General features: G+C 34.8%; 1 protein-coding gene across 1 annotated transcript; it reads left to right on the top strand.

Moving 5' to 3' along the window:
• The first annotated feature begins 3,247 nt into the window (after nucleotides 1-3,247).
• On the top strand, nucleotides 3,248-58,449 carry LOC115425604 (transmembrane protein 132C). The gene is made up of 10 exons (XM_030143238.1): nucleotides 3,248-3,510; nucleotides 18,477-18,540; nucleotides 20,459-20,590; nucleotides 22,515-22,592; nucleotides 37,792-37,854; nucleotides 41,525-41,653; nucleotides 50,965-51,093; nucleotides 53,108-53,401; nucleotides 53,536-53,810; nucleotides 56,002-58,449. Exons 1-10 carry the CDS (start codon nucleotides 3,248-3,250, stop codon nucleotides 56,630-56,632), a joined length of 2,058 nt encoding a protein of 685 aa, XP_029999098.1. The 3' UTR covers nucleotides 56,633-58,449.
• The last annotated feature ends 13,640 nt before the right edge of the window (nucleotides 58,450-72,089 follow it).

Consider the following 72,089-nt stretch of genomic DNA (forward strand, 5'->3'; position numbering starts at 1 on the left):
TCCAATTAGACTGAATACTGGTCTCCATCTTCTTTCAAAGGTCGGAGTCTTCAGCTGTAGCTGTGCTGTTAACTGTTCCATTAGACGAACTTGTTTAATTTTTTGTATCCATTGTCCAATTGTAGGTGATTCAGGTTTCAACCATAACATTGTTATCATTTTTCTCGCAGTCATCAGAAGAAGATGTAGTATGAATTCTTGGTCATGGGACAGACCATCAGGGAATATGTCCAGTAAAAATAATAATGGGTCCATAGAGAGGTTCCCTTTAAGTAAACTATCCAATATGCCTTTTACATTAGTCCAGAAGTGTTTCACAATGGGGCACTCCCAAAATATGTGTGTCTGATCACCGACAAGACCACAGTTTCTCCAACACTTGTTGCTAACACCACTTTTAGAGAGAAACGATTTTAATGGGGTTCTGAAAAATCGTATTTTAACCTTCCGGTCAAATTCCTTCCAAAGCTGACTCCCCACCCCCCTGAGACAACCAGAGCAAACATTTCCCCAGATGAAAATGTTTTTGTTAATTCTAGTTTTTGTCATTTTGTTAGTTTTCGTTAATGATAATAACCTTGACCTGGATACCGTCACACCTTCTGTTGGGTTTCTGTACATTGGCTTCAGAGTTTGGTTTCGACCGGCTCTATATGTAAAGTGTCATGAGATAACTTTTGTTATGATTTGGTGCTATATAAATAAAATTTGATTGACTGATTGATTGATCGATTGATTGACCTGCCCTGTAGATGTTGCGTTCACAAGCACGTACCACAGCCCGCGCCCAAAAACAACTGGGTGTTCTAGGGTCTAAACAGTAGATGGCGATGAGGAAGGAATTCTGTAGCTATCCAACAAATGTGGAGATGACAAACCCTTATGTCAGGGGTGTCAAACTCATTTTAGTTCAGGGGCCACATTCAACTAAATTTCATTCATTCGTTTGTTACCTCCGCCAAGGAGGTTATGTTTTTGCCAGGGTTTGTTTGTTTGTTTGTCTGTCCGTTAGTGTGCAACATAACTCAAAAAGTTATGGACAGATTTGGATGAAATTTTCAGGGTTTGTTGGAAATGGGATAAGGAAGAAATGATTAAATTTTGGTGGTGATCGGGGGTGGGGGGGCCCACGGGGGGCGCCACTGATCAGCCTTGGCGGAGGTCTGCGCTCTCCGAGTGCTTCTAGTTTATTTAGAGCATTTACAGAATACATGCAAATTCAAAACAAAACAAAAAAAAATCATTCATTTACACTCGAAAAGGAGTGGGAAGAAGAAAAACTTATTTAATCCCGCCCCCATTCTCTTCATCAAATAACTGAACATAATAACATTTTAAATACTCACTCCTGTCCTTTGACTTCAAGCCAGAACAATGAACAAAATAGAACAAAACAGCCTTAAACCAAATTAGAATAAACTCATTTGACAGTATTTACATTGCATAACCAAAATGTGTAAAAAAAACAACAACATAGAAACAAAGTACATTCGTGGTAGTGTTACCACAGGTAACAGTTAACCGTCAACTTACATGATAATAATTACATACCAACAATGGTAAAAACACAAAACTGCAATACCACAAGTGGTAAAGAACAGCAATAATTACATACAAACAATGGTCAGAAAAAAAACCCAAAAAACTCCAACAGCACTAATGGTAAAGGGCAGCACATCCCAGCGATGGTAAGAACAATACCAGATGGTAAAGGACAACACAGACCAACTAGATGAGGAACAACAAGCACACATGAACATTTAAGACAGAGTATTTATGGAACCTCAGTTTAAGACCCTCCATCCTTGAACTGGGACCAGATCATATTTTTGTATAGCAGTTTAAATCAGTGGATGTTTTGGCGTTGCTTGTGTTGGATGTCCAGACTGTTCCAAAGTTTCACTCCACATACAGACACACAAAAACATTTATAAGTGGTTCGAAATTCGGGTAATGCGAAATCTCCAAAGCCTCTCAAATTATGAGTACTCTCCCGAATTGTGAAGTTTTTTGTATATTACTTGGTAGTAATTTGCCGAATGCTTTAAATAAGATTATTGCTGTATAATATTTTACAAGATCGTGGATTTTTAATAGTTTTGAGTGAATAAAGGGATACTGAGTGTGTTCTAGAAATCCAACCTTATATATGATCCGTACTGCTCGTTTCTGTAAATTAATGCATTTAAGGGGTCTGCGCTCTCTTTTCTAGAAAAGCACTGGTAGAGCTCAGACCTCCGCCAAGGCAGATCAGTGCCCCCCCCCCCCGATCACCACCAAAATGTAATCATCTGTTCCTTGTGCCAGTATCAACATTTCCGGAAATTTTCATCCAAATCCGTCCACACACAAACAGACAGACAGACAAACCAACGCCGACTAAAACATGACCTCCTTGGCGGAGGTAATAATGGCAAATTACCAAGCTGATAAGATAACTGTAGTGGTTGTAGTTATTTAATAATCTCATATTGAATCAATCGGTCCATCATTTAAACTGCAGTGCAGAGGTCGTCAGTGTTATTTCCATTAATATGTTCAAAGTCATTAGTTTAATGCGTCTAAATGAATGTGATTTAGTGGTTTTCTGCAGCTGCATGTGGAGGCTTTAGTGTGTTTCTTTCACACTGGTGGAAGTGACAGCAGCTCCGTGGGTTATCAGAAAGCTAAAAATGCCACTGATGTGGCATTAATAAGCCATAGTAGCATAATATTAACCTTTCTTTCTGGGGCACTTTTCAAAACAGTGTTCCAAAGTGCTTTACAAGATGAATACAAATGTAAGCCATCAGTGACAAAATATCTTTTTTTTTGCTGCGAGAGCATGAATGTTCTGCTGAAAACTGGCTCCGGGCTCTGCTTCAGGACGCCACCACAGAGGCTGCATCTGTTTCTGGAGAAATCACTGAGTTAGGTTTGTCTGAGGTCACTTAACCCTATAACAGCAAACGTATCATATTTGATATATGAGTTTTGAAGCCCTCTACATGATCAGTGTGATATTTTTTTTCTTGAAAAACCTGATGTATACAATTAGATACATGCAATACACAGATAATCCACCAGTGGAGAGGTACGTATTACATCAGGACCTCTTTTGCGCATGCAGGTCACTTCAGGGTCACATTCAGTTCATACTCAAAACTGATAGATTTAATGTATAACATGAATGAGCACACAAAAAAATCGGATTTCACCCAAAAATCCGAATTGTGCATTAAGACCTGCCGTCTGAACGTAGCCTTACATGCATGCTGTCAAACTCCAGCTAACTCCTTTCCTCCTGCTCTGTTTCTCTGCTCAGGTTTCCCCAAACTGCGACCAGGTTTTGGTGAACGGTAAAGAAATGCGCGGCCGTCAGTCTTTGGCGGTAAACTTCAACTACCTCCACCTGTCTGCACAGCTCCAGCTCACCGTCTGGGTCCCCAAACTACCTTTGCAGATAGACGTGTCCGACACGGAGCTAAGCCAGGTCAAAGGCTGGAGAGTCCCCATCGTCACCAACAAGAGGTATTTTTAACTTTTATTAATGAAAATGCCATGTGTAGGATTTAGGGACATCTAGTGGTGAAGTTGCAGATTGTAGCCAACTGAACACACCTCACCTCACTATACTTTCCAAGCAGGTTTGGAAGTTTTCAATGGCTGCTAAAAATGCAAAAACCACAACAGACCCTTTAGTACCATGTACAGTACCAATGTTGACTGGTTCACAATATTGTTGGGGTTAACACTGGCTTATGAACGCACATAATTAATTAGGGGAAACATGTTTTTTTTACCTCTGCCAGGAGGTATTGTGATCACTTTGCTTTGTGTGTTTGTTTGTTTGCGTGTTTGTTTGTTAGCAACTTTACGGGAAAACTTTATCTTTACCAAATTGTACCCACAGATAGGCCTAGGCCCTGGGACCAACCCATTAAATTTTGGGCCAAGTAGGCCAAAGTTCAAGGTCACAAAATCTACAATATTCCTATCTCTCATCATTGAGCAGTTTTCGAAAATTCATAGAAAATTCAAAACGACTCCGATTAGCATCTAATTTGATTCACACGTAGCTTATAACAATATCTTGTATCTGGCACAAAATTGTCCACATCCACTGTAGAATGTGGACTCTGTGGACATTTCAATTTAACATTGAAAATCCCATTTATTATATATTTTTCATTATAACTCAACAAATATTGATTGGAATTTAATATACTTTGACATACACATGACTGGTACCAAGCTTCAACTTTTTCTGCTGTATGGAAAAACCTTGAAACTGTTTAATTTAAAAAGAAATAGTCGATCCACACATGCACACCGTTTGGGGTGCTTGGTGGAGGTTTACGTTCTCTGAACACTTGTTTGTTTTTCATTTTCATCTGGTTAAATTAGTTATTTTTTGTATTCAAAGGCTTCAATATGGGGTTATTAAAAAAACTTCCTTGGATACAAAGATGAAAGGGGAACTCCACCTCAAACAACCTATTAGAAAATACAGGGTGGGGAAGCAAAATTTACAATATTTTGAGGCAGGGATTGAAAGACAGTGTATGACCAATTAGTTTATTGAAAGTCATGAGAATTTATTTGCCACAAGAAAATTTACATCATAGAAAATGTTTTTATTCTATGTGTCCTCCTTCTTTCTCAATAACTGCCTTCACACGCTTCCTGAAACTTGCGCAAGTGTTCCTCAAATATTGGGGTGACAACTTCTCCCATTCTTCTTTAATAGTATCTTCCAGACTTTCTGGTAATAGTTTTGCTCATAGTCATTCTCTTCTTTCCATTCTAAACAGTCTTTATGGACACTCCAACTATTTTTGAAATCTCCTTTGGTGTGACGAGTGCATTCAGCAAATCACACACTCTTTGACGTTTGCTTTCCTGATTACTCATATGGGCAAAAGTTTCTGAAAAGGTATGGATAATAGTGTTAGGTATGATTATGACATCAGTATATGTTTGGTTTCAAAACAATTGACGTAGTGCCTGCTGAGAAAAAACAACTAAATGTTCATTGTAAATTTTGCTTCCCCACCCTGTAATGCGAGTAGTATATTAGTTTAATAGACAGCAATCCATACTTCGTTAAGGTTCTGAGATATTGGGGCTTTGAGAACGAAGCGCAACACTGATTTAACTGGAAAAAGGAGTGATACAGAAAAAGATGCTAATCTCCGTTTTCATTACTTTTGAAATATTCAGTAGACCTGAATGACACACCAACCCGATTTTTGGCGGTTGGATGTCGTTGGGCAGTCTGGCAAAGTCGGTGACATGAGTCTGTTTGGTGTGTTCTGTTCGATCAGCCATCGTTAATGCCGTCGTCAGTCTTTTCGGGCGATTCAACATGTGTAATCGGCCACTTCCCGTCGTTCAGTCGGACCAGTCTGATTTTTGCAGGGATAGCCCTTGACTAGTGAATCAGTAAACACAGAAGTGTCCATGTGAATCCAGCTGTGCCAAGGTCCTTCACACTATTACTGTCTTCTATAATAGTCCATTCACTGCTCATATCGTATCTGAATGAGTGCCAGTCAGTGTTTTCTATGGACTTCATTCATTCCATGAGGTGAACACTGTTAGCATTCTTAGCATAGTGCGATTTCTCCTCAGTTTTCGACTGTGACATCTTTCTTCTTCCACATGAAAAAGCCCTAGAGCTGACAACACCAGTATCTTCTTATTACTAACCATCCGTTCAACGAGTACAACAACAACAACCCTTCTGGACTACTCAACACTCTCTGCTGACAACAATGACTGACGACAGCGAGCTCTGGGTTTAGACAGATGTTCCGTCATTTTCCGTTTTTTCGCAGAACGTACACTCAAGTCCGTAGTCGGTTTGGTTTGTTCTTCACACTTTTTTGACCGTGTTGGGCAGACGTAAGCTGGCTAATTATTCGGGCTACCTTTTCTGATGGCAATCGGCAGTCGGGTTGGTGTGTCTTCGCCTTTAGGTCGCATGTGCTAATGAGCGACTCTGGACTGGAATGGATGGGTCGACTCTTCAGATATGAAGTTCTAACAACGCATGCAACGAGGACCCACTATGACAGACAGAACGACCGCAGACGTCCCGCTGAATTCTCCAAACATTTTGCAGCGTGTTAGAGCAGTCAAAGAGCAAAACTGCAAATACAGAAAATGGTTTGCAGCGCTGGTTAATGCAGTTGTTCTGCTTCAGAGCACAGTCAAAGGATATTGCTTCTCCAACAAAAAGAACAGGTTTTGTCCCTGTAAGGGAAGAGAAGAACCAGAGAGATAGAATGAGTCAAGGCTGGATGAGATTCGACTGTTTCATTGGTTTTTAAAAGAGAAAATGATGCAAGACGCTTTGTTCCTCTGTTACGTGTGTGTGTGTGTGTGTGTGTGTGTGTGTGTGTGTGTGTGTGTGATATACTGCTTATTGAATGGAGCACTTGAGAGCACATATCATTCCAGCCGGTCTATATTTCCTATGAGGTCAAGGCCCACCTGGCTCCACTGAAGACAACCATTATGGCTTTAGCATCATTCCAACTGAATGGAGCGTTTATTCACTTAAACACACAAACACACACTTAAACTCTCAATAAGGAGGTCATGGACCGAAGTTGACCTGGTAATCATATGTTGTTTTTGCTCTATTGGACTGCACTATTTAGATCACAGGTGTCAAACATGTGGCCCGGGGACCAAATCCGACCCGCCAAAGGGTCCAGTCCAGCCTGTGGGATGAATTTGTGAAATGCAAAAATTACTCTGAAGATATTAACAATCAATAGTGTCAGAATTATTTCAATCCGGGCTCCACATACAGACACATATAATCTCAAGTAAAATACTCTTGTAGTAACCTATAAATAATGACAACTGCAAATTTTCTCGTTGCTTTAGTGTAAAAAAAAACAAAAAACATGTAAAATCACATGAAAATGTTTACATCGACAAACTACTTTTTCCAAAAAAATGTGAATAACCTGAACAAATATGAACAATCTGAAATGTCTTAAGAGATTTAAGTGCAATTTTACCAATATTCTGCCTGTTAGTAAATATTTTGTGTTTTTGTAATTGTAAAGTAAGTTGTAATGCACATGTGTAAATGATAAACAGAGGCAGAATATTGTTCAAATTGCACCTGTTTTTCTTAAGACATTTCAAGTTGTCCATGTTCTTCAGATTTTTAACCCTTTCATGCATGAATGATGAGAACCTAACTCAATATTTTTTTCTTGAGTGAGGTTTTTTTGTTTCCTCTTTTAGGCATGAAAAAAACTATGCAATTGAATTTTTTTCCCACTCAGTTGGACACTGTGTGTTTAATTTTTGAACCAAAGAAACATGTATTTAAAACCCATCTTCAGAAAGTGATAAACTGTGTGAAAAATAAGAAATAAAAACATTTTTAATGCCACTAATGCCTTTATCTCACATTTTAACATACTCTAATACTAGCTGTTACTCATTTCATGGAGATAATATGCAAAAAACAAAAAAAAAACCCAAACCTTTTTGTTCAAGAAAAATGTTAATTACAGTCTAATAACAATTAACAACTGATTTACACTCAGACATGTTACTGCAGATCAGGTTTATTAAGAACAGCAAAATTACACTAATGGAATGAATGTCAGTGTATGGGATGATGCATAAGCGTCCACTGTGTTGGCTGATATGAAACTAAAACAACAAAATCCATGAATATACTAGAAGCACTCGGAGAGCGCAGACCTCCGCCAAGGCTGATCAGTGCCCCCCCCCCGTGGGCCCCCCCACCCCTGATCACCACCAAAATGTAATCATTTCTTCCTTATCCCATTTCCAACAAACCCTGAAAATTTCATCCAAATCTGTCCATAACTTTTTGAGTTATGTTGCACACTAACGGACAGACAAACAAACAAACAGACAGACAGACAAACAAACAAAAAGACAGACAGACAAACAAACAAACAAACCCTGGCAAAAACATAACCTCCTTGGCGGAGGTAACAAGAGAACAGCTGGAGAAGAACTGTCCACTGGAGTGACCACTATGCATGAAAGGGTTAAGGAAATGTTATAGATGTAAACATTGACATCATTTAACCCTTTCATGTATAGTGGTCACTACAGTGGACAGTTCTTCTCCAGCTGTTCTCTCGTATATTCATGGGTTTTGTTGTTTTGGTTTCATATCAGCCAACACAGTGGACACTTTTGCACCATCCCATAATAATACACTGACATTCATACCATTACTATAACTTTGCTTTACTTGATAAACCTGATCTGCAGTAACATGTTTGAGTGTAAATCAATTGCTAATAAAAATTGGGAATATGATACAATATGAGAAAACATCAGATTAGCTCCATTAATAATGTTTTGATTTTTATAGTTTTCACCCAGTAGATCACTCTCTGATATTCAAAAATTAAACACATGGTGTCCAGCGAAGTGGACATTTTTGGAACTCCACAAAAAATCATGAAGGTAGATTTGTTTCTTTATTGCTTTAACCAAAAAAAAATATTTTCATTAAAAAAAAAAAATAAAAATCAGTTTTAAAAAAAATTCACTTCAATCAAAGAAAAGTGTTCAAATGCAATTTTTTGGGTCATAATTTTTTTTTCAAACACTTTTTTTATTGAATTTTTTTTTAGTTAAAGCAATAAAGTGGACAGATTTATTTATTTTTAATAAAGCTGTAAAACTCTTGTTCCTTACAGAGGACAAAAAAATGCATTGCAGGGTCTCAGAAGGTTGTAGAATGTTAAAATGTGAGAACAGATTAACAGCATTGAAAAAATGTATGTCAAAGTTTTCACACAGTATGTCTTTAAATGCATGGTGTCCAGCGTTTTGTAACCCCATGAAAAATTGGTTCTTAAAAAAAAAAAAAAAAAATCCAGTTTTTCATACCTAAAGAGGAATAAAAACACTCAGGAAAAAAATTTTGATTAAGGATCTCATAATTCATGTGTCGGAAGTCGGGGGATGAGAAAACCAAAGAAAACACCAATGTAAAGATCTGCTTTTATGTCAAATATTTGAGTATAATTTTAATTTATTACAATTTAAATTTTCTATACCTAATATTTGGAACCAATATTTACTTTTAAAGTCTTTGAAAAGGTTTGTTAAGCATCTTCGTGTTATTCATGCAAAAAATTATATAATATTTTCAAATCGGATTTTATATTTTTTGTGTGGTTTTTGGCCTTTTATGTTGATATAGTAGGTTAAAGTGAAAAAAAAATAGGCAGATGAGATAGATGAAGTTGTGCTGAAAAAAAAAGATACCCAACATGGGTATAGTAAACATTTGTTTATATAGTATATAAAGGCAAAATCAGAAGTACTGAAAAACAGCCAAAATATGCTCAGACCACTAAGGGTTAAGATTGAAAGATTTTTTTTTATTTTTATTGTCAATTCACTAGATGCACAGGACACACAGAGAAATGACATACTGTTTCTCTCTCACCATGCATTTAAAAAATTAAAAAGACGTAAATATAGAATAAGAACAAATAGACAACAAATAATAAAGGGTGGGACCTTTATATATGGAGTTTCCATGGGCTCCTTCTGGGTACTTTGGCTCCTCCCACCTTCCACAGACATGCACTGATAGGTTAATTGGTTAATCCAGTGGTCCCCTACCCCCGGTCAGTGGATTATTTGGTACCGGGCTGCAAAGAAAAAAAAACTGTGGTTAATATTAAAGCAATTTTTTCCATTCCTCTTCCGGAGATTTTATTTTGAAAAGCGACTAGTTTAGAATATTATCCTCTATTTTGCATTTTGTATTGTGCATTTCTCAGTATAAATCATGTATTTTCCTATATTTAATTCACAGATCGTGTAAATCAGGGGTGTCAAACTCATTTTAGTTCAGTTCCACATTCAGCCCAATTTGATCTCCAGTGGGCCGGACCAGTAAAATAATAACAGTGAAAAAAGTAAAATTTTATTATGATCAGGTTTACATCCACAAAGTTTCCTTGAAAATCTAAATACCATGAACAAATTGAATTGTCATAAGAAAAACAAGTGCAATTTTAACTTTTTAACACTAAAAAAATGCCTTGTTTTTATCAGTTTATCATTTACACATGTGCATTACAATCGCACAAAACATTTCGTAACAGGCAGAATGTTGGTAAAATTGCATTTACTTTTCTTAAGACATTTCTGGTTGTTCATATTTGTTCAGGTTATTCACATTTTTTTTTTTTTATAAATGTATAGTTTGGTCATGTAAACATTTTCATGTAATTTTACTTTTTTACACCCAAAAAAAAAAAAAAAAAAAAAAAAAAACCAGAAAATTTTGGGTTGTCATTATTTATAGGTCATTATGATAATATTTTACTGGTTCTGACCCACTTTAAATCTAATTGGACCGTATGTGTCTGTATGTGGAACCTGAATTAAAATGATTTTAACACCATTGATTGTTAATATCTTAAGTGTAATTTTTGCATTTCACAAATTCATCCCGCGGGCCAGATTGGACCCTTTGGCAGGCCGGATTTGGCCCCCGGGCCGTATGTTTGACACCTGTGTGTTCATGTAAACTCAGAGTAAATTCAAAGTTAATTATATTAAAACAGAGAAAAATGAAAAAAAGCTGACTTTTTCAGCAGAGATATCGCTAACTGAATGTTTCCATCCACTGTCATTGATCCAACTCCATGGCTTTCACTGGTGAATCAAAGTTGTGGAAGATGACAGTGTTTCTATGGTAACTATGAAGCCTCTGAACATCCAAATGGGTCATATCTGATGACCACGAAAAGACGGCAAACTGCATTTAACACTAAATATTTACATGTACTGATAGGATTAGTGGATCAACAGGTATTAAACAGTTTAGATCAGTAGCTGGTTTGTGTCGTAGGTGGCTGTTTGGGTTTTTATGGGTTAAAAGACAACATCTAATCTAAGGAGTAGCAATTAAATCCTTCATTTCCACTGCATTTTTTTTTTTTTTTTTAAATCAGAGCTATGGATTCACCCAGGGAGATAAAATATGACGTAGTGAATTCTGAAGGTTGTTCCGTTACCAAAGCATAAAATTGGGGAAATCCTGGAACCCACGCTGAGCAGCTGTCTACAGGACTGGGAATCCCCACAAATCCACAAATTACACAAATAAGATGAGTGTTTTCCAGGGCCAGGAAACCAGAGAATTGTTTTCCACAGGGTTTAGGCGGTGAAGTGCTGAGGAGACGGCATGCATGTAAATAATGTCCCCGTAATCTGGAACACTTAAGAATGTCGTCTGCACAAATGCATTTCTAATTGTGAGATTAAAGCCGGTCTTATTTGGGGTTAGTTTATTCACCATGCACTGAAAAACAAAGCTGATCATCCAACATGATTCAGACCAACTGGAAGGAGGATGATGGTTTCCTCATAAATCAGTGTTTCTCAAACAGTTTTGGGGGGCGGGGGTGTCACTCCTGGGTGTTTGTTTTTTTTTTCTCTTTAGGTTAGAAAAGACATATTTTTGAAATTATGATACACTTGCAAATGTATTTTAACTGTATTCTTCTGTGAAAAAAACAAAAAAAAATTATTTAAAAAAACTGACATTTTTTGGTTATTCACAGTTACAGTTTTTTCACGTTATTTTCCATTTGACGTGTAAAATCACACTATTTATGTCATTTCATTGATATTTTTCAGTATCTTAAAAATACAGGAAAAATCTGTAAAATAAACTGAAAATGCTGTTAAATTACAGATTTTTTATTTTTACAGTGTACAGTGGTTACACTTAATCAGAATAAGAGTATCGTCTTCAATACTCATCTAGTCACATGATAATTATAACTGCACATGGAGATTAACACTGAACTATCCAAATACATGATTCTAAAGTTTAGCTCAGTGTTTTTCAACCTTGGGGTCGGGACCCCACGTGGGGTCGCCTGGAATTCAAATGGGGTCACCTGAAATTTCTAGTAATTGATAAAAAATTAAAACTTACAAATAAAAATTTACATTATATAGCCTAAATGTTGCCTAAAATTAACATTTATTTGCAACATATTACAGCAAACAATTACACGATCAAAAACAAATTAATTTTAGCAAACAAAATGTCTCCGTTTTGAATGTCTGGGGTCGCCTGAAATTTCTCATAATTTATTTAAAAAAATGTAAAAATTAAAACCTACTAAGAAAAATGTATGTTATATAGTCAAAATATTGTCTACAATTAATGTTTATTTGCAACATATTATAGTAAACTATTACACGATCAAGAACAAATTAATTTTAGCAAATAAAATGTCTCCGTTTTGAATGTCTGGGGTTGCCAGAAATTTTGAATAATTTATAAAAAAAATTTAAAAATTAAAACTTACTAATAAAAATTTACATTATATTGGCTAAATGTTGCCTAACATTAATGTTTATTTGCAACATATTATAGCAAACAATTACATGATCAAAAACAAATTAATTTTAGCAAATAAAATGTCTCCGTTTTGAATGTCTGGGGTTGCCTGAAATTTGCAATAATTTGTAAAAAAAAAACATTTTTAAAATTAAAACTTACTAAGAAAAATGTACGTTATATAGTCAAAATATTGTCTAAAATTAACGTTTATTTGCAACATATTATAGCAAACAATTACACGATCAAAAACAAATTAATTTTAGCAAATAAAATGTCTCTGTTTTGAATGTCTGGGGTCGCCTGAAATTTGTGATGTTAAAATGGGGTTTGTTTGTAAAGTCTGGAAAAAACAGCAGATGTGTTTGTCTAAACAGGTCAGAGGTCTGCGCTCTCAGAGTGCTTTTCTAGTTTGTTTGTTTGTCTCTTAGCAAGATAACTTGAAAAGTTATGGACAGATTTTAAAGAAATTTTCAGGAAATGTTGATATTGGCACAAGGAACAAATGACTAAATTTTGGTGGTGATCGGGGGGGGGGGGGGGCGCTCACCGAGTGCTTTTCTAGTTCGTTCATTCATTCATTCATGTCCTATTTACTCTTAATAACTTTATTATAATTTTATGCACTTTGCAAATTCATAGCATGGGCCAGTTTGGAACCTTTCACAGGCTGCATGTTTGACCCCCCTGTTGTACAGTTTGGGGGAAAAAATGAATGAATGAACGAATGAATGAAAGAATGACTCAAACTCACTAATCAATGTACTGCAGCTAGGGATGTCCGATAATATCAGCCCACTGATATTATCGGCCCGATATTGGGATAAAAATGTAATATCGGTGATTATCATTATTGTTTTTTCTGCCTATCATTAAAACCCATAAAATAATGCCTTGATTTCACCGGCATTTACCGACGTGTAAATGAAGCATCGTTTGTAGCTGAAAGAAATGTGCGGTTTTCAAAATAGTACAGTAGAGTTGCCGCACTGTAGTAGACTCATGGAGGGAGGGAGAGAAAATAAATAAATATGGCATTTTTTCCACAACTTCAGTTGAAGTATGTATTCTTTGCACAGACAGTGTTTACATTTTGAAAGCCTTGTTGCATTTGAGAATGCATCCAATGGGGCATCACAATAAAATTAGGCATGATGTGTTAATTCCATGACAGCAGATATGTGATGTTACCTAAAATTAGTTTAATATCCCACATATATCGGCAGCGGTATCGGTAGATATCGGAATCGGAAATTAAGCGTTGGACAATATCGGCAAATCGGTTTTTGGCAAAAAAGCCAATATCGGACATCCCTAATTGCAGCTCTACTATTTTCATTATTACTCATAGAAGCATATTTTCCTGGTGCATCTCTTAGTGCCTGTCTGCTTTTATGTTTGCATGTGTCTGTGTATTGTCTGTACAAACCTGTGTGTGTGTGTGTGTGTGTGTAACCATTTGTGCATTTCTGCTTTTCCCCATCTTGCCGCCCTTCCATTCTGTTCAGCTGGGCCTATTTTTCAATTTTGCCAATTTCTGCTCAGATAGCCACCAAACCCACAGACACAAGCGCACACCTCTATCTTCCCTAACCACCATCTCACAAAGTGAAACACAGGCATCGCAGGTACACACACACACACACACACACACACACACACACACACACATATATGACTGGGACGCTGGGAAATGGAAGGAGAATTCATGTAATATTACCTGGGTTTCACACTCCGGGACAGTAGGGCACAGAGGCAGCTCTTTGTGTGTGATTGTGGCTGAATGTATGATCCTGTGTGGGCCTGTCTGCATGTGGTGTTGTGTAGATATTACGCAGGGGGGAGGCAAAGAAGAAAGAATGTGTGCGTCTTTTGTGTGTGTGTCTGTGTGTAACGGAACAAGAGATCCTCCACTGGGAAACAACGGAGAGAGGTTTTGTGTTTTACGCTGATTCCATTCCAGCTTAATACTGCATTTATTCTGTATTTAGAGCTGATTATTCAGTCCCATCTGCTGTGGAGTTACACATTCTACAGTTCGATTTTAGGTCTGGGGATCAATTAATCACAATTAGCAACTTCTTTCTTAACCCTTTCATGCACAAATTATGAGAACCTTAATCAAATTTTTTTCCTGAGTGTTTTTATTCCTCTTTTGGCATGAAAAAAACAATGCGATTGAAAATTTTCCTCTGAAAAATAAAATAAAATAAAATAAATAAATACAGGGTGGGGAAGCAAAATTTACAATGAACATTTAGTTGTTTTTTCTCAGCAGGCACTACGTCAGTTGTTTTGAAACCAAACATATATTGATGTCATAATCATACCTAACACTATTATCCATACCTTTTCAGAAACTTTTGCCCATATGAGTAATCAGGAAAGCAAATGTCAAAGAGTGTGTGATTTGCTGAATGCACTCGTCACACCAAAGGAGATTTCAAAAATAGTTGGAGTGTCCATAAAGACTGTTTATAATGGAAAGAAGAGAATGACTATGAGCAAAACTATTACCAGAAAGTCTGGAAGATACTATTAAAGAAGAATAGGAGAAGTTGTCACCCGAATATTTGAGGAACACTTGCGCAAGTTTCAGGAAGCGTGTGAAGGCAGTTATTGAGAAAGAAGGAGGACACATAGAATAAAAACATTTTCTATTATGTACATTTTCTTGTGGCAAATAAATTCTCATGACTTTCAATAAACTAATTGGTCATACATTGTCTTTCAATCCCTGCCTCAAAATATTGTAAATTTTGCTTCCCCACCCTGTAAATAAAATAAAAATAATCTAAAAATTTAAAAAATACATAAAAAAAAAAAAAAAAAAAATCTTATGAACCTATTTTTCATGAAGTTGCAAAAATGTCCACTCAGCTGGACACCACATGTTTCATTTTTGACACACAGAAACATGTATTTACTGATAAACTGTGTGAAAACTATGGGGAGGGCTTGTGATTCTGGGGGTTTATGCTCAGGAGAGATCTACATAATGTTACCAATTCATGTCAGAAAAGACATGTAGTGTCTTAAAACTTTAATAAAGATATGTGTAAAAAAATAACAAAAAACAAAAAAACAAAAAGCACAACAAAACCCATGAATATACGAGAGAACAGCTCTAGAATAGCTGTCCACTGTAGTGACCAGTATGCATGAAAGGGTTAAAGGTGCCGGAGACTTTTGTGATCAATTTTTCATCAAATCTGTCAAACCTCACTCATATTCTCAGTGTCATGAATCTGTAAGTCTTTCTGTCATTACTTACCTGAATCTCTTGCATTACGGTGAACAGTGTCTTAGTGCCATCCACCAGAAACAAAACGTGTTTACAAACAAGCCGGGATGTAACTTGGGCATCTCCGGAATTTTGTCACGATGTGCATTGTGGGAAGTGAAGGCTCATGCAGTGGCAGCTGGAACAGACACGATCAGAAACGGCAGGAACTCCCTTCCTTCTATGCATATTCCTCCAGCCGTTTCCCGTTTCCGTGTGTTTGTTTCATCCATATAATACCATATGGTCGTGCTGCCACTGTCAGGTGGCTGTGCGAACCTCCGTTTCCAACAATGCACGTCGCAACAAAATTCTGAAGATGCCCAAGTGACATCCCGGCTCGTTTGTAAACACGTGGTTTGTTTCTGGTGGATGACACTAAGAAATTGTTCACCATAATGCAAGAGATTCAGGTGAGTAATCCCAGAAAGACTTACAGATTTGTGATACTTAAGCTATGACTGAGGTTTGACAGATTTGATGAAAAATTGGTCACGTAAGTCTCCAGCACCTTTAAGGTCTGAAGCAAGGTTATTATCGTTAACGAAAACTAACAAAATGACAAAAACTAGAATTGAAAAAACATTTTTTCGTTAACTGAAATAAATAAAAACTGTAATTAAAAGAAAAAAAAAACAACCAACTGAAACTGTATTGTGTGTTTACAAAACTAAAACGGATAAAAATTATGGATAAAATTCCCTTCGTTTTCATCTTTATCAATGTCAGATTGATACAAAAGTGATTTATTTTGCTCTAGCTATTTTAGCAAGCGGCACCATACGGTACTTCACTTGTTCGTCACTTGTCGTTTAGAGTGGTCTTCTCATCCCAACTACACAGGGTGTCCCATAAGTCTCCATACATAGGAAAAATAAATGTTTCTTGTCATAAACCATTTTTATTTATATAATATGCTCTATATGACTGCCATTTTGTCGGGAACACATTTCAATGCGTGTCCTCCACTGCTGAAGAACTATAAAGAAGAAATATAAAGAAATACATGTTAGAACCATATGTATTATGTCTCCTATGTATGGAGACTTATGGGACACCCTGTATTATTCTTATCTTATTATTTAACACTATTTTATTAAATAATGGTTATTTGAAGCATCCTAAAAGCACTTTTTTACCGTCTGAGAGGCAGATGTTAGTTCCTTTGGAAATGGAGAATTAGAAAAATTTTGTGGCATAATATTAGATCCTGTTCTGAACAAATAAAAATGTGTTTATTGTCTGTATATATTTCTGGTGTAATTCAATTCTTCCACAAAATAATCTTTAAAAAAAAGAAACAAACCAAAAATTGCCTTTTTAACAGTATCATGATATATATCATGGCATATCATATTGTGATCCTAGTATTGTTTTTTTTTTTTTAATATAATCTAAAGAAAATGTACTTTTTATAGAAAAAAAATCTCAATAACCATTTCCTCTATTAGAAGTGTAGATCAGCATTATTTACAGAATGTAGTTTCTGACAAGTGCGGATCCTGTACAGAGCCACTAAAACAACCGACCAGGTCAATAATGCATGTATTAATGCAATAGATTTTTATTTCTCACTTCCAACCACACAAGTAACATATCCTTTTTCACCCTGGCAGTTGCCTTGAGATCATTGATTTAAATGTGCAGAGCAACCGCTTTGTGTATAACCAATACAGATGTGTGTTTAAAGGGGCTCAATTTCGATTGTACATTTGCTCTGGTGCACAAGGGCAATCCACAGGGGGAGGTGATTTCAGGCATTTTAATGCTTTTTCAGCTGAGAAAAGTGCTGGGAGTATAGTTTTACTGTTTGTTTTAAACTGCAGAAGTGTTGCCAAAGAATGGAAAACAGATAAAACCCAAAGGGGGTTTTCTATCAAGGCCCGTTGTGTTTGAAATAATGTTCACCCAGGCATTCCTCCAGACACACACCGTACAAACAGCGTACACTGGAGCTGGATTCAAACCTGAAGTGACAAAGACGAGTCGCAGACAAACGGAGTGTAACCTGAAGCACAGATCATGTAGTAGATTACCTGGAGCTGAGAGCAGCACAGAAACAGGCATTTACTAAACACATCATCGCTCTGTCACTTCCCCTTATCGGCAGGGATGGGAATCTGTAAGAATTTAACGATTCCAATTCCATTATTGATTTTGCTGATCAATCCGATTCTCTTATCGATTCTCATTGGGTGAGGGAATAAAAGAGTACAAACAAGTGTGTTTGCATTAACTGTCTTTTATATTTCCATGTCTGCACAGGAAATATAACATATACAGTATGTACAAATAATAAGAACAGATGATACCAGGCCCGGTTTGGGGTGGGGGGGGGCCTAAAATGAAACTAAAGACGATTTATTAATTCCTCTATTGCTGCATGTCCACTACATTGAACCAGTTCGACTCGGCTCGTCTCCCGTTGTTGTGCACCTCATGTCCTTTCCCCTACCTTCAGAAACTTGTATTTGAGGGGATACGACGTTTGTTGTCCGCACCGGAACCGGAACTGGGCCCGGCGTTCACTCTGCTACAGTCACAAGCACCGCTAAGTAGCGAATCAAATATGTGACATTCCTGTAACTGAATCACATGCTGTGGACAAATGTTTGAGTTCTGACCAAAACAATGCAGCGTACACGTGACGTCATCGCGCATGTGCGATGAAGGCGGAATCGATAAGCAGAATCGTTAAGCAGGCAGGCAAACGATTCCAAGGAATTGAGCTACCGGGATCCGGTTCTCGATTCCCATCCCTACTTATTGGTGTCTTTTTCTGTCTGTCTTATTTACTATTTCTTCTTTTCTCAGGCCAACCAGAGACAGTGAAGATGATGACGATGATGAGAGGAAGGGCAAAGGCTGCACCCTACAGGTATCATCTGATTACTTTTCTTGTCACATATTAGTCGAACCCTTTATAGTTCACTCATACAAACACTCTCAACATTTCAACCTCAGTGTGTTATTGGAGGACAGAAAAAAAGACTTTATTACAAAATTTCAAACGTTTTTATTGTTATGTAGAAAATCAAGCTCGGTGAAGTTACCATATTTGGCTCCTTGCCCGTAAGTGGCAAAAAAAAGAAAAATACAAGAAGTATATAAAAAATACAAGAAAAACGCATGTAAGGTGAAAGGAACATGTATTTTAGAACATTAGAACATGGCTTTTATAACATTAGACCAACATAAGTGCTGATCCAGACACCTGTCAACAACCAAAAATGAACTGAATGAAAAATTCTGTCTTTTACAGGACCTCCAGTCTATGGAATAAGTTACCTTCACGCATCAAACACACAAAAAGTTTATATTGATTAAAAAATAAAAAAAAAACAAAAAACACTCAAACCGGAACTACTCAAGGAAATACAATAATGCAAATGATTGTTGTGACTCTCACAATCCAAGCTGCTGTAAAGCGGTGTTTTTCAACCTTGGGGTCGGAACCCCACGTGGGGTCGCCTGGAACTCATATGGGGTCGCCTGAAATTTCTAGTCATTGATAAAAATAGAAAAAAAATGTATTAATAAAAAACAAATGGTGAGTTGAGAGAGACAATCCCAATCCATACAAAACATGACAAACTGTGGTTCTGTTTATCTGTCAAATGTTCATTGTGGTCGGTTTCAGATGCTGCAGCTCTTTCATAATTCATAGTTTGAGTTCTTGTTTGTTCAGTATTAATTGTCAGCCTTGTAAATCCAAGCTGGACTGACTGTACATATCCTGACCGAGGAAAATAAAATTGTAACTTTGTGCAGTAATCTACACCTGGCTTTTCTGACTCCGTCCATAATAATATACATTATATAGACTAAATGTCGTCTAAAATGAACCGTTTACTTGCAACATAGTATAGCAAACTATTACATGATCAAAAACAAATTAATTTTAGCAAAAAAAAAAAAAGTCGCTGTTTTGAATGTTGCCAGAAATTTGTGATGTTAAAATGGGGTCACAACCCAAAAAAAGTTGGGAAACACTGGTTAAAGATAAAAGTTTAACCCTTTCATGCACTAATTATGTGAAATTTAGTCAAGATATTTTTCTGCAGTGTTTTTATTCCTCTTTAGACATAAAAAAAAACAAAATTAAAAAAAATCTGATCGATTTAAAAAAAAAAAAAAAGTTACAAAAATTTCCACTCAGCTGGACACCATGTATTTAATTTTTGAAGCAAAGAAACATGTATTTAAATCTAATATCAGAAAATGATATGGAAAACTATGTAATAAAAACATTTTTAATGCTGCTAATCAGATGTTTTCTCACATTTGAACATACTCTAATACTAGTTATTATTCACTGCATGGAGACAATATGCATTAAAAAAAAAAAAAAAGTTTAAAAAATACCTGTCAATTACAGTCTAATAACAATTAGCAATTGATTTACACTAAAACATGTCACTGGTGATCAGGTTTATCACGAACAGCAATGTTACAGTAATGGTCTGAATGTCAGTGTATTATGGGATGGTGCATAAGTGTCCACTGTGTCGGCTGACATGAAACTAAAACAACCAAAACCCTGAATACACAAGAGAACAGCTGGAGAAGAACTGTCCACTGGAGTGACCACTGTGCATGAAAGGGTTAAATGTTTTAAGGTTTATGTGTTAAGATGAAATTTTCAGCTTGTTGACGATAACGAATTGAAAACTTGTTTTTATTTAAGTATGTATTTTGTAACTGTATTTGTATTTTAACAAACCCCAGGAAGAGTAGGCATTTTTGTCTTTTTTTCTTTCCAGTCTAACACGTCTTTTTTTTCCTGTTTTATCCAGTACCAGTATGCTTTGGTGAGGGTTCTGACCCATTTTGTGGCCGAACCTTCTGACCCGGGTGGAGAGATGGTCTACATGTTGGGGGCTGACTGGCAAGCTGATATCACCCATTTAGTGTTGGACCAGCTAAAGGTCAGTACACACAAATACACACTTAAACCCACACACACACACACAGAGTAAACACAGGGTTCTTTAACTTTAGCCTTAACTCTTGTCAGGTAGTGCAGGCAAGACACATGCTCAAAAGTCTAAAGATCTGTTCCAAGCAAATAAATGACATCCATGATACAACAGATTGTTAGCCTCATAGTATAATTGCATAAAGTCGTATTTTTGGCCAAATTGTGTAACTTTGCTGTCCTAACGCTGCTGCTTCGTTTTATACAAATATCACAATTTTCACAAAAATATGACTTAGGCTATTATGCTATGAGGCTAACTATATTCAGTTGCATGTTAGCGCTTCTGTCAGTTTATCTTTATAAGATTGTATTGTATTTACGTTGTTCGCACTGATTGTATTTGAAATGTAAAAGGAAGGCTTTTTAGATAGATAAAATGATAGAACGATAGAACGATAGATAGATAAATAGAACGAACGAATGAACGAACGATAGATAGATAGAACGATAGAACGATAGACAGACTGACAGAACGATAGATAGAACAATAGATAGAACGATAGAACGATAGATAGAACAATAGATAGATAGATAGATAGATAGATAGATAGATAGAACGATAGATAGAACGATAGATAGAACGATAGAAAGATAGATAGATAGATAGATAGATAGATAGATAGATAGATAGATAGATAGATAGATAGACAGACAGAACGATAGACAACGATAGATAGAACGATAGATAGAATGATAGATAGAACGATAGATAGAACGATAGAACGATAGATAGATAGAACGATAGAACGATAGATAGATAGATAGAACGATGGATAGAACGATAGATAGAACGATAGAGCGATAGAACGATAGATAGAACGATAGAGCGATAGAACGATAGATAGAACGATAGATAGAACGATAGATAGAACGATAGAACGATAGAACGATAGAACGATAGAACGATAGATAGATAGATAGATAGATAGATAGATAGATAGATAGATAGATAGATAGATAGATAGATAGATAGATAGATAGATAGATAGATAGATAGATAGATAGATAGATGCTTTTCCATTGACCCTCATATTGTGCAAATATAACTTGCCATTAAAATTTCCCTCATGGAAAAAATAATTTCGCCAAAATTCTTGTTTTTTCGATTAAATGTTTTTGCACTGTCAAGAGGTGGTTTTTCAGGCCTAGCAAAATTGGTATATTGTGCAAAACTGCAATGCAAAGACCTTTTTCCACAACTAGTCATGTGAATTTAAAAAAAAAAAAAAAGTATGCTGATGGATGTTAGAACAAGCAAAGAAGCAGCGTTTTAAAAGAAACATGGTGCGGTATGTGTGGACACACCAGGAAACCGAATCATTTTTAAATTTAGTACAGGATAGAGGGGTAATATGTAATAATAATAATTAATATATCCGTAAATCAACATGATATTTACGTTCATCACCATGTTTATGGATTGGCTTCTTGTGTCATCTCGCGATAATAAATAAAATCATTTGTGATTTAATGGAAAAACTAACATTACGCACTTCTGTTTTTTTGACATTTAGTAAATATCGGTAAAGTTTCGTGTATATGTCCAATGGAAAAGCGACTACTATAATATACAGGGTGGGGAAGCAAAATTTACAATATTTTGAGGCAGGGATTGAAAGACAGTGTATGACCAATTAGTTTATTGAAAGTCATGAGAATTTATTTGCCACAAGAAAATTTACATAATAGAAAATGTTTTTATTCTGTGTGTGTTGTAGAAACCTGTAGGAACCCTGGTAAATGTTTTTCCCAGCCGGTGGGGTTCTGTAGCGTCTGTCTGATGTTTACAGATTTATTTTCCTTTAAGGTGAATTCTTTCCAGACTGGCATAAACCCTAGTGATAACCATTAGCTGCCTGTTTCCTTCACAGGTTGAAGACCCTCGGATTGCCAGACTGATAGACGGACGAATCTTGATCGGACGGGACCTGGGTATCACCACTATCCAAGTACGTTACTGACCACCGTTCATGCGGTCCAGTTTGGATCTGTTCCCAGTTCCACCCCTTCGCTTTGAAAACTCCAAGAAGAAAATAACTCATTTTAGTTCAGGGGTCACATTCAGACCAATATGACCTGAAGTGGGCCGGACCAGTCAAATAATAACAGTGAAAAAAGTAAAATTATATGATGACAATGTTTACATCTGCAAAGTTTACTTAAAAATAGGAATCATATGAACAACCTGAAATGTCTTGAGAAAAATAATTGCATTTTTAACACTATTCTGCCTCAGTTTATCATTTACACATGTACAACTTACAGATCACAGTGGATCTACAAATACACAAAACATTTAGTAACAGGCAGAATATTATTAAAATTGAACTTACTTCTCTTAAGATATTTGAGGTTGTTCGTATTTCTTCAGGTTATTCACATTTTTGTGAAAAGATAGTTTGTAAATGTAAATATTTTCATGTAATTTTACTTTTTTACCCTATAACACTGGAAAAAATAACATAATAATAATAATAATAATAATAATAATAATAATAAAATAATAATAATGTCAACACCACACTTTTCTCTGTCTTTTTTTTTTTTTTTTTCATTATATTTTATTTGGAAAGGCAGATCTCCATCACGTAGCTTTAGTCATTAATTTTCTCTGTTTTAGAGTGAAAAAAGTTAAATTAATTTTTGAAAATATTCACATTTACAACCTATCCTGACAAAAAAATGTGAATAACCCGAGCAACCATGAAAAAACTTAAATTTACTGAGAAAAATAAGCGCAATTTTAACAATATTCTGCCTCAATTTATTATTTACAAATGTACATTACAACTTACAGATCACAGTGGATCTACAAATACACAAAACATTTAGTAACAGGCAGAATATTATGAATTAAAATTGAAATTACTTCTCTCAAGACATTTGAGGTTGTTCGTATTTGTTCAGGTTATTCACATTTGTGTGAAAAGATAGTTTGTAAATGCAAATATTTTCATGTAATTTTACTTTTTTACCCTATAACACTGGAAAAAATAACATAATAATAATAATAATAATAATAATAATAATAATAATAATAATTTAAAAAAAAATAAAATTATAATGTCAACACCAAACTTTTCTCTGTCTTTTTTTTTTATTATTATATTTTATTTGGAAAGGCAGATCTCCATCACGTAGCCTTAGTCATTAATTTTCTCTATGTTTTAGAGTGAAAAAAGTTAAATTAATTTTTGACAATATTCACATTTACAACCTATCCTGACAAAAAATGTGAATAATCCGAGCAACCATGAAAAAACTTAAATTTACTGAGAAAAATAAGCGCAATTTTAACAATATTCTGCCTCAATTTATTATTTACAAATGTACATTACAACTTACAGATCACAGTGGATCTACAAATACACAAAACATTTAGTGCACTGCAAAAATCTAAATCTTACCAAGTGTATTTTTCTCATTTCTAGTCCAAATATCTCATCACACTTAAGACATAATCACCTAAAGAGTAGCTTTTCAGTGAGATATAAGAACTTATTTTTAGACAATAGATCTGGAAAATTAATTCAATTTTTTTTTTTTTTTTTTTTTAATTTAATTCAAGATTTTTTTTATTTATTTTTTTTTTCTTAATTCAAGTCAAAAAAAATCTGCCAATGGAACAAGTGACAATTATCTAAGTAAAATTTCTTGAAATAATATTTTAAAGATCTATTGTCTAAAAATAAGTCCTTATATCTCACTGAAAAGTTACTCTTTAGGTCACAGGTGTCAAAAATGTGGCCCGGGGGCCAAATCCGGCCCACCAAAGGGTCCAGTCCGGCCCTTGGGATGAATTTGTGAAATGCAAAAATTCCACTAAAATATTAACAATCCTTTTAGTTCAGGTTCCACATTCAGACCAATTCAATCTCAAGTGGGCAGGACCAGTAAAATACTATCATCATAACATATAAATAATGACAACTCCAAATTTTTCTCTTTGTAAATGTAAATATTTTCATATATGTACTGTAAAGCAAAGATTAATTTTGCAAAAAATGTAAATAACCTGAAAAAATATGAACAACCTGAAATGTCTTAAGAGAAGTACGTACAATTTTAATAATATTCAACCTGTTATTAAATGTTTTGTGTATTTGTAGATCCACTGTGATCTGTAAGTTATAATGTACATGTGTAAATGATAAACTGAGGCACAATATTGTTAAAATTACACTTATTTTTTCAGTTTGTTCATGTTATTCACATCTTTTGAAAGGATAGTTTGTAGATGTAAACCTTTTCATTATGTAAATTTACTTTTTTCACTCTAAAACATAAAGAAAAGTTATGTTTTATTATGCTATTATTTTACTGGTTTGGCCCACTGCAGATCAAATTTAAGTTGAATGTGGCCCCTGAACTAAAATGAGTTTGACACCCCTGCTTTAGGTGATTATGTCTTACTAGTGTACGATAGCATGAGAGGCTAAAACGCCATCCTGTGGTGCAACAGCGGCATTGTACCCAAACGCCGTCCTGTGGTGCAAAATTGATCACACATCGAGCGGACATGGGACAGACACAGAACGTGCATTATATACAGTCTACTCTCGTTATACCGCCAACTTCCGTTCACGGACAAATTGGCGGTATAGCGAAAATGGCGTTACAACGGGTTGCGTCCATAATGTGCATGTCTTTACTATATGATGTCTATGCTGCCTCCGTTAACCCGTTCTAATTGCGTTTCTAAATAAATCTTGATTCTGTTATGTTGTAAGGGATCATTTAAAGTGGGGAAACATTTGAAGCATTATTATACCGTGTCGGGAAATGACACCCCATCATCTTGAGGCTTTGGCTTAATCCCACGTCCTCTTCCCGACATCCTGACCTACTGAGTGTTCTGCGATAAATGAACGGTGGCCGTTCCGTAGACCTACTCGTAGCTTGTCGCGATCAGCGTCTGGCGCGTTTGTTTCAGTGCATTGTTAAAATTTATGTGTACTCGATGGCAATCACGCTGGCGGTATAACGGTCGGGAAATCAATGGTATAAGTGTTGTTTGTGCGTGGAACTGGGCTGGCGGATGGCGATAGGCGGAAATGGCGGTATAACGGCGGGCGGTTTAATGAGAGTAGACTGTAGTAGGATTTTAAGTGTGATGAGATATTTTGACCTGAAATAAGAAAAATACACTTGATAAGATTTGGATTTTTTCCACTGAACAAAGAGAAAAATTTATTTCTAGGTTATTTTGATTGCATTTTACTGGTTTTACCCACTTTAGCTCATATTCATCTGTATGTGGAACCTGAACTGAAATGATTTTCACATCCTTGAATGTTAATATCTTCAGTGTAATTTTTACATTTCACACATTCATCCCACTGGGCCGGATTGGACCCTTTAGCGGGCTGGTTTTTTGGCCGCATGTTTGACACCTGTGTTCTAATTAGCGATGTAACGATTTCCAGTATAACTATAAACGGCGGTAAAACTGCAGACGGTTAGTATTACCGTTTAAATTCTAATGATCATGATAACCGTGTTTGATTACCGTACTTTTAGGGGAAAACATGCCTATGTAAAGACCTGCTTTTATGTCAAATATTTGAGTATAGTTTTAATTTATTACAATTTTAATTTTCTATACCTAATATTTGGAACCAATATTCACTTTTAAAGTCTTTGAAAAGGTTCGTTAAGCATCTTTGTGTTATTTATGCAATAAATTATAAACATTTTTCAAATCGGATTTTATATATTTTTTGTGTTTTCTGGCCTTTTATGTTTTTATAGTAGGTTAAAGTGAAAAAAATAATAGACAGATGATATAGATAAAGTTGTATTGAAAAAAAAGATCCCAAACAATAGTATAGTAAACATTTGTTTATATAGTATATAAAGGCAAAATCAAAAGTACTGAAAAACGGACAAAATAGGCTCAGACCACTAAGGGTTAATATTTGAATGTTTCTGCAACAGAAAGTACATTTTGCCAATTATTTTATTTGTTTTTTTGGGGTTTTTTTTCAAAATACAACTTGGTTAAATGATTTCAGTGTGAGTATTTCTAGTCCAAATATCTCATCACACTTAAAATAAGACAATCACCTAAAGAGTAACTTTTTGAACATTTTGAGCACAATTTCAACAATACCGCGATAATAATGATAACCACGATATGAAATTTTCATATGGTTACACCCCTAGTTCTAATGTATTAAACTTCTACTGTACATTTCAGAAACTTCCACTACTTTTATGGATTAAAAACATCACATTCAGCACTCCAGTTAGACCACAGAAAGAGAGCTGAGAGTGTGTAATTTGCTGAAGCCTGGTGTAATTTGGCAACTTGTAGCATAGCCATAAGCGCTCCACTGATGTAAACACTACTTACTCTCTTTCTTGCTTGCAGCTATATGCTTCGTTTGCTAGCTTGTTACGCAATTAGCCACAATTAACTGTCGGATTTGGCCTTGACGCATCAGTATGATGTTCTGCAATTACAGACAGAAACAGAAACACTCACACACTCCAACACTTGTCCAAAGAGCTGACTCACTGTGTATGAATGCTACATTAGAAGTCAGTATTCTGGTTGACTTTTATGATGCAAAGCTAAAGCAAAATACATCTCATTCATATTCAGGACAATTTTAACCCATAAAGACCCAAACATCCACCGTCGACCACAACCATCTACTGATCTAAACTGTTAAATACCTGTTGATCCACTAATTCTATCAATACATGGAAATAACTGGAGTAAAATGCAGTTTTTCATCTTTTCAAAGTCATCAGATATGATCCATTTGGACGTTCAGAGGCTCCGTAGTTACCGTGGAAACACCGTCATCTTCTACAACATTGATTCACCAGTAAAACCCATGGATGTTAATAAATGGCAGTGGATAAAGATGCTTTTTTTTACGTTCAGTTATTGATATATTTGCCAAAAATGTTACTTTTTCTTCAGGTTTTGCATTTTTTTTGTAACAACCTTTGAATTTTGAGTTTTCATGAGCATCTAAATTGAGTTTTAAGGAAATTAAATGTAGGAAAATACATGATTTACAGTGAAAAATGCAAAATAGAGGAGATGATATTATAAGAAGTAATGATTAATCACTTATGAAAACTCAAAATTCAAAGGTTGTTACAAAAAACACTGCAAAACCTGAAGAAAAAGTAACATTTTTGGCAAATATATCAACAACTGAATGTAAAAAAAAAAAAAAAAGCCTTTCCATCCACTGTTGTTTATTAAAGTCCATGGGTTTTAGTGGTGAATCAATCAATTAACATTTCCTGAGCATCTTAATTAAGTTTCAATGAAATTAAATACAGGAAAATACATGATTTACAGTGAAAAATGCAAAATACAGAAGATAATATTATAATAAGTAATGATTAATCACTTAAATAGATAAAAATTTATTTGGGAACTACCACAATAGTAGCACTGGGTCTGTATGGGTTAAAGCAGTAGAAATATAATACAGGTAATAAAAATACAACTGAAATACTGTGTATAAACTGTTTGCCTTTGGGGAAAAATGGATTAAAAATAGGAAAATACATGATTTACAGTGAAAATGCAAAATGCAGAAGATGATATTATAAAAAGTAATAATTAATCACTTAGAAAATGTTAATTGATTGATTCACCAGTAAAACCCATGGACTTTAATAAACGACAGTGGATGGAAATGCTTCTTTTTTTTTTTACATTCAGTTATTGATATATTTGCCAAAAATGTCACTTTTTCTTCAGGTTTTGCAGTTTTTTGTAACAACCTTTGAATTTTGAATTGTCATGAGCATCTTAATTAAGTTTTAAGGAAATTAAATCTCGGAAAACACATGATTTACAATGAAAAAAAAGCTAAATACAGAAGATAATATTATAATAAGTAATGATTAATCACTTCAATAGAGAGAAAAATGTATTTGGGTATAGTAGCACTGGGTCTGTATGGGTTAAAACAGTAGAAATATAATACAGGTAATAAAAACACAGCTGAAATACTGTGTATAAACTGGTTGCCTTGGGAAAAAAAAAAAAATAAATATAGGAAAATATATGATTTACAGTGAAAAATGCAAAATACAGAAGATGATATTATAATAACTAATGATTAATGTTAATTGATTCACCAGTAAAACCCATGGAGTTTGATAAATGACAGTGGATGGAGACATTTGTTTTATGTTCAGTTATTGATATCTTTGCTGAAAAAGTCACTTTTTCTTAATTTTTCTCTATTTCTAAAATAATAACCCTCAACTTTAATCTGAGCTTTTATGAACATCTACATGATCAATGAATTAAATAAAGGAAAATACCTGATTTTTACTGGAAAAACACAAAATAAAGAGGATAATATTATAATACACGGTGATAAATTATGTAACAAAGCTTAAATATAGAGAACAAAAGTAGCGCTGGGTCTTTATGGGTTAATTCATCTCAAGGTTTTCTTTCACTCACTTATGTTTAAGGCCCTTTTTTTTTTTTTGTTTGGTTTTTTTTTTGCAGCATTTTCTCCAATATCTCATGCATCTTATATTTGCTCCAAAAAAGTGTGTGATGCGTAATACAGGTAATAAAAACACAACTGAAATACTGTGTACAAATTGTTTGCCTTTGGGGGAAAAAAAGGATTAAAAATAGGAAACTACATGATTTACAGTGAAAATGCAAAATACAGAAGATGATATTATAAGAAGTAATGATTAATCACTTAGGAAATGTTAATTGATTGATTCACCACTAAAACCCATGGACTTTAATAAACAACAGTGGATGGAAAGGCTTTTTTTTTTTTTTTTTTACATTCAGTTGTTGATATATTTGCCAAAAATGTTACTTTTTCTTCAGGTTTTGCAGTTTTTTGTAACAACCTTTGAATTTTGAGTTTTCATGAGCATTTTAATTAAGTTTCAATGAAATTAAATACAGGAAAATACATGATTTACAGTGAAAAATGCAAAATACAGAAGATAATATTATAATAAGTAATGATTAATCACTTAAATAGATAAAAAATTTATTTGGGAACTACCACAATAGTAGCACTGGGTCTGTATGGGTTAAAGCAGTAGAAATATAATACAGGTAATAAAAATACAACTGAAATACTGTGTATAAACTGTTTGCCTTTGGGGAAAAAAAGGATTAAAAATAGGAAAATACATGATTTACTGTGAAAATGCAAAATACAGAAGATGATATTATATAAGTAATGATTAATCACTTAGAAAATGTTAATTGATTGATTCACCAGTAAAACCCATGGACTTTAATAAACAACAGTGGATGGAAATGCTTCTTTTTTTTACATTCAGTTATTGATATATTTGCCAAAAATGTCACTTTTTCTTCAGGTTTTGCAGTTGTTTGGTAACAACCTTTGAATTCTGAGTTTTCATGATCATCTTAATTAAGTTTTAAGGAAATTAAATCTTAGAAAATACATGATTTACAGTGACAAAATGCTACGTACAGAAGATAATATTATAATAAGTAATGATTAATCACTTCAATAGAGAGAAAAATGTATTTGGGTATAGTAGCACTGGGTCTGTTTGGGTTAAAACAGTAGAAATATAATACAGGTAATAAAAACACAACTGAAATACTGTGTATAAACTGGTTGCCATGGGAAAAAATGTAATAAATATAGGAAAATATACGATTTACAGTGAAAAATGCAAAATACAGAAGACGATATTATAATAAGTAATGATTAATGTTAATCGATTGAGTCACCATTAAAACCCGTGGAGTTTGATAAATGACAGTGGATGGAGACGTGTTTTATGTTCAGTTATTGATATCTTTGCTGAAAAAGTCCCTTTTTCTTATTTTTCTCTATTTCTAATGAGTCAAATAAAGGAAAATACCTGATTTTTACTGGAAAAACACAAAATAAAGAGGATAATATTATAATAAACGGTGATAAATTATGTAACAAAGCTTAAATATAGAGGAAAAAAAGTAGCGCTGGGTCTTTATGGGTTAATTCATCTCAAGGTTTTCTTTCACTCACTTATGTTTAAGGCCCTTTTTTTTTTCTCCAACATCTCATGCATCTCATATCGTCTAATCGTTTGCCAAATATGATTTTTGGCATTTATATTTGCTCCAAAAAGTGTGTGATGCGTGCGTTAGAGGAGGGTTGGCACTTCAATGCAGTTCAATGCAACAGCGGGGGGATATCTGAGGGAGTTTTGGGGGAGCAGCTGAGTGTTTGCATCCCTCCAACCTGGGACCGCTGCATGCACACACACACAAACACACAAACACACACACAGCTGCATACATACCGACAGCTGTGCTCTGTTTGAGAGCCAGGAGAGCGAATTTACCCAGCATTCCCATCGAGATGCCAGAGCCGACAGCCGTCATTTGATAGTTTGACATTTCAATTTTACCCCCCAGCTCCATCTTCCCTGAGCCCTCACCTCCTCTTTCTCCTTCTTCCCCTGCAGTCTCTCTTTCGCCGCCTCTTATTCTCCATCTGTCTTGAAGAGCAATCCCACACCCGTCAATCATTGCATTTTGTTACCACGCCGAGGTTGGGATTGAGTTTGACGCCCCGACACGTTCGCTGAGAGATTTTCTTTGTACACCAATCAAATCTGCCTGTCCTGCTGTCGCCGGGCGGAGTAGCTCACTGCGACATGGGGCTCCTAATCTCTATCACTGTCTGTCTGCGGCTCCTTCACTCCCATCTGTAGCCCAATCTCTTTCACGCTCTTTCTTTCGGCGCCCTCTCACTTTCCTTGTCCTTGTCTATTTGTCATTGTGTCTCTCCCTCTGACACCTACTCCATTTATTTCTCTCTCTCTTGCGCGACATCCGGCACTTACATCCTCTTTTTTTTTTTTTTTTCTCTTTTCATTCACTCCTGCTTCTCTGGTTTTGGCCCTTTCCTTGTTTATCCTAAACTGTGTTGAATGCGACCCAGCTGGGATGCAGAACCCAGACCCTGTGTGTGTTAAACAGCATCAACATTTAGCATTTTTACAGAGTCAGCGATGGAAAAAGACAGAGATTAACAATATATCTTCACAAAGGAGATAAAGGGGTGTCAAACTCATTTTATTTCAGGGGCCACATTCAGCCCAATTTGATCTCCAGCGGGCCGGACCAATAAAACAATAGCATAATAACCTATGAATAATGACAAGTGCAAATTTTTTAGTGCAAAAAATAACATTAACCCTTCAGTATTTGGGTGCGTCTTTTAGGCACACTTTGCACTTCGTTTTAAAAAACTTCACATTATTTTTCACAATTTAAATAAGGTTAGAATTCAAAAGTTGTTCATTTGTGCATGATCTTTAAAATTCTGGCCACCAACTAAAATTTGCACATCGTAAACAAAAGAAAATGATAAGACTAGCATCTGTCTCCCAAGTGTGCCTAAAACGCACTATTTCTTCCATTTGATATGTATGATTAGGGCTGACCTTGATTTACAAAAATAAAATCAAATTACAGCAGAAAAATAAATCAATATGTAATATTTAATAGTTTGATTTATAGGTGTGCATTTTACACACACTTTGTGACAGACGCTAGTATTTTTGAACATTTGACCTAGCAAAAATAATAATGATGCAAATTAACCGATGTTGCTGTTAATCACTGACATATGCCAGGATGAAAAAATCAAATATGTGATCCACTTTTTATGTAATATATTGAAAAAAATAATTTTTTTGTGTTTTTTGAATCCAAAAAAATGGTTTGTTTACATTACAAACACGGCATTTAAACCGTTAAAAAATGTGGCAATTATTAAGTATTTGGTATCTTTATTTATGGCTCAAGTTGATGAAATAGAAAAAAGTGTAAAAGAATTAAAAACAAACTGTATGAACATTTTTTGACATTATTCCACAAGTGTGCCAAAAAGGCACACTTGGTGCTTAGTAAGGGCCTTGCTGGATGGGATACCGGAGGGTTAAATGATGAAACTATTTCTATCCAAAACAAAAAAGATGTGAAAAACTGGAAAAAACTGAAATTTCTGAAGAAAAATAAGTACAATTTTATCAATATTATGCCTCAACTTATAATTTCTACAAGTGCATTACAGATCAGATCTACCAAGGCACAAAACAGGCAGAAGATTGTTAAAATTGCAATTATTTTTCTTTAGACATTCCAGGTTGTTTATATTTGTTCAGGTTATTGACATTTTATTGTTAAAGGATATCAGAATTTAACTTTCTTTGCAATAAATCAAAGAGAAAAAATCGGTGTTGCCATTATTTAGAGGCATAATATCATATTATTTTTCTCACATTAAACCAAGAAGAGAATTTGGAGTCATTATTTCTAGGTTATTATGCTATTATTTTTGAGTTTGATGCCCTTGACTGTTAATATCTTCAGGGTAATTTTTGCATTTTGCACTTTGTAAATTCATCTCGTGGGCCAGATTGGAACTTTTGGCGGGCTGGTTTTGGCATGTTTAACACCTGTGTTTTAGAGTGAAAAAATGTTAAATTACATTATGAAAACGTTTACATTTACAGCCTATCCTGACAAAAATGTGAATCACATAAACAACCATGAAAAAATTGAAATCTATTAAGAAAATTGAGTGCATTTTTAACAATATTCTGCCTCAGTTTATTATTTACACATGGACATTACAAGTTACAGATCACAGTGGATCTATAAATACACAAAACATTTAGTACAGTGCAAAAATCTAAATCTTACTAAGTGTTTTTTTTCTCATTTCTAGTCAAAATATCTCAACACACTTAAAATAAGACAGTCACTTAAATGTAACTTTTCAGTGAAATATAAGAACTTATTTTTGGACAATATATCTTGAAAATCTTATTTCAAGGAATCTTACCAAGATAATTTTCACTTGTTCCATTGGCAGATTTGTTTTTTGCTTGAATTAAACAAAAAAAATCTTGAATTAAGCAAAAAAAATCTTAAATTAAGCCAAAAAAAAAAAATGCATCTGCTAATGGAACAAGTGAAAATTATCTTGTAAGATTTTTTGAAATAAGATTTTCATGATCTATTGTCTAAAAATAATTTCTTATATCTCACTGAAAAATTACTCTTTAGGTGATTGTCTTATTTTATGTGTGATGAGATATTTTGACTAGAAATGAGAAAAATACACTTGGTAAAATTTTGATTTTTGCAGTGTAACAGGCAGAATATTGGCAAAATTGAACAAACTTCTCTTCATACTTTTGTGTTGTTCATATTTGTTCAGATTATTCAATTTTTTTGTGAAAGAGTAGTTTGTAAATGTAAACATTTTCATGTAATTTTACTTTTTTACACTAAAACAAAGAGGAAAATTTGGAGTTGTCATTATTTATAGGTTATTATGATCTCATTTTACTGGTTTTACCCACTGTAGATAGTAATCATCTGTATGTGGAACCTGAACTAAAATTATTTTGATATCCTTGATTGTTAATATCTTTAGTGACGCACCGACTTCTTTTTGTCATGAGTCAAAGTCAGTTCCAAGTCCGAAAATCTCTTTACAACTGTTGTTGGTTGTTTGATTCAAAAATAAGGGTTGAATTACAGATTACACCCTGTCTGTCTTTCTCAATAAGAAATCCGCCTGGAATCGCAGGGACTGAATCCAAATATGAAGGTGGGACTAAGAGGTGCAGAGTAAACCAATCACAGATAAGACAGATATGATGCTTTTGTCAGATAAATTTAAGAATACAGGGTGTAATCTGTCATTCAAACCTTATTTTTGAATCAAACAACCGATAATAGCTTTAAAGAGATTTGTGGACTTGGAACTGACTTTGACTAGTGACAAAAAGAAGTCGGTGTGTATGACACATTGCAAAACACCCACCCCCAACACTTGTGATTGGTCCGGTATAAAACAGATCAGGCATATTTCGCAGCGACTGGACCAGTTCCAGACTGTTTTCTCAGTATTGAATACACTGAGAAAACCAGATGGCTCAGCCTGTCCACACGACAATGAAATTATGTCAAAAGTTTAATATCGTTTCGGCCTTTCGTCCACATGACACTGGCGTTGTCGGTGCGCCAAAGTTTTTGCGCTGGGAAGAGGTGGTTTTTCGGGCGTAGCGAAACTGGTATATCGCACAAAACTGCCACGGAAAGACCTTTTTCTGCAACTAGAGTCACATGAACAAAAAAATAGTGATGTTGACGGATGTTACAACAAGCAAAGAAAAAGAGTTTTAAAAAGACACATGTTGAGGTATGTGTGGACACCAGGAAACCCAATCATATTTTAATTTAGTATGGGATAGAGGAGTAATATATAATAATAATAATAATAATAATTATCATTATTATTATTATTATTATTATTATAACTATAATAATAATAATGAATATATCTGTAAATCAACATCATATTTACGTTCGTCACCATGTTTATGGAATGACTTCTCATGTCATCTTGCGATAATAAATAAACAAATTACCGCATTTGTGATTTATTGGAAAAACGGACATTATGCACTTCTGTTTTTTTGACATTTTGTAAATATCAGTAAAGTTTTTGCGCATATGTCCAATGAAAAAGCAACTAGTGACAGTGAATGGACACACTTGTTTTTATGTTCAGTAAATGATATATTTGAAAAGTCACTTTTCCCACAGTTTTCACTTGATGTCCAACAGACATGTTTGAAATAAAGATGAAAAAAAAAAAGAAAAAAAAAAAAGCCACTATTGTTATTACTGTTGCAGCATTTTTTTAGTCCCAAGCTGTCATTCCATCACTTCATGAACAAACAGCCTGCCAGAAATGCTGTGACTTTTTCCTGACATTTTACATTTGCTGAAAATTGAGAACAATGACCTGCCAGACACTGGGTGTTTGTCTTGGGTGACAGATGTAAATAGTCCTGCATAACCAGGGCCCACTTGGTTTTATGGCTGAGGAATGGTCTGGCTGAGCCTTTTATCATCTTGGAAAAGGTGAAAAACAAAACTCTCTTGGTTGTTTGTGTTCTTTAAAACCAATCACAGTTGTCTTGGGCGGCACTAAGCCAGGGATGCAGCGACAGCGCCTTTGCAAAGACCGTCTGGGGGGTGAACTTGGCATTGAAATGGCTTAATCCTCTCAATAGTAAACAGCACAAAGAACCAGAACCAGACCTGCGTTACTGCTCAGACCAAGATTTCCTCACAATTTGTCACTTCCAATATGTAGTTGCAGCTCTAAGGTCATGTTTGGTGACATGTAGTGAGTGCAGTTTTAACCCATTAAGACCCAAACATCCACCGTTAACCAAAACCATCGACTGATTTAAACTGTTTAATACCTGTTGATCCACCAATCCTATCACTACGTGTAAATAATTGGTGTAAAATGCAGTTTCTCAGCTTTAAATCATCAGATATGACCCATTCGGACATTCAGAGGCTCCGTAGTTACTGTGGAAACACCGTCATCTTCTACAACATTGATTCACCAGTAAAACCCATGGAGTTGGATCAACGACAGTGGAGGGAGACACTTTCTTTATGTTCAATTAATGATATATTGAACCAAAAAAGTCACTTTTTCTTCAGTTTTCTGTTTCTAATATAATAACCCTCAACTTTACTCTGTTTTCATGAACATCTACATGGTCAGTGAAGTAAATATAGGAAAATACCTGATGTTCATTGAAAAAACGCAAAATATAGAGGACAGTGTCATAATAAATGGTGATAAATCACTTAAGAAAGGTTAAATATAGAGAAAAAAATAATAATTTGGAACTGCCACAAAAGTAACACTGGGTCTTTATGGGTTAACATCAAAGAAGAGTTTGCTCTTTTGTGAACTATGAGTACACCTGTTGCAAAACATAAAACCCAGAGATTTAAATTTTCCCATAAAAAAAGCAAAAACACCAAATGCAACACATCTGATGAAATAACCTGCAACTTTAATCTTAATCTTTAACTAGAAGCACTCGGAGAGCGCAGACCTCCACCAAGGCAGATCAGTGCCCCCCCGATGTCGGTCGGTCAGTCGGTCGGTCGGTCTGTCTGTCTGTCTGTGTGCAAGATAACTCAAAAAGTTATGGACAGATGTGGACGAAAGTTTCAGGAAAATTTTCAGGAAATGTTTTCATGAAAAGCATTTGTAGAGCTCAGACCTCCACCACGGCAGATCAGTGCCCCCCCCCCCCCACCCACGATCACCACCAAAATTTTATCATCTGTTCCTTGTGCCAGTATCAACATTTCCTGAAATTTTCATCCAAATCCGTCCATAACTTTTTGAGTTCTCTTGCACACGGACAGACAGACAGACAGACAAACCAACACCGACAAAAACATAACCTCCTTGGCGGAGATAATGAACATCTACATGATCAGTAAAATAAATACAGGAAAATACCTGATTTTCACTTATACATGCAAAATACAGAGGATAATATTAGAGTAAATGGTGATAAATCACTTATGAAAGGGTAAATATAGAGAAAAATTCATTTGGGAACTGACACAAAAGCAGTGATGATAGATGCATAGATGCCAGATTTGCTGCAAAATTCCTTTTTTACCTCCGCCAAGGAGGTTGTGTTTTTGCCAGCATTGGTTTCTGTCTGTTTGTCTGTCCGTGTGCAAGATAACTCAAAAAGTTATGGACGGATTTGGATCAAAAATTCAGGAAATGTTGATACTGGCACAAGAAACAAATGATTAAATTTTGGTGGTGATCGTGTGTGTGTGTGTGTGTGTGTGTGTGTGTGTGTGTGTGGGGGGGGGGGGGGGGGCACTGATCTGCCTTGGCAGAGGTCTGCGCTCTCCGAGTGCTTTTCTACTTTTTCAGTTTTGATAATAACCCTTCAAACACTGAATTGTCCCGATTATCTAAATCCAATATAGGATATTAAATATAGAAAAATACATGCTTTACAGTGAAAATTTAGGTGAAAACATGCCAATAAATGATGATTAATCAACTAAGAAATGGTAAATATAGAGAAAAACTGGTCTGGGAACAGACACAGAAGTAGCCCTGGGTCTTTATGGGTTAAATAAACATGGGTAGTTTGTGCCTCTGACTGAACCTTCCACATTAAACCTAATCACTAACGATCTATTGCTATTATAAAAGTATCAATAATAGCTGTGTAGAATTGATTTAGCAGCTCTTCATGTCATGTTTTGGTGTGTTTTCGGTGCAGGTACTATCCCCTCTTTCTGACTCCATCCTGGCAGAGAAGACTGTGACTGTTCTGGACGACAAGGTAAACACATGGATGTTTATTGTCTTTAGGGTGTGACCTTAACCCTTTATAGGACACTCATAGGAGTACTCTGAAATTCAACCATAGTGTGTTACTGCAGGACACAACAAGACTTTATGACTTTTGAGAAATTTTCAATGGGTCAATGAAGTTACCATATTTGGTTTCTTGCCTGTAAGTGGGGGGGGGGGGGGATCCAAGAAGTAAATCTAAAAATTATTGGGCATTATTACGTATCTGAAATTTTTCAATTTTTAAAATTGTCATGTAGAAAATCAAGGTCAAAAAAGTTACAATATTTGGTTCTTCTTCTTGTCTTCTGTAGGGGACAAGAGTTTCACAGCTTAACTTAAAAAAAAAAAAAAAAAAAAAAAAATTCCTGTCCACTGCAAAGGACGTTCCATAAAAAAATAAAATAGAAATAAAAACTGTATCTGAAAAACTGTTGCATTATGCTTTTTCTAATCAAGATAATTATTTATTGTAAAAAGCCAAATTATTCACTTCCCTGGGTCTCAGGAGGATGTAAAAAATATTGAATTTTATTACTTTTGTGAAATTTTTTTAAAAAAATTTAAATTTCCATGTAGAAACTCAAGGTCAACAAAGTTACTATATGTGGTTCCATGCCCTTAAGTAGCAAAAAAAATCCAAGAAGTATATATAAAAAAAATATTGGACTTTATTACTTTTGTGAAATTTTTCCATTTTTTTTATTTTCATGTAGAAAATCAAGGTCACCGAAGTTACCATATTTGGTTCCTTGCCCATAAGTGGCAAAAAAAAAAAATCCAAGAAGTGTTAAAAAAATATATTGGACTTTATTACTTTTGTGAAATGTTTCAATTATTTTTTCATGTAGAAAATCAAAGTCAAGGAAGTTACCATATTTGGTTCCTTGCCCATAAGTGGCAAAAAAAACCCCAAAAAACCCAAAAAAACAAGAAGTATATATAAAAAATATTGGACTTTATTACATTTGTGAAGTTTTTCTATTGTTTTTATTTTCATGTAGAAAATCATGGTCAGTGAAGTTACCATATTTGGTTACTTGCCCATAAGTGCCAAAAAAAAAAAAAAAAAAAAATCCAACAAGTAAATATAAAAATTATTGGGCTTTATTACATATGTGAATTTTTTCCTTTTTTTTATTCTCATGGATAAAATCAAAGTCAACGAAGTTACCATAATTGGTTCCTTGCCTGTAAGTGGCAAAAAAAAAAAAAAAATCCAAGAAGTAAATGTAAAAATTAGTGGACGTCATGACGTATGTGAAATTTGTCAATTTTGAAAAAAATTTTCATGTAGAAAATCACAATAAAAAAAGCTACATTTGGTTCCTTACCCATAAGTGGCAAAAAAATCCAAGAAGTATATTAAAAATATATTGGACTTCATTACTTTAGTGAATGATTTCCAATTTTTTTTATTTTCATGTAGAAAATCAAGGTCAACAAAGTTCCAATATTTGGTTCGTTGCTCATCAGTGGCAAAAAAAATCGAAGAAATATATATAAAAAACCCCAAACATCCACATGATCCCTTTGAACATCATTCCGTACATTAGTACCATTACTTCATGGTACCTAACAAAGCAGGTCCACTCACTGTTCATGCAGGGGTGGACCTTACAGACCCTGTTGCTGTCACTGTCTTGTAATGTGTGTGGAAATAACCAAAAATAGTCACTTGCCCGATAAAGGGTTAATGTGTTTTCCTGCATCTACCACACGTCTTAGATACAGTATGTGAGAACTTCCAAATGCACCGTCCAAAACAGAGGAGTCCACAAACTGAATTCCAAATTATTTTTTAGTAATGTACCCTTGGTGTAAGTTGTCATAAATTATTCAACATGTTATTGTTTATTTTAGTTTACTGGGAGAATATAATTAACAGATATTAACTTAGTGGCTGCATCTTTTCCACCGTTCTGTAACAGCATATTCCATGGTTCTGTAAGTGCTTTATTTCCCTACAGACTTTGTCTTATTTTAAAGTTTTAACTCTGTGTGTATTTATTTACCTTGAAGTTAATGAGAAGGAGCGCTTCAGTAAACTCTGAAACTTCCCTGATCGTAAGCGCAGAGCACAAGGTGAAAGAAAAAGGTCTTGTTTGCTGTCATTACAGTTAACCCCTTATCGGGCACGTGATTATTTTTGGTAATTTCTGCATGCATTACAAGACAATTACAGCAACAGTTACAGTGACCACAGTGAGTGTTTCACATTACATGGATTTTTCTTGTATTTGTCCCATACTTCTTGGATTTTTTATTTATTTTTTGCTACCTTTGGGCAACAAATCAAATATGGTAATGTCATTGACCTTGATTTTCTACATGAAAAATGAAAAAAAAAAAAAAAAAATAAAATAAAAATTCATAAAAGTAATAAAATTCAACATTTTTTTAATATACTTTTTGGATGTTTTTTGCCACTCATGGGCAAGGAACCAAATATGGTAACTTCATTGACCTTGATTTTCTACATGAAAATTGAATTTAAAAAAAAAAAAAAAATCAGAAGAGTACTTAAGTCCAACATTTTTTATATACTTCGATTTTTGATTCTTTTTTTTGTCACTTTTGGGCAAGGAACCAAATATGGTAACTTCATTGACCTTGATTTTCTACAGGAAAATTTAAATAAAAATGAAAAATTTCACTAAAGCAATAAAATTTTATATTTTTTATATCCTTCTGAAACCCAGGGAAGTAAATAATTTGGCTTTGCTGGGTCTCAGGAGGATTTACTTTCTGGATTTTTATTTACTTTTTTTTTTTTGTGCTACTTTTGGGCAAGGAACCAAATATGGTAATTTCATTTACCTTGATTTTCTACATGACAAAAATTTCTAATAAAATTCCACAAAAATAATGAACTCCAATATTTTTTTTTTTGCATGCTTGGATTTTTTTTTGCCACTTATGGGCACGGAACCAAATACGGTAACTTCACTGACCTTGATTTCCTACACTAAAAAAAAATGGAAAAATTTCACAAAAGTAAGAAAATTCTATATCTTTTATATCCTCCTGAAAACCAGTGAAGTAAATAATTTGGCTATTTTACATTAAATAATTGTCTTGATTGGAAAAACCATAATGCAACAGTTTTTCAGATACAATTTTTATTTCTATTTTTTTTATGAAATGTCCTTTACAGTGGACAAGTTTTTTTTTTTTTTTTCTAAGAAAAGCTGTGAAACTCTTGTCCCCTACAAAAGACAAAAATGCATTGCTGGGTCTCTGGAGGATTTACTTCTTGGATTTTTTCTTTTTTTTTTTTTTTTTTTTTGCCACTTATGGGCAAGTAACCAAATATGGTACCTTCACTGATCTTAATTTTCTACATGAAAATAAAAACAAAAAATTGAAAAATTTCACAAAAGTAATGTCCAATAGTTTTTGTTTTTTTTCTACACTTCTTGGATTTTTTTTTTTTTTTTGGCACTCATGGGCAAGGAACCAAATATGGTAACTTCATTGACCTTGATTTTCTACATGACAATAAAAAATTTTGAAAAAAGTAATAAAGTCTTGTTATGTCCTCCAGTAACACACTAAGGTTGAAGGAGTATTTCTGTGTGCCCTATAAAGGGTTAACGGATACTAAGTTATTTTATTATTATTTTTTTTTTTACCTCCATTATCTGTCATCTATCAAGGTCACCATCACTGACCTGGGAGTCCAGCTGGTTGCATCGCTGTCCCTCAGTATGACGGCGAGTCCCGGTAATTACCAGGCCATACAGCTGACAACCACAGCTACCGACCTGCTACACACACCCAAACAGGTACGACAACGCAACACAAACACAAGTACGCACACACACACATCCAATCACATGTGCATCTGCTCATACACAGATTACAACATCTCCATTTCTGCAACATATCGTACGCTACGGGGTGCTGTTTTTTAAGATTTCCACATGATAACTTGCACATGCAGACACTCTATAAACACACATAGACCCCCCCCCCCCCCCCCCCCCCATTTGTGCCTTCAGCTTCATATCACACACACGGTAATGGACATGGTCTTAGCTGGTTTCATATCTACAGAAATCCCTCAAGGTTGTAATCAGAGAAGTTAAATAGTAATTCTGTGGAGTAGACATCATATCTATCCCATAATCAGTTTCTAATTAGGAGTGTGTAACTGTCGGGCTACAATTACAAAACACCCTCCTGTTATTTTATGGCCTGAAGTACAATAGTTAACGTTTTTATTCTACTACGAGAGTTTCTTTTTTAATCACAGCTTTTGTATTGTACGTTATGATTAGATGTACTGTATTTTGCAAAGTGATGACTAAAATGTGAAAAATGCAGTTTTTCATCTTTTCATGGTCATCGGATATGTCCCATTTGGACGTTCAGAGGCTCTGTAGTTACCATGGAAACACTGAAATAAATATAACTTGCGCACAGAAATTTGCCTAATGGAAAAACGACAGTTTCACCAAAACTCTCGTTTTTCGATTAAAAGTTTTTGCGCTGGCAAGAGGTGGTTGTTCGGGCGTAGGGCAAATTGGTATATTGTGCAAAATGGAAAGTCCGTTTTACATAACTAGAGTCATGTGAATAAAAAAAAAAAACAGGATGTTGACGGACGTTATAACAAGTGAAGAAGAAGAGTTTATAAAGAAACATGGTGTGATATGTGTAGACACACCAGGAAACTGAATCATTTTTTTATTTAGTACGGGATAGAGCGGTAATATAAAATAATAATGAATATATCTGTAAATCAGCACAATATTTTTGTTTGTCTCCATGTTTATGGAATGACTTCTCATGTTTTCGATAATACATAAACAAATCATCGCATTTATGATTTAATGGAAAAAACCAACATGACGCACTTCTGTTTTTTCAACATTTAGTAAATATCTGTAAAGTTTTTGCGCAGATGTCCAAAGGAAAAGCGACTAGTGACAGTGAATGGACACACTAGTTTTTATGTTCAGTTAATGATATATTTTACTGAAAAAGTCACTTTTTCTTCAGTTTTCTCTGTTTGTGACATAATAACCTTCAACTTTAATCTGAACTTACATGAACATCTACATGATCAGTGAATTAAATACAGGAAAATATCTGATTTTAAGTTAAAAATGGTGGAATCAGTCTCTCACTGACCAATAAAACTTCATTATGTCATTTACAAATGGTAGTAACTCAACAGCCAATGATTTAACCCAATAACACCAAACGTATCATATTTGATACATGAGTTTTGAAGCCCTCTATGAGATCAGTGTGATATTTTTTGTCTTGAAAAACCTGACGTATACAATTTGATACATGCAATACACAGATAATCCACCAGGGGGGAGGAATTTGTTCAACAGAGGCCTTTCCAGTGACACTACAAGACTGTCATTAATGAGGAAGGAGGCAGAACTTGGCCAATTTTGAAAAGGAATTACCAATTAGTTAGACATGTTTGGGTTATATTATGTTTGTTTGTTCAAAAATAATAATATTTGACCATTGAGACCCGATGTATCAAATATGATAAAAAATTGAAACTCATACGTGGAAAATGATATTTGAAAAAATATTTGTTTAGTTGTTCAGAAGGACCAATAAAGGCTCCAGTTTCAAAGAACTGGACTTTTCTGTTAATAATTTGATGGTTTCAAGCTTTACAGGGTTAACAACTTGACCAGTGAAGGGACAAGATAGGGTTGAAATATATGATAAGTGAATAAATAAAAGTTAAATTATGAATGAACAGTCCTTTGTTTATTAAGGAGTTTATTAATGACTGATAAAGTATTTACATAAGCCATTAATAAATCCTTTATAAATGTGGTCTTTTTGTGAAATAGTACTTTGTTTTCTCATTTCTTCCAAAAAAAAGACAAGCAAAGGGTTAATTTTATTCTACTGTCTCTATACCTTTCATTCTCCTTTATTTTTACTACATACTTTCAGTTTTATAATTTCTAACCGGACAAGAATCAGCAGTGGAAACAATTATTTGAGCTTATATTTGATTCAACTTCTAGTTTCCATTTTTCCTTTTTTTTTTTTTTTTTTTTTGCACCTGATTCACTATAACTAAATGTAAATGAGGAAAATGATTACATAGATAGAACAGAGTAAGAAACAGAAGTGTGAGGACGAAGAATAAAGTAAAGGAGGTGAAGAAAAATGGCAATGTAATGTGAAAAAAGATGCAAAGGAGAGATAAAATGTTGTCCCTCTCATCTGAGCTTAATTATTTTTGTAAGGAGCTTTTACTGCGTTATAGCCGAATAATCTTTTTTTTGGTGTTGTGATTACAGAAAGCAAACTTCTATCGAGGGAAATTAGAGGAGAAATTGGCAAAAGAAAAAAAAATACCTGAGCTTGTTTCTAATTTATGTGGAATAGCTGATGGCAGATGGAATAGCTGACAAAATACACTAAGAGTGGTGTTACTGTGGATGCAGGAGGAAAAATACACGAAAAAATGAAAGTGGGTTTTGTAATGTTTACGTCAGGGGTGTTAAACTCATTTTAGTTCAGGGGTCACATTCAGCCCAATATGATCTAAAGTGGATCACACCAGTAAAATAATAACAGAGAAAAAGTAAAATTATATTATGGAAATGTTAACATCTACAAAGTTTCATTAAAAAGCTGAATAACACAAACGCCCTGAAATGTCTTAAGAAAAATAAGTGCAATTCTAACAATATTATGCCTCAGTTTATCATTTACACATGAACAACTTGCAGATCACAGTGGATCTACAAATACATAACACATTTAGAAACAGGCAGAATATTATTAAAATTATATGTACTTCTCTTAAGACATTTCAGGTTGTTCATATTTGTTCAAGTTATTCACATTTTTGAGAAAGAATAGTTTGTAAATGTCAATGTTTTCATGTCATTTTACTTTTTTACACTATAACAAAGAGAAAAAAAATTGGAGTTGTCATTATTTGTAGGTTATTTTTGGTAGTATTTAGTTATTATTTTTTTTTAGGTATAGAGTTGAAATAAAACTGTATATGTACATTGCCACAGTAAATGAAATATTATCCCAATTAGTTATTCACTACCCCTTCAATATCACCATTTTTAATTAATTCTAAAAACATCTTCCAAACATAATTTGGAGTTGTCATTATTTGTAGGTTATTTTTGATAGTATTTAGTTTTTTTTTTTTAAACACATATTTATTGTTTTTTTACTCGTACAAAACCATCAAACACCGTGAACATCTTGAACATGGCAGAGAAGAAATAGATAATAAAATATATTTTTAAAAAAAAGGGAAAAAAAGACTAAATAAATAAATACATGAAATGAAAATAAACCTCAAAAAGATGTCACAGTTATTGTGCTGAGAATATCGAATAGAAATAATAAATTGAATTACATAATAAATAAAACTTAGGTATAGAGTTGAAATAAAACTGTATATGTACATTGCCACAGTAAATGAAAAATTATCCCAATTAGTTATTCACTACCCCTTCAATATCACCATTTTTAATTAATTCTAAAAACATCTTCCAAACGTAATTTGGAGTTGTCATTATTTGTAGGTTATTTTTGATAGTATTTATTTACTTTTTAAACATATATTTATTGTTTTTTTACTCGTACAAAACCATCAAACACCGTGAACATCTTGAACATGGCAGAGAAGAAATAGATAAAATATATTTAAAAAAGGGGAAAAAAAAGATTAAATAAATACATGAGATGAAAATAAAATAAACCTCAAAAAGATGTCACAGTTATTGTGCTGAGACTATCGAATAGAAATAATAAGTTGAATTACATAATAAATAAAACTTAGGTATAGAGTTGAAATAAAACTGTATATGTACATTGCCACAGTAAATGAAATATTATCCCAATTAGTTATTCACTACCCCTTCAATATCACCATTCTTAATTAATTCTAGAAACATCTCCCAAATGTCACAGAATTCCGAAACTCTCCTTCTAACCGTATATGTGTCAGTTTCTCAAGAACCAAACTTGAGGTTAAATTAGTTGAACAGAAGTGAAGAGAAAGAGAGGCGCATTTTGATCGTATTTTACTGGTTTTACCCACTTTAGATCATATTTGTCTGTGTGTGAAACCTGAACTAAAACGATTTTGACATCCTTGATTGTTAATATCTTCAGTGTAATTTCACAAATTCATCCCACGGGCCGGATTGGACCCTTTGGCGGGCCAGTTTTGGCCCACAGACCTTATGTTTGACACCTGTGTTCTAATGCATTAAACTTCTACTGTACATTTCAGAAGCCTCCACTATTTTTAAGAATTAAAAACAACACATTCAGCACTCCAATGTAAATATTTTCATGTAATTTGACTTTTTTTTTTTTACACTGAAACAAGAGAAAATATGTTTTTCATTATTTCTAGGTTAATATAATAGTATTTTACTGATCTGACCCATTTAAGATTGTGAAACTTGAATTAAACTGATTTTAACACCATAGGTTGTTAATATCTTCAGTGTAATTTCACAAATTCATCCCAAGGGCCAGAGTGGCGGGCCAGTTTTGGCCCATGGACCTAATGTTTGACACCTGTGTTCTAATGCATTCAACTTCTACTGTACATTTCAGAAGCCGCCACTATTTTTAACAATTGAAAACAACACATTCAGCACTCCAGGGTAAATATTTTCATGTAATTTGACTTTTTTTTTTTACACTGAAACAAGAGAAAATATGTTTTTCATTATTTCTAGGTTCATATAATAGTATTTTACTGGTCTGACCCATTTAACCTGTTTAACCCTGACCATATTTTCAGGGGAAAAACACCTAAAAAGACATACCCACAGTAAATGAGAGAATTACTTCACAATAATAAGGTTCATATGGATGTTCTTGGTGTCTATGGACATTTAGAGACCTCACAGAATCTATTCCCATTGTCTAAAATATTGTATCTATTACTATGCCTGAGTAAACTGTAACAAACTAAAAGAGAAATTAGAATTTTTTATCCTCACCTGTTTTTTTTTTTCGGCTGGATTGACGATGATATGCATAAATTAATTGTTCGTGTCTGAGATTTTTAATAGCGTATATTTCACCCCACAAAGATTAAAAATCATGTTAAAGTTTACACTAAAAATACACTTTTGATGTACTTTTATCAACATTAGGGTCTAAACTTTGAGCAAAAGTTGAAAAAAACATTCATTATCCCGATTTATTATATTTTATAGTAGATGAATATTAATATAATTTTTTCAGCCCGCGGGCAGGCCGACAGGGCTGACAGGGTTAAGAATGTGAAACTTGAATTAAACTGATTTTAACACCATAGGTTGTTAATATTTTCAGTATAATTTCACAAATTCATCCCACAGGCCAGATTGGACCCTTTGGCGGGCCGGTTTTGGCCCACGAGCCTCATGTTTGACACCTGTGTTCTAATGCATTAAACTTGTACAGCACATTTCAGAAGCCTCCACTATTTTAAAGGATTAAAAACAACATATTCAGGACCAGAATGTAAACATTTTCATGTAATTTTACGTTTTTTTGTTTTTTTTTTACACTAAAACAAGAGAAAATGTGTTTTTCATTATTTTTAGGTTATTATAATAGTATTTACTAGATTGACCCATTTAAGATTGAACTGGTCTGAATGTGAAACTTGAATTAAATTGATTTTAACACTGTTGGTTGTTAATATCTTCAGTGTAATTTCACAAATTCATCCCACGGGCCGGATTGGACCCTTTGGCGGGCCAGTTTTGGCCCATGGACCTTATGTTTATCTCCGCCAAGGAGGTTATGTTTTTGCCAAGGTTTGTTTGTCTGTCGGTTTGTCTGTTTGTTTGTCTGTCCGTTAGTGTGCAACATAACTCAAAAAGTTATGGACAGATTTTGATGACATTTTCAGGGTTTGTTGGAAATGGGATAAGGAAGAAATGATTAAATTTTGGTGGTGATCGGGGGTGGGGGGCCCACGGGGGGGCCCATTTCCAACAAACCCTGAAAATGTCATCAAAATCTGTCCATAACTTTTTGAGTTATGTTGCACACTAACGGACAGACAAACAGACAAACAAACAAACAAACCCTGGAAAAAACATAACCTCCTTGGCATGGGGGGGCCCACGGGGGGGGCCACTGATCAGCCTGGGCGGAGGTCTGCGCTCTCCGAGTGCTTCTAGTTATAATAGTATTTTACTGGTCTGACCCATTTAAGAATGTGAAACTTGAATTAAACTGATTTTAACACCATAGGTTGTTAATATCTTCAGTTTAATTTCACAAATTCATCCCACGGGCCAGAGTGGACCCTTTAGCGGGCCGGTTTTGGCCCACAGGCCTCATGTTTGACACCTGTGGTTTATGTTGTCAAAGGTTTGTAAAAAAGTGAAAGTGCAGATGTCTTTCTTTGTGTCCTTCCTGGAGAGTTAACTTCCTATTTGTATTGCATTCAATCAGATGACGCATTGAGTGAATATATTGCAGTGTCACACACCAAAGGCTAACAGTAGGACCATGGTTACCTCCTGTACGCTCTCTAAAGTCGGCTTCACACAAGAACTACAGTCCCATTAATGAAGCACAAGAGAGCTCTTAAAATCGATTAGGGAAGGATATGTCCTTTAGTCTAATAAATGGAAATGTCCTTTACAGGGATTTAGATCTTTACTGATGGTCTACAAAACACATTTTACCTTAGTTATCACGCGCAGTAAATATAGACGTTTTATCGCAACTGCATATTTTATTTATTAGAATGGGCTGTTTTCATTCTTTCTGAGCTCAGTGTGATAGATCTGACCTGATTATTATCTCAGTCAGGTCTGCTTTCTTTTACAAACAACACAAATCCATTCAATTCGTACTGTATATAGCAGGGGTTCCCAAAACTTTTAAACTCGTGACCCCCACAGTTACGGTGCCAGAGACTGGTGACTACCCCCGAGTGGCTGAAACATAAAAAAATAAAAAAAATAAATAAAAAATGTGCACACAGGTCTCATGCACTCACAGGCATATCCAAACACAAGCATAACAACAGAACAGAACAGCCTGACAACCATCATACGATTGAAATGATACTGTGGCATATTTACCGCATTGCATTGTGGGTACTGGAGCTTTTACTTATTGTGTTCTGTTTTATGTGCAGGGGTTCAAAGAGGGTTTAGTGTTAGTGTAATGGGTATTGCTTTTGGTTCGGTTTGTTCCTTTGTTAACATTCCAGCAGCAAAACTATCGGTTGAATTCATACCAAATTGGGTTTATAGATTGCCAGTGACCCCGAATAGATCTGATTACATTTTGGGAAAAGTAGGTCAAAGATCAAAGTTTTTATGAATTTTTAAAATATTTTTTGATGTTTTGTATGCTGTTATTAATTTTTTTGTTTTAAATTAAATGGTACAGATACGTAAAGGAGGGTAAATTGTGGTTGAAGTGAATGTTATGTTTTCATGATTGTAAACCTCAATAAAAATATTCTGGCAAAAAAACAAAAAACAAACTAGAAGCACTCGGAGAGCGCAGACCTCCGCCAAGGCTGATCAGTGGCCCCCCCCATGGGCCCCCCCACCCCCAATCACCACCAAAATTTAATCATTTCTTCCTTATCCCATTTCCAACAAACCCTGAACATTTCATCAAAACCTGTCCATAACTTTTTGAGTTATGTTGCACACTAACGGACAGACAAACAAACAAACAGACAGACAGACAAACAAACCCTGGCAAAAACATAACCTCCTTGGCGGAGGTAAAAATCAGACACATATTGGAGCTAATGACTCACAGAGCCATCTTCCCACACTGTAAAAAAAAAAATCTGCAATTTAACAGAATTTTCACTGTTTATTTTACAGATTTTTCCTGTATTTTCAAGATACAGGAAAATATCAATGAAATGACAAAAATAGACTGTGATTTTAGACGTCAAATTTAAAATAACACGAAAAAACTGTAACTGTGAATAACCCAAAAATGTAAATTTTTAAAGAATTTTTTTTTTTTCACAAAAAAATACAGTTAAAATACATTTGCAAAAGTATCATAATTTTACAAATATTTATTTTCTATTCATGAGATTAAACTATTAATTTAAAGTTTAATACTGTAAAAAAAAAAAAAAAAAAAGATAATAAAACGAGATAAAATTACTGACAATTAACCGTAAAAGAAGTATTTGTTCTGAAAGTTTAACAAGACTTGTTTGTTAATTGACAAATATCTTGTGTAATTACAGGAGGTTTCACAACAAAAATGTTGAATAAATGTATTTTTGTGAATGTATAACATGTATAAGCACTGATAAACTGTCCAAATACAGTTTTTATCAGTGGGTTGTACAACTTAGTCTCAGTGAAAATTATTTATATATATCTTTATAGGTAATTTGATTGTTTTAATACATGTAAATATTCTTTATTAAACATTAAAAAGTCAAAAAAAAAACCTAAAATCTCATGTAAAGTTAAGGCAAAAAAACTGTATTTTAATTATGGAAAATTACCGTATTTTAATGAGATGGTTATTTTCCGTTATTTAACAGTATTTTTTCAGCACCCCTGCTGCCAGAATAATACTGGGTTTTTTTTACAGTTTTTTTTTTTTTTTTTTTTTTTTTACAGTGCACCTTCAATTTACAAGTACCCCAGTCCTGTCAATAATCTGCTGTAATCACGTCATGGCTCACATCAAGGGTATTGTCGAAACTGGATAAATTAGGAGACAATTTCTCACATCGACAATGCCACGGCGTGTCATTTATTTAGCCACATCTCAAACCAAAACAGGCTAAAAACATACATGGTGCAGCCCATCAACAACAACCACAATGCAATACTCTTAAAGGGACAGCGTCCCTATCACATAGGGTGAGATCACACAGATTGCCCCCACTGGGGATCACAGCGCTACAGCCACAACACTGTATGATGAAGTATGCTCATAGAGTTCACTACAGTATTCTGAAAATCTTCTCATGACCCCCCTGTTAGCATCTTGCCCCCCCCCCCCCCCCCCCCCCCCCCCCGCTTTTTTGGGGGGGAGGAATCCCTGGCATATAGGCTCATATGTCTGATCTAACACTGTTGTGGTGTGAATGTTCTTTCTCCTTCAGGAAGCAGTGATCAGTGCCTGGATCCAGTACAGCGACGGTTCAGTGACACCACTCGATATCTATGATCCCAAGGACTTCCTCCTCTCAGCTGTGTCATTGGACGAGGGTGTCATCTCTATAAACAATCAGGTAGAAATCAATAGCAGCGTCCTTTATCCAGGAGTGTGCCTTAAAGAGTAAAACTCATTAAAGCTGCAGGAGCCAGAAATCAGCAGGAGAAAAAAAAAGCAGAACTGGAAAATACACACCATCCTAAACTGTCAATCACATCCTTCAGCGGTTTTCATCGTGGGGTAGATTCGTCTCCTCTCAGACCACTTACAATATTATGACGGGAAATCATCGTAAACTGAAGTTAACCCTTTAAACCCTAAGCCAAAAATTAAAACTAAACTAAAAGGTTAGAAACCATGTCGTGAGTGAGTCCGTTTGTACGACGGTGTATTAGTGCCACATTAGAAAATAAAACACTTGTCACTATGAGAATAAAGTCATAAAATATCTAAATAAAACCCGTAATTTTACAAGAATATAGTCGTCATATTTTGAGAATAAATTCACAAACAGGTGGGAAAAATATGATAATTTACAAGATTACAGTCGTACCCACTCGCCCCATTATAGAGAACTTCTAACATTTTGTGAGGTTCTACTTTCATTTGGGGTTTACGCACAGCCAAATACTGAGCCTATTAGCCCCACCCACTGTTAACACATTAGCATTAGTCGTCCAGTCCGACAGAAGTGAAAGTTGCTGCTTCGCTTGTTGCATTCGCTGTAACCGGAAACTGTCATCAACAAAATTTAAAACTTACAATTTAAAAATTATGACTTTTTATTGCACTATTGTGAATTTATTTTCAAAATATTACGACTTTAATCTCATAAAAGTATGACTTTATTTCCATTAAATTATGAGGGTTTTTATTTTAAACTACGACTTTATTCTCATAATATTATGGCTTTACTCTCGAAATATTATGACTTTAATCTCATAAAAGTACAACATTACTTCCATTAAATTATGAGGTTTTTTTTTTTTAAACTATAACTTTATTGTCATAATATTATGGCTTTATTTTCAAAATATTACGACTTTAATCTCATAAAAGTACAACATTATTTCCATTAAATTATGAGTTTTTGTTATTTTTTTTAACTATGCCTTTATTCTCATAAAATTATGGCTTTATTCTCAAAATATTACAACTTTCATCTCATAAAAGTACATCATTTCCATTAAATTATGAGTTTTTTTAACTACGAATTTTTCTCATAGTATGGCTTTATTCTCGAAATATTATGACTTTAACCTCATAAAAGTATGACATTATTTGCATTTAATTATGAGTTTCTTTAAAACTATGACTATTCTCAAAATATTATGACATTTTTCTCATAAAATTATTACTCTTTTTGTATTCGAACTTGCTTCATTCAAGATTATTTTGCTTAATTCAAGTTAAAAAAAAAATCTGCCAGTGGAACAAGTGAAAATTATCTTGCTAAGATTTCTTGAAATAAGATTTTCCAGATCTATTGTCTAAAAATAAGTTCTTATATCTCACTGAAAAGTTACTCTTTGGTGATTATGTCTTATTTTAAGTGTGATGAGATATTTTGACTAGAAATGAGAAAAATACACTTGGTAAGATTTAGATTTTTGCAGCGTACTAAATGTTTTGGGCATTTGTAGATCCACTGTAATCTGTAATTTGTAATGTACATGTGTAAATAATAAACTGAGGCAGAATATTGTTAAAAATGCACTTAATGTTCTTAATACATTTCAGTTTTTTCATGGTTGTTCATGTGATTCACATTTTTGTCAGGGTAGGTTGTAAATATTAACATTTTCGTAATGTAATTTAACTTTTTTCACTCTAAAACATAGAGAAAAGTTTGGAGTTTATTTCTATTTAGATATATAAGATTTTCCAGATCTATTGTCTAAAAATAAGTTCTTCTATCTCACTGAAAAATTACTCTTTAGGTGATTATGTCTTATTTTAAGTGTGATGAGATATTTTGACTAGAAATGAGAAAAAATACACTTGGTAAGATTTGGATTTTTTCCAGTGGACTGTATAACACGGTTGAGTTTCCCTGCTGTGTTGTAAATACTGTCTTTGTGTTGCATTAGGAACAACACTGGCCAATCATAGTGGCAGAAGGTGACGGACAGGGCCCTCTGGTCCGTGCGGAGATGGTCATATCTGAGACCTGCCAGAAATCCAAAAGGAAGAGTGTGCTGGCGTCAGGAATTGGGAACGTATTAGTTAAGTTTGGCGCAAAGAGCGAGGAAAGAGGAGTGATGGGAAGAGGACAGGAGGACGGTGGAGGGATGGACAACAGCACCTATGATCAACGAACGAAAGAAGGAGAGTGGAAGTCCAACAGTGCAGCAGCAGACAGAGAGGAAGGAGCCATGAGGAAGGTAAGACCGACAGGGAATGGTGCTTTTACCCCCAATTTATTATCAAATGTTTTACTGAACCCTTTAACCGGGACAAGTTCTTAGTATTGAAACATTTCTTCTACAATGAGCATGTGCTACTTTGACGTCACCAGGTTAGCACAACAACAAAGAGCACAGTCACCCACCGGGCGTCAGGAGGTAAAGGAGCCAGCGGAGGTAGCAGCAGCAGTCGGGGTGGAGGCCCCAACCAGTCAGGGGACTACAGTAACTACCCAGCACAGGTGGAAGTACCAGGGACAGGGGACAGTGAACTGACCCAGACCACTAGAGGCCTGTCGGACTTGGAGATTGGGATGTATGCCCTTCTGGGAGTATTCTGTCTGGCAATACTGGTGTTCCTCATTAACTGTGTCAGCTTCGCTTTCAGGTAAAAGACCAACATGAAGCACCTGCAACATGGATGGATGGATGAATGGATGGTACAAATAGTGGACAGAAAACAGATAGATAGATAGATAGATAGATAGATAGATAGATAGATAGATAGATAGATAGATAGATAGATAGATAGATAGATAGATAGATAGATAGATAGATAGATAGATAGATAGATAGATAGATAGATAGATAGATAGATAGATAGATAGATTGATTTCGAACATAAGCGGGCAAAGGAAATTCCAGATTTAAAAGGACACTCCAATATATGGAAATAAATAAACCAAAAAAGAAAACAAATATCACACAAATGTAAAACAATGTCACTGTGGCTCTTTAACAATACTTTGTTGGAAAAGGAGTCGGACGAAGCAAAGTTTATATTGTCCTATCCGGATTTTACATGACTTGACTAATCAGCGAATGTATACAGACCATAACAAAGAATGGGTCAGTTATTAAACTACAGAAAAAGAGAACAAATAATAATAACAAATGATAACATACCGTCAACAAGTGGTGCCAGGCACAACAAACCCCGCCCCTCGCACGTATTGTAGCTTATTTTGGCATCGATCCAGCTGATGTCATCATGTCTATGCATGTGCTGACGTCAGCATATCAATTGCCTCTATATATGTGCTTAGTTTGAAGTAAATTGAAACAAAATTGATGTTTTCATAGACATTTGAAATTTTTGTCCATTATAAGTAAATAAGTAAAAGAAAGATTCTAAAAATTCATAAAAAAATTTGAACTTTGACCTACTTTTCCTAAAATGTAACCACATCCATTCTGGGTCACTGGCAATCTATAAACCTAATTTAATATGAATTCAACTAATAGTTTTGCCGCTAAAGTGTTAACAAACAAACAAAGAAACAAGCAAACCAAACCAAAAACAATAGCCCTTGCCTCCTCTTAAGGGGGCGGGGTAATAAATATTATTGTTGTACTCATGTTTATTGTTACTATGATATTTAAAACTACATCTTTGGCCCAATTTAACCCTGATGCTTTCTTTACTTTCTAGCTATTCGAAAGGGACTTTTTCGACAATGTCAATATACTTTTTGATAGTGAGCCAAGGCCCCTGAGTCAATCTATCTCCATTATTACATTAGAAGGAACAATGTTACAGTTTTACCCCACGTTTTGTCCTTTTAAAAATACACTTAGCCGATTAGCATCTGCTGAATGAAGTCACTTGGAGCACTGATTGCAGCCAAACGTTTGAGTGCCTAAAAGTAGGGTTTTTAGTGTCGCTGAAAAGATACTGTGGAGAAGGAGGCCTTCATTTTCACCTCGGTGGTAAAAGCAGTTACTTGTGAATGTGGATCGTATCCCTAATTTGACCTTTATGGTAAATGCTTTGAAACAGCCCAGAGTAAAGTGACGTGCCAAGTTAATGGCACCATTTGATAATTTCTCCAATTATTCTCTTTTTCTGTTGCAGAGTATTGGCCCTCACTGTGGCTTCGCAGTATAAACGTCTATGCAGGGAGATGAAAAATGAACTTAATAATAATAGTAATAATAATGAAAAGGATATCTGCCTACATACTGAAAAACTGAATACATTTGTTTACTGTATCAATTTAAATTTCTCATTAGTCCCACAAAAGAACCACATTTGGATGGATGGATGGATGGATGAAACCCTTGACTTTAATCTGAGCTTTAATGAACATCTACATAATCAGTAAATTAAATATTGGAAAATACCTGATTTTCACTGGAAAAATGCAAAATACAGAGGATTATTTCCCAATAAATGGTGACAAATTACTTAAGAAATATTAACTAAAGAGAAAAAAAATAGTTTTGAAACTACTACAAAAGTAACACTGGGTCTTTATGGGTTAAAATATTTTTCCAATTCTATACACAGTTGACATACATGAGGACAGACAAATTGAAACAATAGATAGATAGATAGATAGATAGATAGATAGATAGATAGATAGATAGATAGATAGATAGATAGATAGATAGATAGATAGATAGATAGAATACAACGAACAAGTGCAAAGAAAAGACAGGTAGAAAAACCACAAACGTGAGAAATGAAATATAAGAAAAATTTGGTATCTATATAAATAGAGAATTAGAATAAAACATAAAATCAAAAGGAGATATTCTATTTGTCTGATTGTCTTCCTTGTTGTGATTTTCCGCAGATACCGTCATAAACAGGTTCCGGTTTTGGAGGCGGGCGGTAACATGAACCACGCCCACGACTGGGTTTGGCTGGGTAACGAGGCCGACCTCTTAGCCGACCACTCTGAACAGTGCCAGGGCGGTCTGCCGGACGAGTGCACCACCATTATCGACCGGAACGAAGGAGGTTACGAGGAGAGCAAGTACCTGTTGAACGGGGCTGAGAACACCTTGGTGATGGGCGTGGGCGCCAGCATGGGCACGATCAGCGGAAGCGCTGGCGCCGGCGGACACCATCGGGGTGTCACTCACAGACAAACTTTACCCAGATCTGTTCCAGAACCGCATCAGTGCCTTTCAGCGATCACTACTGGTGGCAAAGACACTAGCGGCCAAGCGGAGCATCTGAATAATTCCCCCCGAGCGACGGCTGCAGCTGCGGTTGCGGCCGCCAAACGCAAACGAGTCAAGTTCACGTCTTTTGCGACCGTTCTACCCAACGAGAATTCAGGCGGAGGCGGCCCGTACACCAACTCCTCGGTCCTGATGACCAATGGGAGTGAGGATGACATCAAGTGGGTGTGCCAGGACATGGACCTGGGTCAGTCTGAAATCAGAACCTATATGGAGAGGCTACAAGACAATCTGTGACTGATGGGAAAGAGACTGAGGAAGGGAGGGGCAGCGGATGAGTGCGTGGACGATGGAATACAATTCACCTGTAATGCCTTTGCAATGGATGAAGGGAGGCAGATTGGGGGAGAAATAAAAAGGGTGGAGGGCAAAGATGAGAACGGACACAAAGTGCAAAGAAGAGTTGGGATGATTGCGTACAGACAGTGCAGGAGATGCTAACGTTTCGCTTCCTGTAGCCAATGGAAAGCATCCTGCCACGACAAGCTTACACTCGAATCAACGGTAGCAAACAACCAATAACATTACAAGTTTGTTTATATTATTTATTGTGAAAATAGCCATGTAAAATAATCAATAATAAAGTCAGTTTTGGGTATAAATGTTTATTTTTGGGAATATGATCTTACCAGTGTACTATATAGTAAATTCAGGGTATATTATTGGACAAATGGTACGCCAACATACATTTTAATGAGGATGGCAAGAACTTCCATTACGTTTAAATCTTCGTTTACTCATTTAGTGTGTTGGCAGCATTGGCAGTGGCTGTTAAATCATTATTGATAGGTCTAGTTTTAATATAAATAAATGGCATTATTAACCTGCCAACTCTGCTGAATGGTCACTGATTCCTACGAACATTGTTACAGTTTCGTCCTGTCTTATCCTGAGGCCCTTTCTTCACCAAGAGAAAGTGTAAAAGCGGTATATTCCGACTAAAAATCTAAGATTTTCTTGTCACTAGTGGGAGTTTGGGCAACCCCACTCTTGTCCTCAAAAAGCAGAATGTGTCCTTAAGTTGGAGACATGACCTGTCACATACAGTACCCAGACTGTGGTTCTCCCTTGGATCCAAGACAGAGGCATTGAAACTTGCACAATTAAAACAGGAAAAGGACACTGGCCATATTTAAGGCTTACACTTCCTGTTTTCAGAAAACCCTCCAGCCAATGACAGCTTTTCCTCCCTGTAGACCAATCCCATCATCTCCTTTGCCCCTCCCCCCTCTTTTTCTTGTCTGTGATTGGACAACAATAGAAAACTTTGTAAAGAACACAGTTGGAATACTGTGAAGTACTGTCTATAAACTCAACCGTGAAGGACCGAGGTGTCTCTTGGTAAAAGATGGAGGCGGAACGGGTTCTGCAAAGCCTGACTGGACTTAAAAAAAAACAGACGCCATGTAGACAACAAGACCGACCAACGGTGTATTTACACGGAGCTACAGGACGAAACGAATGATGTGGAGAACGAATCAACATGAAGTGACTCTCTTTAACCTAACTAATAGATATGGGTTCATGAAACATGTTTGTTCTTGCTGAACTTTTTATATTTTCTTTCCTGTAGTTTGTCTTTTTTGATGAATAGAATGTTTTTTATTACATTTTTTTGTTTGTTTTATGTTTTTCCTAATTTGGAAAAGATAATTGTAGCTTATTATTTCAGAGATTTATTAAGATTTTAAGGATATATGATTCTTTTTTTTTTTTAGTCTACTAGAAAGTTATTTATTTAAATTAACATTTGAGAGGGTGAGGAAACTAAGGAAGACCAGGGATAAAAGAGTGAAAGACATCAGACCCACTGGTGAACGATAGCACATAAGAGATCTAATGAAAGGAGGATGAAGAAGAAGAGTAGGAGGAGGAGGAGGAGACAGGACAGGCAGAGGTTGCCTCACCTTCGTTAAGCTCAGGTGACGAGTTGCGACGAACTGACAATAAAACGGAGATCTGTAAGATTGTTAAGATTGCAATATTTATTTATAAATGTGATACTGTTTCAGAGTACACTGTATGTTGTAAATAAATAAACATGCTTCAAAGTGCTTGTGAATAAGATTGCAGGTCACTTAGCCAACAAACACGGTGATAATTTTGTACATTTTCCAGTGCAAATATGGTACACGATACTATCTACCACCACAATGTGAAAAGTGATCTTATTGGTTCTTTTTCTAAAAACAATGTTCCTCTTTGATTTTCAAGTGTTCAATGAGTTCTCGTCTTTGTACAGGGTAGGAATCAGTTTACCTCCAGAACGAGATGTAAAGAAATGGAGGCGATCCATCACGCATCATATTCAAAATTGCTTGATGAAGGTTAGTCCGAGATTTCAGACCGAGAATGAAACCTGATGTTAGGATGTTTACCAATGGGGAAAGTAGTGTCTAATTTCAACTGTCAAAAAATAAAAAGTAAAAATATGCATAAAAAAAAAAGATAATGGCCAAATCATCTTTGTTTGTCGCACCAACTATACGCGAGTTTCTCACTAAAGTCGAGCGAACAGTTCTACAAAATTAACACTACAGCTTTAACAGCGACGTTAGATTCATATAAAAAAAAAAAACTAAAATATTGTGCAGAAAATAACATGACTAAGGTGTATTTATTACTGTGATGTCTCAGCTAAAAATGTGATTTGACTAACTGCGATTTGAGAATAGGAGTAAAAGGGTTAAATTATGTGGAGCTAATTTTGTTCTCTCCCATCTGACTGTTTTATGTATTTGGTTTCTGAAAACTATGGTCCTTAGTTACTGGCCTTGATTTAACAGATTTTGATTTGTTTCATGTAACATTTTCATCAGCAGGTGAGATTTATAGTTCACTTACCTGCCAAGTCAAACTTCAGAACTTCTGTTTATTGAATAAAGCATTTTTTCCACCTGAAAGACATAAAAAGCCCCTTAAATGTTATACTAAGTTTACTGGTCATTTGCCGATGCTTGTCTGTCATGTCAGAAAGTGTTTAGCTCGCCCATTACCAGAATATTCCAACAAATACGTATTGTATGACTTGGCTAAATACTTCTAAACAGAATCAGAATATTTTATTAATCCTAGGGGGAAGTTATTGGGTGTTAAAGTCACTCTATTCAAGTAAAATAAAAGTAGCAGGAAAGAAATTATCAATATAACAAAAAAGAAAAATATATAAAGCTCTAAATATACAAACATATATATTTCAAATATTCATATTCAAACCCTCTATTGAGATACAAAATTAGGACAGCAATTTGTTCAATATGTGCTAGACAATATCTTATCACTATAATTAAAGAAATATACATAAGCTTGAAAAAATATCGTTGTGTGTAATGGGTGATGTTCGATACTACGGATTTCCTTTCCAACCCGATACAGAGTAAAAATGTAGGCTGGTATCAGCGATACTGACCCAATACTGATACTTTGTACAAATACACTTAATGTCTGGAAAATCTAAAAAAGTGTATTTTGCATCGTAACTTCATAAAGAATACAAGACATGAGAGTAATTATTGTCTAATTATTAAGAACTATCATAAAAATGAAAACGTGCATATTAACCCTTTCATGCATTGTGGTCACTACAGTGGACAGTTATTCTCCAGCTGTTCTCTTGTATATTCATGGGTTTTGTTGTTTTAGTTTCATATGAGCCAACACAGTGGACACTTATGCAACATCCCATAATACACTGCAATTCATACCATTACTATAACTTTGCTGTTCTTGATAAACCTGATCTGCAGTAAGTGTAAATCAGTTATTTGTTACACAAAAAGAGTTGTTTTTTGCATATTATATGAGGTAATAACTAGCATTAGAGTATGGTAAAATGTGAGAAAACATCAAATTAGCAGCCTTAAAAATGTTTTTATTTCATTGTTTTCATTTTACTTTCTGATATTGGGTTTTAAATACATATTTCTTTACTTAAAAAATTAAATACATGGACATTTTTGTAACTCCATGAAAAAAAAAAAAAAAAACTCAATCGCAATTTTTTTTTTTATGCCAAAGGAGGTATAAAAACACTCCGGAAAAAAAAATCTTGACTAAGGTTGTCATAATTCATGCATGAAAGGGTTAATTCACGTTACACACAAATACTGAACATGTAACACTTCAACAGAAGTATCCAACATCGACACGTGCCCTCATTCACAAGTTTTTGTTAAAGAACAATAACATATTTACTGTTTTCCCCTTTAGTCTGTTCTGTTTTTTGCTCAGTACAGACTGATAGTCCAAGTTGACTGACGCAGTACGCACAAACCCAGGTGGAAGAAGAAGTAGTTCCAACCAATCACGTACCATTTGGACAAGATCCCAATAGTTTAGCTACTTTCCACTATGTTCCCGATATATATTACCTCAAATGACCGAAGTATCAAAAGTATCGGTATTTTGATTTGTGAATCGATTCTTGAGTGTACAGATCCGGTATCTGAGATATCAATATTTCAGTATCAATCTGCACATCACCACATTTTACATCTGTTATGTTGAAGGTCTGATCATAAACTCAAAAGAATCACTTTATATTAGAAGTAGCCACGTCATAGATTAGATAAAGTACATCAAACTGGTCATTACAGCTCAATAAACCCTACTTCACCCTGTCTGGGTTTATGTCACTGTACATTAGTCTTTAGACAGTAACTGTTACAAAGTAGACATAATTAGAAAGTTGATTTACCGTATATATTTGCTTACCATTACTACTGTATAACATTGTATTATTGGCAAATTTCATCACTCTACCACCTTCGCAAGCAATAATATAGTGTAAAGCTTTGATTTATTGGTGTAATATAGAAGCCTTTTTGATTCACAGTTTTTCGTTGTCAGAGATAGTTCGCCTCATTAAAATGTTGACAACCACAAGAATAAAACATGGTGCAACCCTTAAAATATTAGAGGAAAACCCACGCGATGAAGAATCTCAAACTAGGCTGTGTTTGAACTAGCGTATAGTTGGTGCCACCCAGTAAAAACAAAGATGATGTAGAAAAGTTAGAGGGTTTGAATCAGGGGTGTCAAACATACGGCTCAGGGGCCAAAACTGGGCCGCCAAAGGGTCCAGTCCGGCCCGTTGGATGAATTTGTGAAATGCAAAAATTACACTGTAGATATTAAATATAGAGTCAATCATTTTAGTTTAGGGGTCAGACCAGTAAAATATTATCATAATAACCCATAAATAATGACCACTTGACATTTTTTTCCTTTTTGTTTTAGTGAAAAAAAAAGTGAAATTACATGAAAATGTGTAAATTTTCAATCTAACCTTTTACAAAAAATTTAAATATCCTGAACAAATATGAACAACCTGAAATGTCTTAGGAGAGGAAAGTGTAATTTTACCAATATTCTGCCTGTTAATTAATGTTTTGTGTATTTGTAGATCCACTGTGATCTGTAAATTGTAATGTACATGTGTAAATGATAAACTGAGGCATGATATTATTAAAATTGGACCTATTTTTCTTTAGAAATTTCAGGTTTTTCATGGTTGTTCAGGTTTTTCACATTGAATGAATAATGCGTTAATAATGTAAAGCGCTTTGGGTGTCTAGAAAGGCGCTATATAAATCCAATCCATTATTATTATTATTATTATTATTATTATTATTATTATTATTATTATTATTATTATTTTACCCCGGCCCCCGAAAGGGAGGCGAGGGCTATTGTTTTTGGTTCAGTTTGTTTGTTTGTTAACACTCTATCAGCAAAACTATTGGCTGAATTCATACCGAAGTTGGTTTATATATTACCAGTGACATAGAAAAGATGTGGTTACATTTTGGGAAAAGTAGGTCAAAGTTCAATTTTTTTTTTATGAATTTTTAAAAATCTTCTCTCATTTACTTATATCTATATCTATAAAAACATCAATTTTGTTTCAATTTATTTCAAACTTGCCACGTATACAGCAATGTTCGTAAATGTGCATGGTCCCTATTAAATAAACCAATAAATAAAAAAATAAAAATAAAAAATATATAGAGGCAATAGACATGATGACATCAGCTGGATCGATCGCAAAATAAGCCACAATAAGTGCGAGGGGCGGGGTTTGTCGTGCCTGGTACCACTTGTTTAGAGGATAGCTTGCTCATAATGTAATTTTACTGTATGACACTAATTTCACTGTTATTATTTTACTGGTGCCGCCCGCTTGAGATCATATCAGGCTGGAATCTGGCCCCTGAACTAAAATGAATTTGACAGCCCTGGTTTAAACTGACAAATCGATGGTATGAAACCTGAACCGACTCCAAATGATGCGAGCGAATGGGCTGAGCTGCCTCCACCGAAGCAATACACATTTTGACTGATGACTATACTGTTTGTACAGGGCTTGTACACAATACTGTATCTGGCCTGCTCTAAAAGTAGCTCCAGAACCGCTGTGATTGAAAGGATCAGTCCAACAGTTGCTAAACGTATGAAGTGTAGCAGTGCCGTCAGACAGAACAGGTTTGACTTGCTATAACTGTGACTTTGATTATACTTTACAACCTGCGACATCCGTTCTACCTGTAAAAAAATTTTAAAAATTAAAAAAAAAAATTAAAAAAAAGACAAACATGGGACTATTTTTAATCAGGTTATTTTGGGGGAATTTCAGCTTTTATTTGAAAGGCAATCAAATCTATGGTTGCGGAAAGAATTATTAGACCATCAAAAGTCATCAAAAACAATGCTTATGCAATCCAGTACTAACTCCTGTGTGTATCGTGTGACTAAAACAGACAGAAAAGAAAACATGGAATGCCTAAAACCACTGTTTTAGTCAGTACAATGCCATAGTTATTGATGTAAGAACTGAAGTGATTTTGGTTTTTAACAAGAAAACATGGGAAATGGATAGGTATCAGCTCTGAAATTAAACTACTATGAGCTATTTTTGTTGTTTTCATTATATTTGTCCAAACAAATGTATCTTTAGTTGTACCAGGCATTAAAATGAACAAGAAATTCATCTGTACTTTTTTTTTTTTTTTTTTAAATTTGTGATAGTTAATAAGACATTGTGATCAGAAAAACAACAACACATAAACAAAGGGAAAATCAAACAAAAAAACAAACCAAAAACAACAGCGACAGAGTAATTACAAACAACAACGACATCATATTACAATGAAAAAGATCATAAATGTAAAGAGGAACTAAACAATATAGATGAACAAGAAATGATGATGATAATAAATGAACAAGAAATTAAAGAAAACAAGGGGCGGTCTAATAATTTTTTCCGCGACTGTATGTAGTCATTGTGGAATTCACCGCCTTTTACTGCATGTTTATTAAAACTGCTGAATTTGGCACAATCCCCAAGGGCAAGTTTGTCCAAAACCCAAAGCTTGAGCCTTTTTTTTTTTTAACTACATTTCAGCCTGACACAAGTTCCACAGTGACGAGGGTACTGACGCAGAGTAGAGTTTGTGTATTTTCTATTTTTGTTCGGAAATAGCGACAAATTTTTCAATCAAAAACAACTGTAGGTGCAAAATGAGAGCGTTGTTAGCTTTGAATTTATCGTATTTGTTTCATTTTCTATATTCCTTGACATGGAAATTGGTACTTTCTGGTAATTTCTGGTCTCCTATTTTTTGCTTCAACTTACAATAGTTTTGCAAATTCTATCAAAAGGGTGGTAGCAGAGGTGTTGATGTTGCAACTGTGGATGGTTGTATTCATACTTAACACTGGTGTTGGCTCTTCCCATGTTGAGCCCAGTTTTCTATTTGTATTTGTCGTTAGCCAATGTAGACGCTCCTTTTCACGTTAATTATTGTAAAAATGCACACTATTCATACACTTTTTGATGATTATTCTTTCTTATTTTTGATGATTATAGGTTGATACATGCTTTATACCCTCTATGTTAAAGCCGTTGTAGCAGCAGTTTAGCGAAGCAGCATTTACGGGGAAAAAAAAACCCGGGGAATTCTACCATGGCTACACACCCAACTCAGAACGTATCTATAGTGCTCAAAGCATCACATCAAACTGCTACCGAAAGAAGAATCCACTTCCTTTTAGAGCAAAAGTAGGAAGAAGAATTCTGCAAATAAAAGCATAACCATAGTTTGAGCATCACATGAACAGCAGTCGAAGATATAGGTGTTCCTGAGGGATTTCTTTTCCTTTCAGTTTTCGGTTTGTTTATGCTATTGTCATTGTTTAAACATGGTTTTTGGAGACTAATAAAGATCCATGACCAGAAACCCTGTATCTGTGTCTACTGGTTTTCTTTACACATCGTGGTGTCATTATATGAAACTGTGGCAACAAAATATGGGCCAAGAAGATGATTTAACAAATATATTTAACTTATAAAGACCCAGTGCTACTTTTGTGGCAGTTCACAAAAGATTTTTTCTTTATATTTAACTCTCCGGTATCCAGGTGTGCCTTTTACGCACACTTTGCACTTCATGTTAAAAAACTTCATATTATTTTTCACAATTTAAATAAGGTTAGAATTCAAAAGTTGTTCATTTTTGCATGATCTTTAAAAGTCTAGCCACCAACTAAAATTTGCACATTGCAAAACAAAAGAAAATTACAAGACTAGCATCTGTCTCCCAAGTGTGCCTAAAACGATCTGTTTCTTCCATTTGATATGTATGATTAGGGCTGACCTTGATTTACAAAAATAAAATCAAATTAGAGCAGAAAAATAAATCAATATATAATATTTAATAGTTTGATTTATAGATGTGCATTTTACACACACTTGGTAACAGATGCTAGTATTTTTGAACATTTGACCTAGCGCCAAAAATAATAATGCAAATTAGCCAATGTTGGAGTTAATCATTGACATATGCCAGGCTGCAAAAATCAAATAATATGTGATCCACTTTTTATGTAGTATATTGAAAAAAAAATTTTTTTGTGTGTTTTTTGCATCTAAAAAAAAATGGTTTGTTTACATTACAAAAACGGCATTTAAAGGGTTAAAAATGTGACAATTATTGAGTATTTGGTATTTTTATTTACGGCTCAAGTTGATGTAATAGGAAAAAGTGTAAAAGAATTAAAAACAAACTGTATGAACATTTTTTTTTTTACATTATTCCACAAGTGTGCCAAAAAAACACACTTGGTGCTCAGTAAGGGCCTTGCTGGACGGGATACCGGAGGGTTAACTTTCCTTAAGTAACTTATCACCATTTACTATAATATTATCTTCTATGTGTTGTGTTTTTTCATTGGACATCTGCGCAAAACTTTACCGATATTTACTAAATGTTGGAAAAACAGAAGTGCGAAATGTTTTTCCATTAAATCACAAATGCGATGATTTGTTTATTTCTTATTGTGAGATGCCACGAGAAGACATTCCATAAACATGGTGACGAGCGTAAATATGGTGTTGATTTACAGATATATTCATTATTATTATATATTACTATCCTGTACTAAATTAAAAAATGGTTCAATTTCCTGGTTTGTCCACACATACCACGCCATGTTTCCTTGAAAATTCTTTGTCACTTACTGTAACATCCGTCAACATCCGTTTATTTTTTATTTTTTATTCACGTGATTCTAGGTGAAAAAGGTCTGTCCATTGCAGTTTTGCATGAGATACCATTTGAGCTACGCCTGAAAAACCACCTCTTGCCAGCGCAAAAACTTTTAATCGAAAAAACGAGAGTTTGGTAAAATTGTCATTTTTCAATTAGGTAAATTTTTATGCGCAAGTTATATTCGCGCAATTCGAGGGTCAATGGAAAAGCGACTACTGACAATTTGGTATATTCCTATATTTAATTTACTTATCATATCGGTGTTCATAAAAACTCAGAGTAAAGTTAAGGGTTTTTACATCAAAAGCAGAGAAAACTGAAGAAAATGTGACTTCTTCAGCAAACCTATCAATAACTGAACATAAACCAAGTGTCTCCATCCACTGTCATTGATCCAACTCCATGGGTTTTACCGGTGAATCAATGTTGTAGAAGATGATGGTGTTTCCACAGTAACTACGGAGGCTCTGAACGTCCAAATGGGTCATATCTGATGACCATGAAAAGATGACAAACTGTATTTTACACCAATTATTTACATGTATTGATAGGATTAGTGGATCAACAGGTATTAAATAATTTAGATTTTGGTCAAAGGTGGACGTTTGGATCTTTATGGGTTAAAGTTAGACTTCGCCCATGCTCCATGTATTTCAAAGATCACCTTAACATTTATTTTAGCCCAAAAAATATGAAACTATCCAAGAGGACATGTATTGGATGGTCATATGTCCACCATTTTCAATCCAATTCTGATTCTTTTGAACTCTGTCTCCTTTTTTCCTGGGCTCTAATCACTAAGTTTCTCTGAGCCACCGCTTGCAGGCCCAGCAGGAGTCTAGTAATGAAGAGGTATTTAAATCAAAAGTTAATTAAGATTATGTGCTGTAGCCCACCAGAACAAGTATGAAATGAGATATCCACGATAACGTTTACATTTGATCTTAAGAGCCTTTCACAACCCTGAGGCGCACTGTCCACCGTCTCACAAAGTATGTCAAGAAAAACTGGGGGATGAAAATAGGAAATGGAGAGTGTGTTTCCTTAAATGAGTCGGTAATCATCCCTTTGTGATTAGATGAGTCTGTAGTTTCATCAGTCTATTCTGAAACAGTGTTGTATAGTAACCAAGTAATAATACTCCACTGCTGTACTTAAGTATGATTTGGGAGAATTTGTACTTTACTGAGTATTTTTTAATTCTGTTTACTTTCACTACTTTTCCTAACTTAGTTGCGTACTTCTATTCCCGTACATTTTTAATGCACAATATTGTTTCTTGTTACAAAAAATAAACTAGAAGCACTCGGAGAGCGCAGACCTCCGCCAAGGCTGATCAGTGGCCCCCCCCGTGGGCCCCCCCACCCCCGATCACCACCAAAATGTAATCATTTCTTCCTTATCCCATTTCCAACAAACCCTGAAAATTTCATCCAAATCTGTCCATAACTTTTTGAGTTATGTTGCACACTAACGATCAGTGGCCCCCCCCGTGGGCCCCCCCCCACCCCCGATCACCACCAAAATTTAATCATTTCTTCCTCATCCCATTTCCAACAAACCCTGAAAATTTCATCCAAATCTGTCCATAACTTTTTGAGTTATGTTGCACACTAACGGACAGACAAACAAACAAACAAACCCTGGCAAAAACATAACCTCCTTGGCGGAGGTAATTCAGGAAATTTGGTGTTTTCACCGCTAAGATTTCCACTGTCTGCAACAAAGTCAGGAAGCTGATTTGTCACTGAGCCTAATCACGTAATGAACAAGTGCAAACGATGATCCTCACTCAACCTGTTGATGTGAAGGACAGTTGAATGAAGCTATGACAAAAAACAGGCTGGTTTTAACCTCTTGGCCAGTTTCAGGCTGAAGGGGCATTGGAATTGTTTTGTGGTCCGTCTGTCTGTCCATTCAATAATGTAAATGCATTATCTGAAGAAAGCATTGAGATATGCGCTCTAAATTTATACTGTGGATGCATCTTGGCATGGAGAAAAAGCCTACTGAAAATAGGTGACCTTGACCTACTTTTTCAAGGTCAAATGGCGACCTTTTCGACGACGTAATCGCATTATCTGAAGAATGCATTGAGATATCCACACTAAATTTACACAAAGACAGTCTAATGTGAATTATAGGACAGTAACTTTCAACAGAATCCTACTCTACATTTTCACGGCAGGTTATGTTATGGCAATGGTTTAGACTTTGGATTCCTTGTTTATGAAGTGTAATGTAGGCTCCATATTTTGAAATGTCACATATGCTTCATAGTTTTCTTTTCTTGTTTTTCTAAATTCTGACATTTCTTGTACATCATTTCTTAGACATCATTTTCAATATTTTGACTGCTTGTCTTTTACTTTACCATGTTTTAAAACTCTGGATAACCTCATTAACATTCAACATTCTGACTGCTTTTGGTTGGTATTAACATTTACTCTGTACTTTTACTTTCATTACTTGAGTATATTTAATTGTAGATTACTCCATATACTTACATACAGTAAATACTAGATACTTAAAGACTTTAACTTGAGTAGCATTTCAGTTGGTGACTTGAACTCCTATCAAAGTCATTTATTGGTACCTGTACTTGTACTCAAGTGTGACTTTCCAGTACTTCATACAACACTGCACATTTCAGGGTTGTCATATGTGACATATAAATGTTTTAAAGCAGGGGTGTCAAACTCATTTTAGTCCAGGGGCCACATTCAGCCTAATATGATATAAAGTGGGCCGCATCAGTAAAATAATATAAATAATAGGATACGAACTTTTGAGTGAAAAAAGTAAAGTTCGTAATGAAAATGTTTACATCTACGAATTCTACTTGAACATAACATTAACAAATATGAACCTGAAAATTTGTTAGTAAAGTAAGTGCAATGTTAACAATATTACACCTTAGTTTATCATTTATACATGGGAATCACAACTTAAAGATCACAGTGGATCTACGAATACACAAAACATTAAATAAGAGGCAGAATATTATTAAAATTCCACATACTTCTCTTGAGGCATTTCAAATATTCATTTTTTTTAAAAGGCTAGTCTGTAAATGTAAACATTTGTGTGTAATTTTACTTTTTTTACACTAAAACATAGAGAGAAATTTACAGTTTTCATTATTTAAAGGTTATTATGACAGTATTTTACTGGTCTGATCCACTTTAGACTGCAATGACCTAAAATGATTTGAACATCCTTGATTGTTAATATCTTCAGTGTAATTTTTGCATTTCACAAATTCATCCCAGGGGAAGGATTGAACCCTTTGACGGGCCAGATTTGGCCCCTGGGCCGCATGTTTGACACCTGTGTTTTAAAGGAACGGAATGTATGCAGTGTTTTTACGTTAAAACCTCCCATTATAGATGTGTATTAAATGCAGATTTGAAAATTTTTGACTTTTACGACTTTTTAAGACCCCATGGGAACCCTGTGCTAAAAAACAAACAAAAAAACCCATTTAATTCATTCTATCATACACTCATTATTCAGTGAATGATACAGTTAAGGTTCATTTGTGTCTGTGCTGCTTGTAGTTTTATTAGTGTTTGTGACAGTGTGACCCCACATTTCCCGGGTGGGTCGGAGGTGATCAACAACACAAAGAAACCTCTGAACACCACGGCTCTGCTCCTTCACTGTCGACAGTATCATAATCTTCTGGTAAAACAAGTTAAAGGATAAAGACTCTGTTATTATTATTTAATGAATACATACGCATGACCTGCTGTAACACGTCACAATGTCTGTACATTTATATAAAGAAGCCAATAGGAGCGTATGTATGAATAGACTATGAGTTCATGTCTTTCTATCAGCGCTAAATCAACAGGCCTCCCTTTTCTCCAGTGTTCTGCGGTGGCACACGATAAATAGAACAATTTTCTGAAAATGGCTTCAAATAGGCCTCTGCGAGACAGGATAGAATAAGTGACTCCGAATGATGACACTAACACTGGATACTCCCACACAGGCAAGATGAATACCCCAGCTGGCTTTATCTTGAAAAATGCACTCTCTCTGTCTCTATTCATGCACATTTTTTTTTTTTTCCTTTGCCTAAATATTTATTCTTTCTGCCTAAAATACACAGATATTTAAATACAAATATTTAGAAACATACTGCTTTTCCATCCCTAGGAATACCCACTGAAATGTTCTCCTTTTATACAAACCAAAATTAGAACAAAATATGCAATAAAACTCACTCTGTTTGGGTTGACTACAGTTATTCTGTAAAACCTGTTTTTGTTTTGCATAAGTTGCTTGTTCACAGCAGTGCATGAAAATACTTTAACCAATAAAGACCCAGTGCTACTTTTGTGGCAGTTCCTAAATTATATTTTCTGTTTTTAACTTTTCTTAATTAATTTGTCACTGTTTATTCTAATATTATGCACAGTATTTTGCATTTTTAAGTGAAAATCTGGTATTTTTCTATATTTAATGCCAATGGCTACTCCCACAGTACTGTGGCACAAAATATCAGTTGGTCTACTGCCACAGAGCCAATCAAATGTTAGTATTTGCACTAGCGCCAATCATGGATACTGTTACATGAACTCATTAACCTGTTGTTGCCACAGTACTGTGGTGATATACGGCCTAGAACCCCAGTCTTCCACGGTGTAGTCCAATACATTACCGAGTGAGCTAAATCTGTACTATAATTGAGTTTGACCTATCTGCTCTCTGATCGCCTTGGTAGTTTTTGGGGATGTAACAAGTTACCAGTCTAGACATGATATAATGAGGGCGCTGATTGGCTCTGTGGTAATAGACAAACCGACATTTCGTGCCACAGTACTGTGTCACTAGCCACTTCAATATATATTTCACTGATCATGTAGATGTTCATAAAAGTTCAAATTAAAGTTGAGGGTTATTACATCAGAAACAGAGAAAATGGGAGAAAAAGTGACTCTTTCAGTGAAATCTATCATTAACTGAACATAAAACAAGTGTCTCCATCCACTGTCACTGATTGATTGTCATTGTGAATCAATGTTGTAGAAGATGACTGTGTTTCCATGGTAACTACAGAGCCTCTGAACGTCCAAACAGGTCATATCTGATGACCATGCAAAGACGCCAAACTGTATTTTACACCAATCTTCTTCTCTGACACCATCTTTCAAAATGATATTGATATTTGTTGATATTTGTTGTGGAACATCTTTGGGGTAAGGTCTGCCAAGTTTGTTCAAAGAATTAGGAAATATTGATTTTAAAAATTTTTTACAAATTTTTGACATTTTTAAATCCCCATTGGTTTATAATGGGACACATTTCAAAGTGCTTTAACTTGAAAACAGTTGAAGATATTGATATAATTACTTTTGGTAATAGATAGGAAGTCACATATGGGCTTTCATTTGGCGCCATGACCTTTGACCTTGACTGACCTTGAAATCTAAAATCAAAGGTCATCCATGTCCAGATTTCTGGAAAGTTCTTCTCCAAAACAGTCAGCCAGAATCAATTGAAATTCATAGCAGAGGTCCCTTGGGGTAAGGTCTACCAAATTTATTGAAAGAACTGAGAAATACAGATTTTTCCATTTCTTTTTTATGAATTGTTAACATTTAAAAAATCCCCATTGGTTTATAATAGGAAAAATATCAAAGTGCTATAACTTGAAAACAGTTGAAGATATTGATATAATTACTATTGGCAATAGAAAGGAAGTCACATATGGGCTTTCATTTGGCGCCATGACCTTTGACCTTAACTGACCCTGAAAAGTTCAATTCATTTTTCAAAGTCCAATTTCCATTCACATTTGAATCTATATTTGGGAAAAGAGAACCAGGGGATAACACATTCACAGGATGAATATCTATTCAGAATATTGTCGGTGGCAGGTAAAAAAGCCGTCACTAGGAAGTGGCTAAAAAAGGATGCACCAAAAATGGAGGACTGGATAGAGGTTATAGATGACATCTACAGGATGGAGAAGTTGACTTTCTCTGTCAGATTTGATTCAGACAAACTCACCAAGTATTGGAAAAACTGGGTTGACGTTATAATACTATTAAGAGTGGATTTTACTTGATAAGAGTAATGTGCATATAGTTCCATGTAAACCCTTGGTTCGTGCTACACTTTAAATCAGGGGTGTC

Source organism: Sphaeramia orbicularis, chromosome 9 (assembly GCF_902148855.1).
Source record: "Sphaeramia orbicularis chromosome 9, fSphaOr1.1, whole genome shotgun sequence".
Classification (NCBI taxonomy): Eukaryota; Metazoa; Chordata; class Actinopteri; order Kurtiformes; family Apogonidae; genus Sphaeramia; species Sphaeramia orbicularis.

What these genes read in the sequence shown, in the direction of transcription:
- LOC115425604 (XM_030143238.1), top strand. Translation starts at nt 3,248, where the DNA reads ATGCATGCTGTCAAACTCCAGCTAACTCCTTTCCTCCTGCTCTGTTTC. An exon ending in TAGTGTTGGACCAGCTAAAG is followed by an intron (nt 20,591 to 22,514) that starts GTCAGTACACAC and finishes TTTCCTTCACAG; the next exon opens with GTTGAAGACCCTCGGATTGC. An exon ending in AGGAAGGAGCCATGAGGAAG is followed by an intron (nt 53,402 to 53,535) that starts GTAAGACCGACA and finishes TGACGTCACCAG; the next exon opens with GTTAGCACAACAACAAAGAG.